The 71,393-nt window shown below is 48.3% G+C and overlaps 1 protein-coding gene across 1 annotated transcript; it reads left to right on the top strand.

Moving 5' to 3' along the window:
- Nucleotides 1–48,799: 48,799 nt before the first annotated feature.
- Nucleotides 48,800–52,684, top strand: LOC128332504 (uncharacterized). The gene is made up of 8 exons (XM_053266826.1): nt 48,800–48,933; nt 49,275–49,448; nt 49,626–49,775; nt 50,000–50,119; nt 50,221–50,329; nt 50,647–50,709; nt 50,977–51,168; nt 51,463–52,684. Exons 1-7 carry the CDS (start codon nt 48,841–48,843, stop codon nt 51,159–51,161), a joined length of 894 nt encoding a protein of 297 aa, XP_053122801.1. The 5' UTR covers nt 48,800–48,840; the 3' UTR covers nt 51,162–51,168; nt 51,463–52,684.
- Nucleotides 52,685–71,393: the final 18,709 nt, after the last annotated feature.

The following is a 71,393-nucleotide window of genomic DNA, read 5'->3' as shown; positions in this document are numbered from 1 at the left end:
GAGGACTTCCATGAAAAGGAGGAGTTTGTCTGATCGCCCATTTGCTTCCTTTTCTTTTTAATGCTCCTAAAGCTAGGAGAATAGCTGCCTGGAAGTATTATATGTTTTTAAGAATACATATCATACCATATCATATCATATTACATGATTGATCTTAACAATGACTTTGAAATGGTTCTGTATTGTATTTTGTATTTCCTTCACCCCTCCCCCCTTTTCGATCTGTTATGATTTAATTTTTGGTTTGTTTTATCTTAATAAGTACAGTTTATTGTTCTTATTCTTATTTGCATTCTTATTCTTACTATTAGTGAAACTGCTATATATCTTGAATTTCTGCCCAGACATTTATGAAGCGACATAACAGCTGGGGGAAGCACCGTGCTTTGTAGAGGTGCACCAGGCAGAAATTCATCTGGGGCATCTGTAGGAAGTTGATTGGGGAAGCTGCAATTCTGGAATGTCTGCCTAGACACATCCCTCCCCAGCCCAATGTCCAGCTGAGAGATCAAGGCAAAGTGTGGCTGCATGGAGCCTCTTTGGAAAGCCACCATACGCTCCCAGACTGTACAAAGTCTTGACAGCTTCTATGGTGCGGAATTTAACATGGCCACCTTCGCTTGGAATTTCCGTGCTTTTTAGAGTAGAACTGGAAATGGAAAGCATCTCAACTCTCATCTGAAAGAAGAGGTTTTTGGATGACTGGAGAACATTGAAGCCCTATTGAGTTGCTATATCTAAACCTTTTCTGATCAGATCCGCTTAAAGTTAAAAGACGAGGCCACCTGAAAAGATGACACTACTTCCAAATGACAGTCAGGAGAGCGCTGAGGACTAATGTAGAGAACGAAGAAGGACCTAGTTTGGGGCCTTCTTATGTGGACCAGCTCAGTCTTTCTCCTATTCCAGCTGGACGACCGCAAACATGATTAATCTCCCCAAAGGGAAGAACTTTCACAGCTCTTCCTTTTTAATGAAACTCTTACCTTCAGCATCATTGATCTCAACTAGAAATTAAAATGTCTTACTCCCTGAAGCGTATCACACCATCCATAGATGGCAGAAGTAAGATTAAAGTAGCAATCCTAAACATAGCTGCTTGGAAGTAAATCCCTTTGAAATCAATAGGGCTTACGTTGAGTAAGCATACTTCAGTTCAGGGCTGTAAGATCCGAAACATTCCAATTCACAGACTAGCCCAGTGGAGCAGAACTTCTCAATGATTCTATTGACAGGCTTTTGATCTGGCTTGATTTGGGGCTGTGTTGCGTGGAATCCGATCGAATCATTTGGAAGTCTTGTATATTATTGCATAAGTCTATATACACTGACGTAATGAGGAGGTTTGGAGAGAAGAGGTTGCAGAGGAGCTCTGTACTGACATCAGTGCTGGATGATAGTCTTGACATAGCATCTTTTATTGTACACACCATTTTCTTTGTGGGATTAATCTGCACATAACTGGGTGAGTCATGATAGCTGCTGTTTCACCAGTGGGCAGGCAGGATCACAGTGTGACTTGCTCAAGACCACCTATGAGTTTGTGGCTGAGCACAGATGTCAGCCGGGGTCCAGATCAAGACTGCTGTCCCACCCCACCCCACCCCCATTACATTTATACCCCACTCTTCCTCGGTGAGGGTAGAGTTCTCCATGTTATCCTTGCAACAGCCTTCTGAGGTAGGCTAGGCGGAGAATAGTGACTGGCCCACGGCCACCCAGTGTGTTTCATGGCTGAAAGAGAATCTGAACCCAGGAGAGGTGGCTCAGTCATGCATTATGAGAGGCTGTCTCCACAGGAGCACCAATGGCCATAGGGATGGATTTGGGGCTTGATCCTGCTCTCAGTTTACAATCCTGCTGGAGGCTCAGCACTTGATTAGACAAGAGGACATCTGGAATTTGGTGATGCGAGCACCAAGCCCTCTTTCTTTCATGCCGAGACATTGAACAGCTGGCACCAGACCTTTATGACCAATTCAGGTTTTCTGTTAGGCGACTCCAGAACAGCATTCAATCCGTGATTGGCACTAGCTTCTCCCTTGTGCTTCTTTTTAGATTGCCAGCTCTTTGGGGGGACAGGGGGCCACTTTCTTCTCCTTTTTGTATGTAAACCACTTTGAGAACAGTTGCGTTGAAACATGAGATATAAATAAGATAAGTAGTTGTTTGCTTCGGTATTCCATTTCTCAACATCCTTCCTTCACAGAGGGGGAAAGTGCCAGTTGGACTTCCAAGGAGACCCTGACCTGGATGAAGCTGGCTCACTTTTGAACAATATCGTGGCTTGAGTTGCCCTCCGAACAACTTGAGTTGCCCCCCGTAACGTCACGGGCTTGCGACGATCTCTAAACTGCACAGGCGTGCAGTTCATTTGCTTCAAGCCACCATCCCTCCCCCCTCGCTGCCACCCCTCAGCCACCATTAGAGTCTTTGGTTTGGTTTTTTAATGGAACTTTGGTGGGGTGGGCCCCCCAAAGGAAGTTTTGGGGAGCCTCGCATGGGGGTGGGGGCTCGTGGCTGGGCGGTCCGGATGCCCAAATTACCTTGGTGTGTCCCTAGAAGGATCTGCTCTGCTGCTAACACCAGACATGGATCTCCTGACCAATGACCCGTTTAACCACTGCCACCAAGTAGACTTGTGTGTTCTAGACTGAATCTACCACAATGGCCTTCCAACCTTCCGTTGCAAAAGCAAACTTCTTTCAAGGTAGTAAAGCCTATAGGCGTGGGGTGGAGTCCACAGAAGCTAGAATTTTCCTTTCGCTATTACAAGAAATCTGACTTTGTGATTAGTTCACTTCAAGGTTGTTTCACACGTTCAGTACAAAACAAAAACAACAACAGTAACTAACAGAGCAAAAGGAACAGACAAAATGTGATCAAAAACGCATCCAAGATAGATACGTAGATCTATGTCTTAACATGTGGTTATGAAATGTCTTGGTTTGATGTCCGGTCACAACATAGCTATGCATCTTATTGATCTTATTAGCAAAGCGCCAAAAGGAAGCTACCCACACCAGTTACGGAGTAGAGTGCAGAGTTGAGTTGTTGCCATTATGTGAAGAAGACACATGGAGATTGTTGTACAATCTAAACGAAAAAGATGTATTGGTGAAGTACATTTAGAGAGGAAAAACCTAGTCCTATCTATCAGCTACATAATGAATAGGAAGGGAGAGAGAGATGTTTCCATCTACTCTCTCAGAGGAAAGGAAGAGGAGTGACTCTTGACTGGGAATAGCTGAGGAGTCGAGGCAGGGGCCATAGAGGAGAGGCAAACAGGGACAGGTAAGGAGGCCCTCACTAACTACCTCCACGCCCAATACCCCAAGTGGTCATTAGGAGAGCTGGTGCAAAAGGTCGATGCACTGGAACTCCATCTCCAACTCTAAGAGTAGTAGCTTCTTTACAGTAAGTGCAATTTCTGACCTAATTCCAAAGGAGCATGGAAGTCTCTTGTGCAGAGTTCTCTCTCTCTCTCTCTCTCTCTCTCTCTCTCTCTCTCTCTCTCTCTCTCTCTCTCTCTCTCTCTCCATCATAGTTTCATGGTCAGCATCAAAACTTCCATATGATCTAGAAAGCTGGGTTTTGGAACATGTTCATGACCATCTAACTAGCCTGGGACAAGTTTACCCTGTAGCAGAGGCCTGTACAGAGCAAGCCAGGCTGCACATGGGATATCTCAAGCTCTTTGATGTGGCTTGTCATGCACAGAAATCATGCTTGATGTGGAAGAGGGGAGTGGACTTCAATGTTCTAATCAAAGAGCTGCATCTGAGCTGGCACAATACAAGTGCCTGTTGCTATTCTGTTAGAATGAGCCAGCCCTATTGGTATCCCAGGTATATTTTGGTGTACTTAAGCTTTGCCCATATATGGCAACGCTTTTCTGCAAGCAAATCAGAGTGTGAAAAGTCAGACCAGATATTGGTGGTCACCAGGGAGCTGCTGCTGAAAACGGCCTCCAAGGATCTGATCTCCATCTTGTTGCTAACACTTAGAAGCATTGTGTACATGTGACAATTGAACTGGGATTCTCCATGTCTCCTTCGAATGGGCTTGTGGAGATTGACAATGTGGTTGCTGCATTGTAATTTCACCGAGTACACATGCGCAAACCCAGTGAAGGTCATTCACTTCAAGGAGGCTGTTGTTGGGCTTTGTGATTATTTAGCAAAGCACCAAGGAAGCTACCAGGCACTGGAGAAGATCCTTTATCTTCTGCTTCTGGTGGAGAAGGAATGCCCCTTCTGGTTGTGGTACAGATTCTTCGGGTTCACGGTCTGGCTCTTGCATCGTGAGACATCTTGCCTCTTTCACCTGGATCTCTGGCACAAGTTCTGGCACATCATCCCTAGTTGGCCCTTGTCTCTCATCAAAAGACACCACATTGCAGATCCTGACCTCTCCATTTGTAGGATCAAGGGTTCTCTATCCCTTTTGGCCATGCGGATATCTAACCAAGACTCCCAGTTCACAGTTGCGATTGAGTTGGGTTCTCCTGGCCTTTGGGACGTATGCATAAGCTTTCTATACAAACATTTTGACATGCTTTAGAGAGGGCTTGTGCCCAAGCCATCGTTCAGATGGTGTCTTGTCTATTGCTTTGGCTGGCAATCTGAGTGGCAAGGACTTAGGAACACATGGGAAGCTGCCATCTCCTGAGTCAGACCATAGGTCCATCTAGCTCAGTATTGTCTGCACAGACTGGCAGCGGCTTCTCCAAGGTTGGGAGAAGGTTGGGGTCCACCCTGGTTGCATATGAATGGGAGGCTAGCACTGTAAGAGATTCCCCTTAGGGGATGGAACCGCTCTGGGAAGAGCAGAAGGTTCCAAGTCCCCTCCCTGGCTTCTCCAAGATAGGACTGAGAGAGATTCCTGCCTGCAACCTTGGAGAAGTGGCTGCCAGTCTGTGTAGACAATACTGAGCTAGATGGACCAATGGTCTGACTCAGGAGATGGCAGCTTCCTGTGTTTCTATGACATCAGAATGTATTAGCTCCAAAGGACACTGTGACTGTCTGTGCAGAAAAGCTGGCTCTCACCCCTTGATTCAGTAAGCAACACTGACCCCTTGTGGCAGCTTCTCTGCATGACTACACTTTAAAGTCCTTCCGAATGCCATTTCCCCCAAGCTCATTTATCACATGGATTTGCCTATGTGCTAGTCTTTTCGGCCATATGGTCGAACAGTTCTTGTCTTTGCATGAGGCTGCAAGCCTGGCCTGTTCAGTTACACAGTCCAGTTGAAAAAGCACATCTTTATGCATATGGGCTATATATATTATGCATCAGGAAATCATCCTTCTTAGCTGATGTAGCAAACGTTGTCCTGCAAAGTCACTTTGCAACTTTGATTGACTCCATCTCCCACAGAGGTCAAGTTACTCTCCATATCAGGGACTAAGAGGGCATCTTGGATCAAAATCTTTTCCATTTCCCCATCCAATTGCTTACTAGACAGTTCAGCAGTTCCTCTCCTGGATGAATAACTATTTTTCCCATCAGCAAACCAAACAGCAACTTTGTCATTTTTGTCTAAATCTATCAACAGTTGAGGGGAATTCAGGATGTTTGGGGTAGCGCCTGACTCAATAAGAAAACGATTCCTCTCATTCCTGGTTGCTACAATGAAAGACTCTCTCTCTCTCTCTCTCTCTCTCTCTCTCTCTCTCTCTCTCTCTCTCTCTCTCTCTCTCTCTCTCTTTCTGTTTCCCGTTCTTTCAATCCAACCTGCTGTTTGCTTCTCTGTCTGTGAGAAACGGGTATCCTCCTTTCTATTGTGTACACAGACTGTCAGTCATCTCTGGAGCTATGCTGACCAGAAACAGACTTCCCCAAGTCTTCAAAGGTCATCAGGCAATGGCTGTGCTGTTAACCATAATATCAGTTGTCAGCTCTACAGCCCTATGAAAGCAATGTAGCTGCAGCTTATAGCAGCGAGCAATGTTGGTATCCAAGCAGTTGTGGAAAGCTAAACAACACTTGAGATTGACCCTCATGGTTGCCCACTCGCCCTTTTTAGGACAGGGAACTCCCTCTACTTGTCAACCTGATGAGCTGGTGAGGACTCAGCCGTTAAGAGTTCAGAAAACTTTTGCTCTCCACCGGAAAGAGACATCCCACTTCTCAGAGAAGTTGAAGGTCACCCCTTCAAACCTGCACATACACTTCACTCAAGCCATTTCCAGACTTCTCTTCCTTGGGTGTGCACCCAAACGGACCAACTCCAGCATCCATGAACTCATTCTTCTACCTGTATATTGGACCCTCCAGGTATGACTGATGCATTGCCTCCAAGCAGGTTTTGAAGTATGACTCCAGAGGCAGCATGGAGAAGACAAGCGGCTGCCTCTCTGTGGTTGACTGCTGCACTATTACGTCAGTAGCCTCCTCCCTCCTTCACTTCCACTGGGTCTCCTCCTCTCCAAGCATGGGAAGGAGAGCCCTGCTGTTCCCCAAACAAGAGGGTCCAGAGGGAAGCCAGGCAGCTGTTCAGAGCTTCCTTCCACTTGGGGCATCAGCTCTTGGCTTTGAGACTCAGAGGGAGGGAGGGAGAATCCTGCTGCTGCCTCTTCCGCCACCCTCCGCTGAATAATGCCAAAGTCAGCGATGAAGAGGCAGAGTGGAGAAGGCTAAGCAGCCACCGACCTGCTCCACGCTGCCTCCTGGCAGGCAAGTGACAGCATCGCCACACTCTGGAAAGAGCAGAGAGCAGTGGCCAGAGGGCAGAGCCAGCAAAGTGATGTGTGTCCCCTCAGGTGAGAATCAGTGTCAGGATTGCGCTGAAGGAATGAGTCCCCGTGTCGTGCTGAAACAAGAGCACATCCCAGCAACCAAGGTGGCTCTCGGGATGAATGGCAGTGGGCGGAGGTGGAGGGGTCTGCTCTGAGGGGCCTGTGGTGGTTTTGCTTTCAACATGGTGGGGAAGAGAGTCCTCTGATTTCTCAGATCAACAGACATATGAACAGGAAGGGTGAGGTTTGGAAGAACTTCTACTACTACTACTACTACTACTACTACTACTACTGTTGATATACCGCTTTTCGACACAAGTTTCCAAAGCAGTTTAAGTGGAGTAAGAATCAAGGAATAAAGATGGCTCCCTGCCCCCAAAGGCTCACAATCTACCGAGAAACCTAAGACTGACACCAGCAACCGCCACTGGCGGGTTACTGGGCAGGGGGTGGGTAGGGCCAACTGCTCCCCCGTGCGGCCTCTGTTCAATAAAGAGAATCAGCCCTTTGAAAAGGTGCCTCTTTGCCCGCTTGGCAGGGGATGCCTCCAAGTCCTGAAGCAACCACTAGAGGCAAGAGGACCAATGGCCATTGCTGAGGCTCATGACACATCCTCTTTTATGACACCTCCGGGGCTCAGCTGCTCTTTGTGGGTGAGTTAGACGAGGAGGGAGGAGGCGAGGTGGAGAGGAGTTGGAGAGATAGCGAGGAAAGAGTGTATTAGAGAGTCCGTTTCTGTTTCTGTTTCTGTTGATCCATCTATTTATTCATCTATTTGTTTATTTATCCATTTATTGATTGATCTATTTATCCATTTATTTATCCATTCAGTGTTACAGTTAGTGTTACTGTTTGTTATTTTGTTGCTTGTTGTTTGTTTGGTGGTGGTTTTGGGAGGGATCTAGGAGGGGAGGGAGGGACAGTCAGCTTTTAGTAAGAGGAGGGATAGTTATTCAGGGAGGAAGAGTTAGACAGGGAGGGAAATGGGGGAGAAGATGAGGAAAGGCTTCTTTGCACGGTTAGTAGGATTGCATAACAGCTTTGCCTTGCTCCCTCTGTCCCCGGACAGGTCTGACTAGAGACCCATTCTCACCTTCTCCCTGCTCTCTTCTAGGTTGCGAAGAGTCTGCAGATGCTGCAGAAAGTTCTTTAAGACCTCCCCCAGCAGTGACTCCGAAAAGGGCAAGCCCCCCAGAGGGAGGTTCTGGCCACGAAGCAAGCAGGTTGAGCCGACTCCAGCGCCACCTCCAACTCCCTCAGGGGGCACCCCGGCAGTCTCGGGAGTCACCATCGGTGAGGAGGTGCCCCAGGCTCCTGGCGAATGGTTGGGACTGGGGCTGACTCTTTGGGGAGTGTGGGACAGCTGGTGCTTGGGAGCCCGGGAGCCAGCCTGAATGCCAACAAAGGGAATTCACCTTGCTTAATTCCTCATGGGGATTCAAGTCCTGAATCCCCCCTCCCTTCCCATTCTTCTTCCCTTCCAGGTTTGACAACTATCCAGGAGGAAGTGGACAGAGCTGAGGTAGGGAACCATTGAGGAGAGCGCCTTCCTCCACAGAGCTCAGGACATTCCTGTGAGAGGCATTTCTTCCATCCGGGATCTGGGAGCACCCACTCTCTGCTCGGATCCTTTTCCCAGTTCTGCACTCTCCCTGAGAAGCAACAGCTGCAGAATATTCCATGGAGCGGGTGGTGTCCCCAGAAAGGACTTGAGAGCAGCCCACCAAGTAAGGGTGCCCGCTCCATTTCCAGGAAGGCACGGAGAGTCCTTCCATCACTAACAGTTCAGTGCTTCTAATTTTCAGGTCATCTTCAGCTGGACCCAGTTCCTGTACGCAGTAATAGAAGACGTCAAAGACATCAGGTCGCAGGGTGGTCAGCTTCTGACCGATGATAAGGATGAGGCTGTGGAAGCCGTACTGGTGAGTGAGATGTGGCATAGAATGGAAGGGAATGCCCAAGCGAGGGCTCAGTCCAAAGTGTGTGTTTGGGGATGGAGCTATAGCAAGGAAGTCCGTGGGTAGTGACCACCTCTCTTCTGCTCTTTGATCTCTGCCAGGAAATTATGGAGGATGTCAAAAAGCATCCGGACCCTGGGTTCCTGCTGCGGTTAAGCCTGGACGCCGTCACGGAACTCACGTATGCTTATAGCCCACGGGGATTAAATAGGAGGGGGTTGTGTCAGGAAAGGGCAGTGGCAAACCAGGCCAGATCTGTAACTGGATCTCCCCTTTCCCAAAAGATGGCCATTAATGTGAAGGTTTTTCTTTTAGAAAGAAATCTTCTTAAGTACTATGGCCTTTTGCGAACCAGGGCCTCCCCAGACGGGGACTGGTCATTTTTGGAAAAAAGAAGGGAACCATCACAGACCTGTCGTCGTTTTTGACGCTTGCTGGGTTGCCATGTTACTCTTCTCTAGAGGAGCTTCCATTGGCTGGATCACCAGCCCTCCTCACACTACGAAATCTCATCTTTCTCCCTCCAGCAAAATGAAGCCGCCTATGCCCTTCAATCTCAAGGCAGCAGTCCTCAACGTGGCGGTGTCCGGGCTGAACCAAGTGGACCCAGGGACCCAGGTAAATTCTTCTTGGGCTTTTTTCTCTTGCGAAGAAAACGTGATAGCACTGTCAGTACCAGTGATTTTTCAATGTTGTATTCTCAAGACCGGTTGTGTCTCCTACTCATGACTGATCTTCTCTTTCCCCCCTCGAAGGAGAACATGGCATCCTTTAAGAAGATGCTCAGGGGGCTGCTGGAGGAGGCCCCCTCTGTCTACAGCACCATTGGCATCTTGAAGGTAAGCGCAATGAAAGCCCTATTGGGACGTTAGGTAGTAGATGCGTGCAGGTGTCTGAACGCTGGTACGTGCGTGACTGTAGTTGCATTTCTTTTCAAAGTGAACCTGGGCACGGGCCCCTCACAGGCCTGGTACAGAGAGGGAGTGTCAAGCAGTGCCTCTATTCAACAGCATGTATGAATTGCAGTCCCTGTGTCCAGATCTGCCCCTGTGCACTCTCCACTCGTGGTCCGAGTGTGCAACATAAGGTGTGAATGGGGCTTCTATCTTCATCCTCTCCCACATCCGAACGTGGTCTGACAGAAAGAGGCAGCAGACCCCATCCACTTGGTGTATTCAAGATACATCTAGGTCACTTCCTTATTAGAAGACAACTGGCTGAGAAGACAGAGAAAACCATCACTCTCATAAGCAACTTTCAGAAATATTGATCAACTTTAGAATTGACTTCTAGAATTCTGAATGACAATTCAGAAATATGTCAACTTTATTGTGGGGGGGGGATGTTTATATGGAATTTGATCCTCCTTCGACTCCTTTGGGACGCAACCAAGGGATGTTCCTGTAGTGGAACAAATTCCTTCCGGGCTTAGCTCTCAGTAGCATGGCAAGGGATGATTTAGGCCAGTGCGATGACTCTGAGCTGCTGTTTCAACCCACAGGAGCTCCACAGGTATATTGAATCAGAGGAGCCCCGGCTGCAGGCTCTGGGCCGAGAAGCCTACGTCTACGTCCTGCAGCATGTGGCCAGACTGCCCAATGTGGAAGTAAGTACCCTGCTGTGGACATGGCTTGGCTCTGCTTCAGCATCCTCTGGGACCCCTTGTCAGCTTCCAGGTTCAGAAGAAGACCTCCCATTGGTCCCTGGTCACACGGGGGCAGCCTGGCAGCACACTTGCTGGAGAGGGGCTGTTTCCACTGCGGCTCACCGAGGAAGAGGAGGAACAGGACAGAGCTGTCACCCGCCCCCACCCCATGTCTCTTCTGGCTGCCCAGTGCCCAGAAGAGCCACACTCCATCTTTGGGAATCCTCAACTTTGTTCCCAACTGGATCATCTTCAGTTCTTCACTGCTTTGGATATGGTGTCACACTGACATGAAAACAACATGTCCGTCTTTATTTCTACAGCTGACCACACACAAGGCTCTCTTGCGCATTGAAGATGACTTGACTCATCATTTGATTCAAAGCACCATCAAAGGTAATGCCAATTTCCAGGGAAGTGGGGAGGGCAGAACTGTCTCCTTGGAATCCCAGAATGGGCCTGGGTGACAAAGGTCATCATTCGTCCAAGGAGCCCCAGTTTTGCTCTGACCTCTCTGTGGCAGGCCTCCCGAGTGGGCATGTTTCAAACTCCCAACCCCTCTCACATGGGCAAACACGGTTCTTCTTGGGAAAGTCCTTGCAGCTAAAGTGCGAGGTCTGGAAGCCATGCTTGTCTTCCGCTTTGGCAATCCCAGTGCAAAAAGTGACCCATTAGAACTGTGGTCTCTACTCTATGACCCCTGATCTGACTCTTCCGCACTTCCTGTGCTGATGAGTCTCAATCCTTCCTTTCCCGATCAATCAGGGCGGCTGGAAGGAAGGGCACGGCCCGCTCCCCACCCGTTAAATGTGTTGAAAGTTGCTCTTTATGGAAGGAGCGGAGGCAGCAGTGCCCGGGCTGATGCCTTGCCTGCACAAGCTCCAAGCGATGTGCTTGCATGATGGCCAGTTTGAAGAACTACTCCGAGAGAGAGAAAATAAGATTCCAGGATCAGAGTTCCAGTATCGATTGATTGATTTTATTGAACGTATTTATGTACCACCCGAAACGTATGTCTCTGGGAGGTTTACAATAAACAGTACACATGAAAGAAAAATAAAACATGAAAATCGTTTATTGTCCTTGCTTGGTGTGAAAATGTGAAAGACACCCATTTTTGTATGATACTGAAAACAAAATCCCGCAATTAATACATCCTTTATTGGCTCTGTTGGGCAAAATGAAGAAAGCATCTCAAAAGGGAAAACCTCTTCTGGCCCTGACTTCCTGATGGGGGAAAGAAGGGCTGGATAAGGGGCGCTTCTTGGCCATGCTGGTGATGGACTTCCTGGCCCCTGCTCAGCGGTCGCTGCAGCGGTGCTGGCGAGAGGGAAGACAGGGAATGTGGTGGCACTCACGGCAGGAATCAGCTGGACCTGCTCGGCTGCTGGACAGTGGAGCGCCACAGGATAGATCCAGCCCACGGACCCTGAGTTGGACATCCCTGTTCGAGGTTGTTGTGTCTTATAGACAGGTCAGTAGAGTTGAATGACGTCTTCCCTTTCATCTATGGGCCAGATCCCATTGGGCTGTACATTGGGTAGTGAGGTCTTGCAGTCTCATGCCTTCACAGGTATCTTGCATGGTTGGCTTCGATGTACTGGAGGGCTTCACACGGTACACGTACCCTGAGTTGTATGAACTCGGTCCAACAGAGTGTGGATTTGGAAAACAGGGACCTATGTAACATAAAGGGGAGGAGGGTTAATGCAATGCAGTTTTTAAAAAAGCCTTGCCATGAACTGGAGCACAACTTCTTATGATGCTGTTATTTGGAAGAACTGCATGCAGACAGCACTGTGTGTGCTGTCAGCCTCAATTCTGTGTGTGCACCGACAGCCTAAATTCTGCCACAGGCAAGGTTGAGTTCTGCGATGGGATAACTGGTGCAAATTAAACCACTTCCCATTATTTCTCTCACTTTGAACAAAACTATTGTGCTTCTGTTGACTATAGGAATGGAAAGGGAAGGGTACACAGCCATGAAGTTGTGGCCTCTGGACACTGGAAATCAACAACAACAACAACAACAACAACAAATATTTCTATACCACTTTCAACAAATGTTTCCAAAGAGGTTTACATAGAGAAATCATATATAAATGAGATGGATCCCTGTCCCCAAAGGGCTGACAATCTAAAAAGAAACCTAAGAGTCACTGGAGGTGCTGTGCTGGGGGTGGATAGGGCCAGTTACTCTCCCCCTGCTAAATGAAGAGAATCACCATGTTAAAAAGGTGCCTCTTTGCCCCGTTAGCAGGGTCCTTCAGCATTCAAGGTCCAGGGGTCCTTCAACAGTATCAACATCCTCTTAAGAACCATTTGCGTACCTTTCTAAAATCACAGTGCCTAGACATTGGCTTTTTGTTTCAAAGAGGGACAGAAAGCTGAGACTCAAGAAGCTGAATTCTGTAAGCGGATTCTGAAGACATTTTGGCACTTAAAAATGCTGAAAATGGTCCCAATAACTACACAGCTCTGAACAAGATTCTTCTGCCATCCATCCTCTTGCAGTCAAAGCTCCACATGATTGACCCTTCCAAGAGAATTAACACCTCTTTGGGAATATCCTTTTTTGTATGTATGAGGGCAAGTTGGGTTCCAGCATTTTTCAAAAATGGTAGGGCATGCTATTCAGTTTAGCCCTCCCTTTCTTGGCTCCAGGTGCTGAAAGAGCTTCAGGTACTCCGAGGGAGACAGAGGCCTGGGATCTCCAATTGGATCGGAAGGTGTGGAACCCCATGCGATGTCCAGAGCTGTTTCAGCATCTTCCTCTGAGGCGGATTCTTCAGTTCAGGAATTTGGTGGTAGAGGGTCAAGGTCCGGCTGCTTAGGTGGTTGAGTTCTTTGATCTCTTGACTGAGACCAAGACCGGCAGTGCTGAGGAGAATGTGATCGGGACCGAGCGTCTGGATGGTCCAATCTCCCCGGATATTGGTTTCGATGTGGAGCCCAAGAGCAAGGGTGAAGATAGCGTCCTCTATCACCAGTGCCAGATCTGTCGTCGAAGAAGTTAGTGGAACGATCGGGCATGATCAGATGGAGAGTAGTCTCAGTGTCGAGGTTCTCAGTAGCAATATGCCAAATCCTATGGGATAGTGTTTTGGAGAGTACAGATGGTGAGGGGATTCCCTGTGGCCCGGAGAGCGTTGGTATCACGTAGGGTCTCTTCTAGATCATTGGTATCGTGCAGGAGACTCTTTTCAGTCCGGAGGTGGCCGGTCTTGAGAAGATCAGCTAGTGTTGATGGTATCATGCTCCATATGTGCTTTGTCGATGTCACCTTCAGGATCGGAGGGTGATCTTGGTGTGACTTCTCTGGGGTCTCCCTTGTTGGGAGTGGAGCGGTCTCTCGAGTCTATGTTGGGATGGTAATGATCCCTGTCTTGGCCTGGAAGTCACTGTGCAGACTTAAGGTTTGTAGATACCCAAGTCAGCTTTTTTGGAATCAGAGCTGATGACCGAGACTTTTTTGTGGACTTTAGGCAGTAGAGATATCAGGGTGGGAGTGACGAGCTTCACGGGCCACACTCTATTGGCAGCACAGTGTAGTGTGTGCATTGGCTGAGGAATCTTTTCATTCGTAGTTGGTGAAAAATGCTGAGAAGAGAAAGAAATATAGAAACACTTGATTTAGTTAGGATGCACATTCCAAAGTCCTGGGGAACCCTAGAAAAGGCTCGGTTTTGGGTCAGCACCAGCTGAACCAGTGGCAACTGCAACCAAACCTCCCCAGATGATCTGAATAGGCAGCTGCAGGGTTCATGAAGAAGGTAGCATTTCCTTTAATATCTTGGGCCCAAGCCCCAGAGACCAGCCTGGCTGCTGTATTCTACATACATTCAGCATACTACAGACAAAAACTGCCCAAAGTACAGTGCATGGCACTAGTGCAGAATGTCACTAGCATATGCGCCACTGTTTCCAGCTGGTCTATCTCCAGGAATGGACGCAGCTGGCGTATCAGCCTAAGCTGATAGAAAGCCCTCCTGGCCACTGCCTCAACCTGAGAGACCAGGAAGAGGCTTGGGTCCAGAAGTACTCCCAGACTACATACGGGCTCTTTCTGGGAGAGTGTAACTCCATCCAAAACAGGCAGATCTAAGCCACTTCCTATGTCCCAACTTCCCAACATGCGTACCTTTGTCTTCCTTGGATTGAGCCTCAGTTTGTTCTCCCTCATCCGGCTCATCACGGACTCCAGGTAAGTCTTTCGGGAAGTTAGGCCATTACCTAATGAAGTTGAGATGGAGAAAGAGGTTTGGGTGTCAGTATATGGATAACACCCTGCTCCAAATCCCGGACGATTTCCCCGCACCGTTCCATGTAGATATTAAAAAGCATTGGAGATAGAATGGAGCCCTGTGCAACCCCATACAATAGCTCTCCTTTGGAAGAGCAACAATCTCCAAGCAACAGCATCTGGGACCTATATGAGAAGTAGGAGTGGAGTCACTGCAAAGTGGAGCCTCTCACTCCCTACCCCTCTCCCTACCCCTTCAGGCGCTCCAGGAGGTGCCATGATCCACTGATATCAAAAGGATCGGCTGAGACATCCACAAGGATCCACAGGCTCACACTCCCCCTGTCAATTCCCAATTGGAGATCACCCAACAGGCCAACCAAGTCCTTCTCAACCCCATAGCCCACCCGGAAGCCATTTTGAAATGGGCCCAGATCATCTCCTTCTTCCAAGACTCCTGGAGCTGAGATGGCACTACCCTCTCAATCCCCTTGCCCTACCATGGGAGGTTGGAGACAGGCCTAGAATGGGATCCAATGCAGGTTTCTTCAACAGTGGTCTAATCATGGCCTTCCTGAGGCAAGGAGGCATCCTGCCCTTCCTCAGAGAAGCATTAATGATGCTTCCAAGACCTAATCCGATCACCTCCTTGCTAGATGGTATAAGCCATGTTGGGCAAGGATCAAGAAAACAGGTTGTCAAGTGAAGTCTCCCAAGCAGCTTGTCCACATCCTCCGTGCTCACAAATGGAAAATGATCCAATTTCACTGTGCAAGAGGAGCTGCCGGACACCTCCACAGTAGGCTCTGCACTACCTGTAGAGTCTGTTCCATTGGATGAAGAGAGTTTTTATCTGCAAACATCTCTTTAAAATGTCAAAGTGGGTAACTGATGGATCCAAATACTCATTCAAGGGAGGAGGGTCATGTACTAACCCTTTCACAACCCGAGACAACTCTGCTGAACGTGAGCTTGCAGAAGCAATGCGGGCAGAAAAGAACTGTTTCTTTGTGGCACGCATGTGATTGATGGATGGAATGCTGTCAACTCTTAGCGACCACATCATTTTGATAATGGAAAGTCAAAATGTTCATAATAAAAACGATTTTGCCATCCCATGAATTCTTTGCTTTGCATCAATATTGGGTTTCTGTATCATGTACCTTTTTCACATTAGAAGTAATATAGCTTCTCCTGCTAACTTGGCAAAGAGGTACCTTTAACTTGGTGATTCTCTTTATTTAGCGGGGGAGAGTAACTGGCCCTATCCACCCCCAGCACAGTATCTCCAGTGACAGTTGCTGGTGTCTGTCTTATGTTTCTTCTTAGATTGCGAGCCCTTTGGGGACAGGGATCCATCTTATTGATTTATTATTTCTCTGTTTAAACCTCCCTGAGCCATTTTTTGGAAGGGCGGTATAGAAATAGAATAAATTATAAAAAATAAATACTTCCAAATTGGATCTATCTGGTTTCTAATGTCAGAAAACGAAATTAGAGCCAAAGAACATGTTTCCCATTTCAGGAGTAACCTGAAGGGTGTCTGTAAGGTGAGATTATTCCACTCAAATTCCCCAAACACACACTTTGGACTGAGCCCTCGCTTGGGTATTCCCTTCCATTCTATGCCACATCTCACTCACCAGTACGGCTTCCACAGCCTCATCCTTATCATAGGTCACCTGAAAATTAGAAGCACTGAACTGATAGTGATGGAAGGACTCTCCGTGCCTTCCTGGAAATGGAGCGGGCACCCTTACTTGGTGGGCTGCTCTCAAGTCCTTTCTGGAGACACCACCCGCTCCATGGAATATTCTGCAGCTGTTGCTTCTCAGGGAGAGTGCAGAACTGGGAAAAGGATCCGAGCAGAGAGTGGGTGCTCCCAGATCCCGGATGGAAGAAATGCCTCTCACAGGAATGTCCTGAGCTCTGTGGAGGAAGGTGCTCTCCTCAATGGTTCCCTAACTCAGCTCTGTCCACTTCCTCCTGGATAGTTGTCAAACCTGGAAGGGAAGAAGAATGGGAAGGGAGGGGGGATTCAGGACTTGAATTCCCATGAGGAATTAAGCAAGGTGAATTCCCTTTGTTGGCATTCAGGCTGGCTCCCGGGCTCCCAAGCACCAGCTGTCCCACACTCCCCAAAGAGTCAGCCCCAGTCCCAACCATTCGCCAGGAGCCTGGGGCACCTCCTCACCGATGGTGACTCCCGAGACTGCCGGGGTGCCCCCTGAGGGAGTTGGAGGTGGCGCTGGAGTCGGCTCAACCCGCTTGCTTCGTGGCCAGAACCTCCCTCTGGGGGGCTTGCCCTTTTCGGAGTCACTGCTGGGGGAGGTCTTAAAGAACTTTCTGCAGCATCTGCAGACTCTTCGCAACCTAGAAGAGAGCAGAGAGAAGGTGAGAATGGGTCTCTAGTCAGACCTGTCCGGGAACAGAGGGAGCAAGGCAAAGCTGTTATGGAATCCCACTAACCGTGCAAAGAAGCCTTTCCTCATCTTCTCCCCCATTTCCCTCCCTGTCTAACTATTCCCCCCTGAATAACTATCCCTCCTCTTACTAAAAGCTGACTGTCCCTCCCTCCCCCCTAGATCCCTCCCAAAACCACCCCAAACAAACAACAAGCAACAAGCAACAAAATAACAAACACTAACACTAACTGTAACACTGAATAGATAAATAAATGGATAAATAGAGAAATCAATAAATGGATAAATAAACAAATAGATGAATAAATAGATGGATCAACAGAAACAGAAACGGAAACGGACTCTCTAATACACTCTTTACTCGCTATCTCTCCAACTCCTCTCCACCTCGCCTCCTCCCTCCTCGTCTAACTCACCCACAAAGAGCAGCTGAGCCCTGGAGGTGTCATAAAAGAGGATGTGTCATGAGCCTCAGCAATGGCCATTGGTCCTCTTGCCTCTAGTGGTTGCTTCAGGACTTGGAGGCATCCCCTGCCAAGCGGGCAAAGAGGCACCTTTTCAAAGGGCTGATTCTCTTTATTGAACAGAGGCCGCACGGGGGAGCAGTTGGCCCTCCCCACCCCCTGCCCAGTAACCCTCCAGTGGCGGTTGCTGGTGTCAAACTTAGGTTTCTCGGTAGATTGTGAGCCTTTGGGGGCAGGGAGCCATCTTTATTCCTTGATTCTTACTCCACTTAAACTGCTTTGGAAACTTGTGTCAAAAAGCGGTATATCAATAGTAGTAGTAGTAGTAGTAGTAGTAGTAGTAGTAGAAGTTCTTCCAAACCTCACCCTTCCTGTTCATATGTCTGTTGATCTGAGAAATCAGAGGACTCTCTTCCCCACCATGTTGAAAGCAAAACCACCACAGGCCCCTCAGAGCAGACCCCCCCACCTCCGCCCACTGCCATTCATCCCGAGAGCCACCTTGGTTGCTGGGATGTGCTCTTGTTTCAGCACGACACGAGGACTCATTCCTTCAGCGCAATCCTGACACTGATTCTCACCTGAGGGGACACACATCACTTCGCTGGCTCTGCCCTCTGGCCACTGCTCTCTGCTCTTTCCAGAGTGTGGCGATGCTGTCACTTGCCTGCCAGGAGGCAGCGTGGAGCAGGTCGGTGGCTGCTTAGCCTTCTCCACTCTGCCTCTTCATCGCTGACTTTGGCATTATTCAGCGGAGGGTGGCGGAAGAGGCAGCAGCAGGATTCTCCCTCCCTCCCTCTGAGTCTCAAAGCCAAGAGCTGATGCCCCAAGTGGAAGGAAGCTCTGAACAGCTGCCTGGCTTCCCTCTGGACCCTCTTGTTTGGGGAACAGCAGGGCTCTCCTTCCCATGCTTGGAGAGGAGGAGACCCAGTGGAAGTGAAGGAGGGAGGAGGCTACTGACGTAATAGTGCAGCAGTCAACCACAGAGAGGCAGCCGCTTGTCTTCTCCATGCTGCCTCTGGAGTCATACTTCAAAACCTGCTTGGAGGCAATGCATCAGTCATACCTGGAGGGTCCAATATTCAGGTAGAAGAATGAGTTCATGGATGCTGGAGTTGGTCCGTTTGGGTGCACACCCAAGGAAGAGAAGTCTGGAAATGGCTTGAGTGAAGTGTATGTGCAGGTTTGAAGGGGTGACCTTCAACTTCTCTGAGAAGTGGGATGTCTCTTTCCGGTGGAGAGCAAAAGTTTTCTGAACTCTTAACGGCTGAGTCCTCACCAGCTCATCAGGTTGACAAGTAGAGGGAGTTCCCTGTCCTAAAAAGGGCGAGTGGGCAACCATGAGGGTCAATCTCAAGTGTTGTTTAGCTTTCCACAACTGCTTGGATACCAACATTGCTCGCTGCTATAAGCTGCAGCTACATTGCTTTCATAGGGCTGTAGAGCTGACAACTGATATTATGGTTAACAGCACAGCCATTGCCTGATGACCTTTGAAGACTTGGGGAAGTCTGTTTCTGGTCAGCATAGCTCCAGAGATGACTGACAGTCTGTGTACACAATAGAAAGGAGGATACCCGTTTCTCACAGACAGAGAAGCAAACAGCAGGTTGGATTGAAAGAACGGGAAACAGAAAGAGAGAGAGAGAGAGAGAGAGAGAGAGAGAGTCTTTCATTGTAGCAACCAGGAATGAGAGGAATCGTTTTCTTATTGAGTCAGGCGCTACCCCAAACATCCTGAATTCCCCTCAACTGTTGATAGATTTAGACAAAAATGACAAAGTTGCTGTTTGGTTTGCTGATGGGAAAAATAGTTATTCATCCAGGAGAGGAACTGCTGAACTGTCTAGTAAGCAATTGGATGGGGAAATGGAAAAGATTTTGATCCAAGATGCCCTCTTAGTCCCTGATATGGAGAGTAACTTGACCTCTGTGGGAGATGGAGTCAATCAAAGTTGCAAAGTGACTTTGCAGGACAACGTTTGCTACATCAGCTAAGAAGGATGATTTCCTGATGCATAATATATATAGCCCATATGCATAAAGATGTGCTTTTTCAACTGGACTGTGTAACTGAACAGGCCAGGCTTGCAGCCTCATGCAAAGACAAGAACTGTTCGACCATATGGCCGAAAAGACTAGCACATAGGCAAATCCATGTGATAAATGAGCTTGGGGGAAATGGCATTCGGAAGGACTTTAAAGTGTAGTCATGCAGAGAAGCTGCCACAAGGGGTCAGTGTTGCTTACTGAATCAAGGGGTGAGAGCCAGCTTTTCTGCACAGACAGTCACAGTGTCCTTTGGAGCTAATACATTCTGATGTCATAGAAACACAGGAAGCTGCCATCTCCTGAGTCAGACCATTGGTCCATCTAGCTCAGTATTGTCTACACAGACTGGCAGCCACTTCTCCAAGGTTGCAGGCAGGAATCTCTCTCAGTCCTATCTTGGAGAAGCCAGGGAGGGGACTTGGAACCTTCTGCTCTTCCCAGAGCGGTTCCATCCCCTAAGGGGAATCTCTTACAGTGCTAGCCTCCCATTCATATGCAACCAGGGTGGACCCCAACCTTCTCCCAACCTTGGAGAAGCCGCTGCCAGTCTGTGCAGACAATACTGAGCTAGATGGACCTATGGTCTGACTCAGGAGATGGCAGCTTCCCATGTGTTCCTAAGTCCTTGCCACTCAGATTGCCAGCCAAAGCAATAGACAAGACACCATCTGAACGATGGCTTGGGCACAAACCCTCTCTAAAGCATGTCAAAATGTTTGGATAGAGAGCTTATGCATACGTCCCAAAGGCCAGGAGAACCAAACTCAATCGCAACTGTGAACTGGGAGTCTTGGTTAGATATCCACATGGCCAAAAGGGATAGAGAACCCTTGATCCTACAAATGGAGAGGTCAGGATCTGCAATGTGGTGTCTTTTGATGAGAGACAAGGGCCAACTAGGGATGATGTGCCAGAACTTGTGCCAGAGATCCAGGTGAAAGAGGCAAGATGTCTCACGATGCAAGAGCCAGACCGTGAACCCGAAGAATCTGTACCATAACCAGAAGGGGCATTCCTTCTCCACCAGAAGCAGAAGATGAAGGATCTTCTCCAATGCCTGGTAGCTTCCTTGGTGCTTTGCTAAATAATCACAAAGCCCAACAACAGCCTCCTTGAAGTGAATGACCTTCACTGGGTTTGCGTATGTGTACTCGGTGAAATTACAATGCAGCAACCACACTGTAAATCTCCACAAGCCCATTCGAAGGAGACATGGAGAATCCCAGTTCAATTGTCACATGTACACAATGCTTCTAAGTGTTAGCAACAAGATGGAGATCAGATCCTTGGAGGCCGTTTTCAGCAGCAGCTCCCTGGTGAGCACCAATATCTGGTCTGACTTTTCACACTCTGATTTGCTTGCAGAAAAGCGTTGCCATATATGGGCAAAGCTTAAGTACACCAAAATATACCTGGGATACCAATAGGGCTGGCTCATTCTAAGAGAATAGCAACAGGCACTTGTATTGTGCCAGCTCAGATGCAGCTCTTTGATTAGAACATTGAAGTCCACTCCCCTCTTCCACATCAAGCGTGATTTCTGTGCATGACAAGCCACATCAAAGAGCTTGAGATATCCCATGTGCAGCCTGGCTTGCTCTGTACAGGCCTCTGCTACAGGGTAAACTATGATAGAGAGAGAGAGAGAGAGAGAGAGAGAGAGAGAGAGAGAGAGAGAGAGAGAGAGAGAGAGAGAGAGAGAGAACTCTGCACAACAGACTTCCATGCTCCTTTGGAATTAGGTCAGAAATTGCACTTACTGTAAAGAAGCTACTACTCTTAGAGTTGGAGATGGAGTTCCAGTGCATCGACCTTTTGCACCAGCTCTCCTAATGACCACTTGGGGTATTGGGCGTAGAGGTAGTTAGTGAGGGTCTCCTTACCTGTCCCTGCTTGCCTCTCCTCTATGGCCCCTGCCTCGACTCCTCAGCTATTCCCAGTCAAGAGTCAGTCCTCTTCCTTTCCTCTGAGAGAGTAGATGGAAACATCTCTCCCTCCCTTCCTATTCATTATGTAGCTGATAGATAGGACTAGGTTTTTCCTCTCTAAATGTACTTCACCAATACATCTTTTTCGTTTAGATTGTACAACAATCTCCATGTGTCTTCTTCACATAATGGCAACAACTCAACTCTGCACTCTACTCCGTAACTGGTGTGGGTAGCTTCCTTTTGGCGCTTTGCTAATAAGATCAATAAGATGCATAGCTATGTTGTGACCGGACATCAAACCAAGACATTTCATAACCACATGTTAAGACAGAGATCTACGTATCTATCTTGGATGCGTTTTTGATCACATTTTGTCTGTTCCTTTTGCTCTGTTAGTTACTGTTGTTGTTGTTGTTTTGTACTGAACGTGTGAAACAACCTTGAAGTGAACTAATCACAAAGTCAGATTTCTTGTAATAGCAAAAGGAAAATTCTAGCTTCTGTGGACTCCACCCCACGCCTATAGGCTTTACTACCTTGAAAGAAGTTTGCTTTTGCAACGGAAGGTTGGAAGGCCATTGTGGTAGATTCAGTCTAGAACACACAAGTCTACTTGGTGGCAGTAGTTAAACGGGTCATTGGTCAGGAGATCCATGTCTGGTGTTAGCAGCAGAGCAGATCCTTCTAGGGATACACCAAGGTAATTTGGGCATCTGGACCGCCCAGCCATGAGCCACCACCCCCATGCGAGGCTCCCCAAAACTTCCTTTGGGGGGCCCACCCCACCAAAGTTCCATTAAAAAACCAAACCAAAGACTCTAATGGTGGCTGAGGGGTGGCAGCGAGGGGGGAGGGATGGTGGCTTGAAGCAAATGAACTGCACGCCTGTGCAGTTTAGAGATCGTCGCAAGCCCGTGACATTACGGGGGGCAACTCAAGTTGTTCGGAGGGCAACTCAAGCCACGATATTGTTCAAAAGTGAGCCAGCTTCATCCAGGTCAGGGTCTCCTTGGAAGTCCAACTGGCACTTTCCCCCTCTGTGAAGGAAGGATGTTGAGAAATGGAATACCGAAGCAAACAACTACTTATCTTATTTATATCTCATGTTTCAACGCAACTGTTCTCAAAGTGGTTTACATACAAAAAGGAGAAGAAAGTGGCCCCCTGTCCCCCCAAAGAGCTCGCAATCTAAAAAGAAGCACAAGGGAGAAGCTAGTGCCAGTCACGGAAGGAATGCTGTTCTGGAGTCGCCTAACAGAAAACCTGAATTGGTCATAAAGGTCTGGTGCCAGCTGTTCAATGTCTCGGCATGAAAGAAAGAGGGCTTGGTGCTCGCATCACCAAATTCCAGATGTCCTCTTGTCTAATCAAGTGCTGAGCCTCCAGCAGGATTGTAAACTGAGAGCAGGAGCAAGCCCCAAATCCATCCCTATGGCCATTGGTGCTCCTGTGGAGACAGCCTCTCATAATGCATGACTGAGCCACCTCTCCTGGGTTCAGATTCTCTTTCAGCCATGAAACACACTGGGTGGCCGTGGGCCAGTCACTATTCTCCGCCTGGCCTACCTCAGAAGGCTGTTGCAAGGATAACATGGAGAACTCTACCCTCAGGGAGGAAGAGTGGGGTATAAATGTAATGGGGGTGGGGTGGGGTGGGGCAGCAGTCTTGATCTGGACCCCGGCTGACATCTGTGCTCAGCCACAAACTCATAGGTGGTCTTGAGCAAGTCACACTGTGATCCTGCCTGCCCACTGGTGAAACAGCAGCTATCATGACTCACCCAGTTATGTGCAGATTAATCCCACAAAGAAAATGGTGTGTACAATAAAAGATGCTATGTCAAGACTATCATCCAGCACTGCTGTCAGTACAGAGCTCCTCTGCAACCTCTTCTCTCCAAACCTCCTCATTACGTCAGTGTATATAGACTTATGCAATAATATACAAGACTTCCAAATGATTCGATCGGATTCCACGCAACACAGCCCAAAATCAAGCAAGATCAAAAGCCTGTCAATAGAATCATTGAGAAGTTCTGCTCCACTGGGCTAGTCTGTGAATTGGAATGTTTCGGATCTTACAGCCCTGAACTGAAGTATGCTTACTCAACGTAAGCCCTATTGATTTCAAAGGGATTTACTTCCAAGCAGCTATGTTTAGGATTGCTACTTTAATCTTACTTCTGCCATCTATGGATGGTGTGATACGCTTCAGGGAGTAAGACATTTTAATTTCTAGTTGAGATCAATGATGCTGAAGGTAAGAGTTTCATTAAAAAGGAAGAGCTGTGAAAGTTCTTCCCTTTGGGGAGATTAATCATGTTTGTGGTTGTCCAGCTGGAATAGGAGAAAGACTGAGCTGGTCCACATAAGAAGGCCCCAAACTAGGTCCTTCTTCGTTCTCTACATTAGTCCTCAGCGCTCTCCTGACTGTCATTTGGAAGTAGTGTCATCTTTTCAGGTGGCCTCGTCTTTTAACTTTCAGCTGATCTGATCAGAAAAGGTTTAGATACAGCAACTCAATAGGGCTTCAATGTTCTCCAGTCATCCAAAAACCTCTTCTTTCAGATGAGAGTTGAGATGCTTTCCATTTCCAGTTCTACTCTAAAAAGCACGGAAATTCCAAGCGAAGGTGGCCATGTTAAATTCCGCACCATAGAAGCTGTCAAGACTTTATACAGTCTGGGAGCGTATGGTGGCTTTCCAAAAGAGGCTCCATGCAGCCACACTTTGCCTTGATCTCTCAGCTGGACATTGGGCTGGGGAGGGATGTGTCTAGGCAGACATTCCAGAATTGCAGCTTCCCCAATCCACTTCCTACAGATGCCCCAGATGAATTTCTGCCTGGTGCACCTCTGCAAGGCACGGTGCTTCCCCCAGCTGTTATGTCACTTCATAAATGTCTGGGCAGAAATTCAAGATATATAGCAGTTTCACTAATAGTAAGAATAAGAATGCAAATAAGAATAAGAACAATAAACTGTACTTATTAAGATAAAACAAAGAAAAAATTAAATCATAACAGATTGAAAAGGGGGGAGGGGTGAAGGAAATACAAAATACAATACAGAACCATTTCAAAGTCATTGTTAAAATCAATCATGTAATATGATATGATATGGTATGATATGTATTCTTAAAAACATATAATACTTCCAGGCAGCTATTCTCCTAGCTTTAGGAGCATTAAAAAGAAAAGGAAGCAAATGGGCGATCAGACAAACTCCTCCTTTTCATGGAAGTCCTCGAAGACAAGGCCATCTGAAGAGAAGAGAAGAGAAGAGAAGAGAAGAGAAGAGAAGAGAAGAGAAGAGACGTAATATTCTGATGTTAATTGATTTACGTAAGGAGGGACTTCTACATATTGAACAAATGGAGGAGGGTCTAATGTGTTACTTTTTGCCTTGGGGTTCCCCAAGCAGAAGGCAAGCATGGCTTCCAGATCTCACAGTTTTGCTGCAAGGTCTTTGCCTGCAAGAACCATTTTTACCCCTGTGAGAGGGGTTGAGAGTTTGAGACATGCCCACTTGGGAGTCCTGCCACAGACAGTCCTCCATAATTTCCTGGCAGAGATCAAAGAGCAGAAGAGAGTTGGTCAGTACCCATGGACTTCATTGGAATAGCACCAGCCTCAAACACACACTTTTGGCAGTCAGGTTTTGACTGAGCCTGCGCTTGGTCATCCTCTTCCATTCTCTGCCACATCTCACTCTCCAGTACGGCGTCCACAGCCTTGTCTTTTTCATACGACAGCATCTCACTTTCACAGGACTTGGCATCCTTAATACCGTCAATAACGGACGTCAAGAATTCAGCCCAGCAGAGGATGACCTGAATATTAGAAGCACTGAACTGTTAGTGATGGAAGGACTCTCCGTGCCTTCCTGGAAATTTAGCGGGCACCCTTACTTGGTGGGCTGCTCTCAGGTCCTTTCTGGGGACCCCACCCCCTCCATGGAATATTCGGCTTCTGCCTCTCAGGGAGAATGCAGAAGTGGGAAAGGGATCAGAGCAGAGAGTGGGTGCTTCCAGATCCCGTATGGGGCAAATGCCTCTCAGAGAAATGTCCTGGGCTCTAGGGAGGAAGGCCCTTTTCTGAATGGATCCCTACCTCAGCTCTTTCCATTTTCTCCACTCCACTTGTCAGATCTGGAAGGGAAGAAGAGTCGGGGGTGGGTGGGTTTAAGGAGTTTGATTCCCATTTGGAATTTAAAAACGGGGATTCCTTTTCTTGGAATTAAGGCGGGCTACCAGTTCTAGGTTACAGCCCAAGTCAGCCAGCCTATATGAATAATGAGAGATTAGCATCTCCCAAAGGGAAGCGACTGCTCACCAAAGGCCTTTTCATTCGGACCCACAAGTCTGCCAGGTTCCCAAGCACTAGCTCTCTCACCTTCCCCAAAGAATCAGCCCCAGTCCCAACCTGGGGCACCTCCTCATCGATGGTGACTCTGGATACTGCCGGCGAGCCCCCTGTGGGAGTTGGAGGTGGTGCTGGAGTAGGCTCAACGCGGTGTTTCCGTTTAAAGAACCTCCCTCTAGGGGGCTTGCCCTTGGCGGAGTCACTGGTGGGGGAGGTCTTAAACAGCCGCCTGCAGCAACGGCAGACTCTTCGCAGCCTAGAAGAGAGCAGGGAGAAAGTGAGAAAGCGACCCTTAAGCAGACATTGGCAGGAGAGGGGGCCAATGGGGCAGTGAAGGAGTGCAGAACAGAAGGAGGGCAGCAATACAGGTAGCCCAATAGGCTTCCAGGTGGTGCACCGTCCTCCTTCTGGCTGAGGAATTGGGTCGAGACAGCTGCCCCAATGCTTTGGGGCAGAGACCTTTGACATATGGGGTGCAGTTCTGGTCAGCCCCGCTCAGCCAGATTATGTTAGAGCTGGCAAAGTTGCAGAGAAGAACCATGAACGAGCTCAGGGGTGAATGGAAACCATGTAACCATTAGGCAGTCCTGTTTTCAGGCACTGCATGACACTTCCTAGCTGGACCAGGCCTGTGAGGGGCCCGTGCCCAGGTTCACTTTTAAAACGAAGCAAGTACAGTCATGCACACAGAATCACGTACCAATGTTCAGACACCTGCACACATGTACTACCAACTGTCTGAATGGGGCTTTCATTGCTCTTACCTTCAAGATGCTGATTAAGTTCCAGACAGAGGGGGCCTCCTCCAGCAAAGCCCTGATCATCCTCTGGAGCGCCTCAATGTTCTCGTTCTGGGGGGGGAGAAAAGCTCAGACATGATTATTCTATGCAGAAACCACATGCTTTTTTAAAAACAAAAACAAGTTTTACCACAAGCAAGCATTGTGTAAGACTATGTGTAAGACAAATCATATGATATTTATTTAGACTGCCTTCCTGCCTTCCTACTGTCCACCACCCTCTTGCCATTTTAAGCAAATCCAGACTCACAGTTTCATCAAAAATGTCCAGGTGTTCAGTTTTAAACATTTCCCCCCTCCGTTTCAAAACACTTAGGACTTCACTGTGAATATAGGAACTTAGGAACATCGGAAGCTGCTCTATATTGAGTCAGGCCCTTGGTCCATCTAGCTCAGTATTGTCTACACAGACTGGCAGCAGCTTTTCCAAGGTTTCAGGCAAGGGTTTCTCTCAGCCCTAAAATCTTGTCTTAAAAATAAAAATAATAACAATCTTGTCCTGTCTTGGAGATGCTGCCAGGGAGGGAATGTGGAACCTTCTGCATGCAGTTTTCAAACATGATTCCCTAAAGGAGCATTTTATTGTCCCTTGGACTGTGTTAGGGATGGGGCTGTATTTCAGTGGTAGAGTATCAGCTTAAAGATGCTGAAGGTCCCAGGTTCAGTCCCTGGCATCTACAGGGAGAGCTGGGGGAAACTCTTGCCTGAAACTCTGGAGTGCCACTGCCAGACAGAATAGACAATATTGAGATAGATTGGGGTTCCCAACAGGGGGTACAAGTACTATCAGGCTATCAGAAGAGCCAGCGTGGTGTAGTGGTTAGAGTGCTGGACTAGGACCAGGGAGACTCGAGTTCAAATCCCCATTCAGCCATGATACTAGCTGGGTGACTCTGGGCCAGTCGCTTCTCTCTCAGCCTAACCTACTTCACAGGGATGTTGTGAAGAGAAACTTGTGTATGTAGTACACTGCTTTGGGCTCCTTGGAGGAAGAGTGGGATATAAATGCAAATAATAATAATAATAATAATAATAATAGTTGTTGTTGTTGTTGTTGTTGTTGTTGTTTTTGTAAAAAGATTGCACAGACTGACTACAAACAAAGGCATGACAAGGTAGCAGGGATGATACACTGGAACATCTGCAAAAAATACAAGCTACCTGTAGCCAAACATTGGTGGGACCATAAAATTGAAAAAGTTGAAGAAAATGAAGATGCAAAAATATTATGGGACTTCTGACTACAAACAGACAAACATCTGCCACACAATACAACAGATATAACTGTAGTCGAGAAGAAAGAAAAACAAGTCAAAATAATCGACATAGCCATACCAGGGGATAGCAGAATAGAAGAAAAAGAAATAGAAAAAATAATAAAATACAAAGATCTACAAACTGAAATTGAAAGGCTGTGGCAGAAAAAGACCAAAATAATCCCAGTAGTCATTGGCGCCCTGGTTGCAGCTCTAAAAGACTTTGAAGAGCACCTCAACACCATAGGGGCCACAGAAATCACCATCAGCCAATTACAAAAAGCAACTTTACTGGGAACAGCCTATATTCTGCGCCGATATCTAGAACAACAGCAACAACATTGACAATAAAATTCAGCCATCGCAGGTCTTTGGGAAGGACTCGATGTCTGGATAAAACAAACCAGTCAATAACACCTGTCTATGTAAATAAATAAATAAATAAATAAATCATATCGAGGGGGGGCTCAGAGCCCTCCTGCCCCCACACTGCAGCTGTGCTCTTTGTTCCCCTTCTCAGGATTGCCGGCTTGAAGCTGATGTGTCCTCAGTGCTGTGTCTGCTGCAGAAGGGGAGGGAGCAGCGTGAAGACCCTCCCCCTCCGCTGCTGATTGGCTGGCTATGTGCTGAAGCTCAGCGTATCCCTCCTCCTCAGCCTAAGCGACAGGCTTCAGAAAATTGCACTTGTCCCATGAATTTCAATCAGGCTGCTTATGAGTAACTTAGTGTGGATGTGAACCAGTGACTGCAAGAGTCTCTGTACCACTTAAATTTGTGTTTTTGTGTATATATGTGTATACACACACACACAATTAAGTGCAGCAGCTATGAGATGGGCTACTCCAGTCACTGACTGGCTTAAATCCAGATTAAGTTGTCTGATACAGGGGTGTGTGTGATTTTGCTCCCAAATGGGGCCCTGTGGCCCCGTTTGGGAGCGAAATTGGCCAGCACTACCTTTGCAGTGCGGCCAGAGCAGCTCCCCCTGACTTTTGAAGGTGAACGCAGCGCTGGCCAACTGAGCTCCTAAACAGGGCCACGTGGGCCTGTTGGGGAGCAAAACTACACGCCTGCATCTGACATCAGACGCAGGGGGTTTGGCTGGAGGGGGCCACGGTGGGGGCAGCACCTGGGTCACCGCTGGCCTCCCTCTGCGGCTGACTCTAAGCAGTCTTATGGAAATGAATGGGACAAGTTGACTTGTTCTCTTCATTTCAATGGGAGTACTCAGTCACCGGTACAGCCAGCAACAGGGTCTCCGTCACTGACGGGAGTACGCACATCTCTTCATGTTCTCCACCAGATCTACTTTCCTCTCTCCCCCTGCCGTGTTTCACTTCTGGAACTGTAGACGGACGTTTGCATATCAGCAGAGCCATCAATAGTCCCCCAAGGCCAAAAGAGGCCCAGGGAAATGCCAAGATTTCCAGCTGAGTCTGGTTTCGACCAAACCATTCGCCTCCAGCACCTGTTCCACTGTTCCTCCCCCGGGAGAAATGTTAGTGCAATTAGATGGCCAGTGACGCCCACAGTTCCTCGAAACGGCCACAAGAGAACCAATTAAGGAAGTAACACGGCTCCAAGTTGCCAGGAGGTAAACATCACAAAGTCGGGAGGCCTGGAAACTGCATGGATGTAGCTGGACTGGATTTGGTTGTAATGTGTTCATGATGTAATGTGTTCTTTTAAAAAACATTTCCTAGACTTTGGTGGAAGGCGAAAGGCTGAAATCCACAGACATGTATTTGTTAAAAAGAATCTAGAGGGTCAAGGTGACCAGGAGGAATGGAGACTTTATGAGTCTTTGTTCTTCCCTTTCCCCATGCCTTTAACTGCCGGAATCAGCCAGAAATGTCATGGGCATGGCTACCTGCTGATAATCCCAGGTAATTAATTGTCCCAGGAGAATGACAGACTTTGGCCTTCTACCCATTCACACCTGCTCAGTGAAGTGCAGTTAATCATTCTGCTCAGTGAAATCCAGCTAAAACATTTCAAGGTTGCAGGCAGGAGTCTTTCTCAGCTCTCTCTGGAGATGCTGCCAGGGACAGAACTTGGGACCTTCTGCATATACTCTAGCACTGAGCTACGGCCCCATCCCCTGGGATCTTGGAGAGCTGCTGCCTGTCAGAGCAGGGAGTTCTGGGCTAGCTGGACCAATGGTCTGACTGGGAGCCAAACTAGACATGGCAGTGGCAGAGCAGTCTCTCTACATGCAGCTCTCACTCTCACACAGTCACGTAAGAACTAGGAGGAGGGAATCTGATTCAAGTGCTGAATCACCTCCTGTCTATGACTTACCTCCCCATAATCTGTCCTCAATGTCATTTTTCTCTTGATTGATTGACTAAGTACCGTCAAGTTGGTGTCGACTCTTAGCGACCACATAGATGGATTCTCTCCAAGATGATCTGTCTTCAACCTGGCCTTTAATGTCATTCAGTGGTGCGTTCATTGCAGCCGTAATTGAGTCCATCCACTTTGCTGCTGGTCCTCCTCGTTTTCTCTGTCCTTCAACTTTTCCCAGCATTATAGACTTCTCAAGGGAGCTGGGTCCCAAGTATGATAGTTGAAGCCTGGTCATTTCTGCCTTGAGTGAAAATTTTGGATTGATTTGTTCTATAATCCATTTGTTTGTTTTCCTGGCTGTCCATGGTATCTTCAAAAGTCTTCTCCAGCAGCAAAGTCTTCTCCAGCAGCGTCAATACTTTTTCTATCTTGCTTCTTCCAAGTCCAGCTTTACACAGAGAAATAACAAATAAATAAGATGGATCCCTGTCCCTAGAGGGCTCACAATCTAAAAAGAAACCTAAGATAGACACCAGCAACAGTCACTGGAGGTCCTGTGTTGGGGGTGGAGAGGGCCGCTGCACATCATGACATGTTTTTGAGATTATTTTGGTTTAGCTCAGTTGTTTTCAAACTTTCTACTAGGGATGTACACAAAAGGAGTTATGCAGGCTTGGTTCAAATTTGAACTGGATTTGAGTGGAACCATCCTGGCCATTTTGTGCCCATTTGAACACACAAGACCAGCCAAGTTTGACCCTGGACCTGTCAAGCCAAACCGGCTTGAACCCAGCTAGTTCTCACACCCCTGCTGTCTATCCTCTGGAAACTTGTCCTCATCACTGTAAAGGCAAAGTGTGCCATGAAGTCGGTTTTGACTCCCGGTGACCACAGAGCCCTGTGGTTGTCTTGGGTAGAATACAGGAAGGGTTGACCATTGCCTCCTCTGAAGCATGAGATGATGCCTTTCAGCATCTTCCTATATTGGGAAAGCATACCTGCGGGGATTTGAACCGCCAACCTCTGGCTTGATAATCAAGTCATTTCTCTGCTGCACAATTAAGTGGCTTCCTCATCACTGTATCTCCTCACAAACTAATTCTTTCTATCTATCTATCTATCTATCTATCTATCTATCTATCTATCTATCTATCTCATATTTCATATTTTGTTATTTTCATATGTTTAATAGAAATATTACATACATATTTATTTATTTATTTAAGCACATTTATATACTATACTGCTGCTGCTGCTACTACAACTACTACAAATATTTATATTCAGGGGGTCATACATGCTGCTGATCACAGAAGTGCTGGCCATCATGGGGACGGTGTTTCCTTGTGCAGAAAATTGCCACTGTAACTGTGAGCAGCCAGATCATTTGAACCTAGGAACCTAGGAAGCTGCCATATACTGAGTCAGACCACCGATCTATCTAGCTCAGTATTGTCTTTACAGGCTGGCAGCGGCTTCTCCAGGGCTGCAGACAGGAATCTCTCTCAGCCCTATCTTGGGGAAGCCAAGGAGGGAACTTGGAACCTTCAGATGCTCTTCCCAGAGCGGCTCCATGAACATAGGAACAAAAGAAAAAATGCCAAAAGACCAAATTGAAAATAGCCTCAGGTTTTATCCATCCTTTGTATTATTTGCCTTGAAAACTTAACTTTTCCTTTGGTGCTGATGGATGGCACCCAGATGGTTGGCTGATGGTTGGCACCCAGACAGCGTCTCAGGACGCTGTCCCTACATGAGGGGGGAGGGAATTGGCAACTCACTTGCCTGTCTTTCTCTCAAGTAAACAGGTTTGCAACCAGCAGTGCCTTGAATTGTCTTTCCAAGAAGGATTGGTCCTCTCCAGAATGAAGGAATACCTGGATCCATCGCCAGAACGTGATCCCAAGGGAGTCTCCAGAGGACATCAACACTGACCCAGGAAAGCTAACCATCAGCAGCAGCAGCTACCCGGGGGCAGTCCCTATCTGCATTTCCAATCCAACCCAATGGTGACAGAACGTCCATCTGCTACCCTGTCCTGTGTTCGAAGAAGAGGGCCTAATGCAAAGTTCATCTTCCTGCTCCTAAGTGCTATAGGAGAGGGATAGACAACAAATGCCTGGAGACTGTCACTTTTCTCTGGAGTCATACATGCAACAGCATCTCCCCAAGCTGTAAAGCCCTGGAACCATCCTACCTGGGTAAGATACCTTGCCGAAGACACTATTTCAAATTCTGCCAAAGAGACTATTTCTGATTGCCCACGGGGGGGGGGGGGGGGAATCAAGGCTCCCAAACACATGAACATTCGAGCTTGTCTATGGACACTATCCAAACAAGCCAAAACAACACGGATCAGAGAACATCCAGGATAGCCAAAATCCTGCAACGTTGTACAAGAGCATTTGGTTCTCAACTGAAGGACTAAAATATTTTTTTTACCAAGGACTCTTAGGGTTTTTTTAATTTTAATTCTAAAGCTCTCCATGGCTTCCTTTTTGGCCATGACAGACTCTAGAGGACACTAAGCGTGGTGGGAGTTGATGATTTACACCACTTTCTTATATTACTTTCTTGTAGTGACTATGTGCTATCATTATGTTGAAAACCATGCTATCTCCTGTGCTGTAAGGACATGGACCTCACATGCTTGCTCTCCGGTCATTTCCCAGAGCATTTACCTGCAAGTCTGCACCTATCCCCAAGTTTGTGCTCTAAGACATTAAGCTAGCCCAAGCTTGACCTGCTAATTTTATAGACACTTGTATTTAAGCAATGTGATTGTACGTGACTTGTCATTGCTATCGCTTTCCACAAGCTGATAATCCATTAATCACTAGAAGCACCTGGTTCCACAATGCAAGACTGTTATTGATACCTTATTTGGGATAAAGATGGGTTAAAACAATGTTGCTTGCTATAAGTTGTATGATCTTTATATGTACACCTTGTTGCTATGTGTAAAACTTTTTATCTATATCAAATCAGAATTATACTAATTATGTTTGTAGCTCTAGGATATTATATGCAATGTATCTAGTTTTATTGCCATATGTACAGCCCATTCAGCACCTATATGTCCCAAATCCTTTAGCTACACAAAACACAGAACTATATTTCCAAGATTAAAAGTTTATGTGTTAGAAAGAGCTATTATTAATATTTCCAAACAGTTAGGACTTTCATTTAACTCATATGGAGAGCCTATTGATTTATGGGCAAAGAAGATAATTCTAATTATAGTATGTATTTCCCTTTTATTGATAATCACATGTTGCTGCTTATAATGCATTCTAGCTTGAATCCAAATGTTTATGAGAACCTTTCAACCTTGCCATAATGTAAGACCCATACATACAGCTGTACCTTTACAAGCCCATATATCCTGAAGGTTCAGGATGATCCAGTGTTTCAGGGGGGAATTGATGTCTTTTAGAAAACCAAAGTAACTCCATTTTACTTAGAAAACCTCAGTCTGACTTAAAGTAACCCCAGCCCAGCTCAGGGTCATCACGGCCTCTCATGATCAACGTCGTTATCTCTCTCCACTAAATTGTATCTGAGGAAACTTGGTTCTCACAGGATTCTCACTGTTCTTTGCCGACAATTAAGAAAACAGGATGTAACCAAATAAGGAGTAATCACCAGATGAACAATGAATCATTCGCATGCGTACTAGATACTTAGCCCACCATTTTATTGCCACGTATACTATGTCTAGGGTGTCAGCATCATTCAGATTGTTTGTATAAATGTAAGATGCACCTATAACCAATTTGTATTCAGTGCAGAGCCAAAGCCCACTGCTAATCTGCAATAAACGCCTCAAAAGAGATTCCCACTGTGTCTGTTTGATTGGCTAAAAGGCGGACCCAGGGACGAACCGAATTCACATCACTGTTGTCCCCTTCCATGTGTGATCAGGGATGGACTTCAGTCTTTATCCTGCAGGGTTGCCAACCTTTTTGCTAGCCTGGCTCCTGTGCCTTGAAAAAGAGCTTGACAGTCCAAAATTAAGCAGATGAAGCTTTTGCTGCAATGAAAATGAAGAGATGGGGAAATCTTCATCGGTTTAATTTGAATATGCCAGGTTTCCTCTAAAAGCATAAGAGCAGGAGCAGGGAGAGAGTTGGCAAGCCTGCCTGCTGGTGCCTCGTGGCCAGCATTGGGCATGGGAGTTCCGCCATCCTTGTGTACATTCAAACATGGCGGTTGCTGGGGGTGGGTGGGTCCAAGCCGGGAGTGTTTACCGGTCGCGACGGATCCTGATGGTGCTGGAGGTTCCGCTGCTGCCTTCAGTCTCTCTGGACTCGACCGTTGGCAGGAAGACTTTCTGGCCTCTCCTGCTGCTAATAGCACATTTCTGTCCAATTTGGATCGTGAAGGGAGCGCAGAACATGGCCTCAGGCAAGGAGTCCAGAGTGAGTGTCCACCGCCCTGCCCCAAATAGTTTCAATGTTTTTTGGGCGGGGGAGACCCCCAGGGGTTGGATTTGGGTCCAGGTGGAGACATTTAGGAAGCGACACTGTCCTGGCCCCTCTGGGCTGACCTTGTAGGGCAGGAAGGGAGTGGCCCAGTGCAGCTTCACGGGGTCCTCATGGAGCAGCAGCCCTCCATGGATGGCTCAGAGCTCCATCAGCCCCCTCCCTCCTCCAGGACCTCATCCAGCGAGGAACGTGCAGAGTGGAGCCACCTGCACAGTGGAAGGGAAGGGGTTCCTGGCCTCTCTGAGCTCTCTGCAGTTCCCCCCTTCAGAGGGGCAGGATGGCCATATTAGGGCGGGAAGAAAACAACACTGGTCTTTCTTGGCTAAAAGAAATGAAATGTTGAGGTGGGGGGGGGGATGGAGGGAAGATAGAAATGGCAGGATCTGCCAAGTGGCATTTATGTGGAGGATGAGAATTGCCCCCTCTTGATGTAGCCTGGCTCCTCTGCTTTGAGCAAAAGCTTGAGCAGATTGAGCAGGTGAAGGCATTCCTAGCCTAAAGAAATGGGAAACTGCTTCACCAGCTTAAGATCTGCATGTCAGGCGTCTGCTGAAGTCACAGGAGCAGGACCAGGTAAAGAGTTGGCAACCCAGCCTACTGGTGCCTTGTGCCCACCACTTGGCCTGGGAGTTCCACCATCCTTGTGTACATTCAAACATGGCGGTTGCTGGAGGGGGGAGTCCCCAGCTGGGTGTGTTTACCGGTCGCAACGGATCCTGATGGGGCTGGAGGTTCCACTGTTGCCTTCAAACTCTCTGGACTCGACCGTTGAAAGGAAGACTTTCTGGCATCTCCTGCTGCTCACAAACAATTTCCGTCCAATTTTGGCCGTGAGGGAGTGCAGAAAATGGCCTCGGGCAAGGAGTCCAGAGTGAGTGTCCACCGCCCTGCCCCAAATAGGTTCAGTTTATGGGGGGGGGGAGACCCAGAGGGGTTTGATTTGGGTCCAGGTGGAGACATTTAGGAAGCAACACTGTCCTGGCCCCTTTGAGCTGACCCATGTGGGCATGAATGAACTCGCCCAGCACACCTTCACAAGGTCTTCATGGAGCACCAGCCCCCCCATGGATGGCTCAGAGCTCCGCCAGCCCCCTCCCTCCTCCAGGACCTCTTCCAGCGAGAAAGCACAAAGTGGAGCCACCCGCACAGAACAGGAGAAAGAGTTCCTGGCCTCTCCGTGCTCCCTGCAGCTTCCCCCTTCAGATGGGCAGGATGGCCATATGAGGGACTTGAAGAAAATAACACTGGTCATTCTTGGTATTTGAGCATGACTGGAATGGATGGTGAAAAGAGCCCAAACTCGGGAGCACTTTCAGCATCCAGCAACACCCCTGCAGCGAGGCTCCCCCTCTCTCTTCCTCTTTGGATAGATGGTGATGACCTCCATTTTTTGGAAGGCTTCTTCCTCTGTTGCTTTGCATGGGATTATATGAGTTCTATTGTTTGTTAGCCATTACATTATTTTTAAATTAAAAGGAATTTAATGGAATGTGGGGGGGGGGGAGGAAGGAGGATAGAAATGGCGAATTCTGCCAAGTGGGAGTTGCCGGTTCTGTAGAGGATGGGAATTGCCCCCTCTTGTTGAAGGGGGTGGGGGGAGACCCCCAGGGGTTGGATTTGGGTCAAGGTGGAGACATTTAGGAAGCGACACTGTCCTGGCCCCTTTGGGCTGACCCTGGTGGGCAGGAAGGGACTGGCCCAGCCCATCTTCACAGGGTCTTTATGGAGCAGCAGCCCCCCTTCGATGGGTCAGAGCTTTGTCAGCCCCCTCCCTCCTCCAGGACCTCATCCAGAGAGGAAGTGCAGAGTGGAGCCACCTGCACAGAGGAAGGGAAGGAGCTCCTGGCCTCTCCAAGATCCCTGCAGCTTCCCACTTCAGTGGGGCAGGATGGCCATATTAAAGGAGAGGAAAGATTGTGCTGTTGGTCATTGTCGACTCCTGGTGCCCACAGAGCCCTGTGGTTATCTTTGCTTGTTTCTTTCCCATTGTTTGGGAAACACACCAGCAGGCATTCGAACCAACAGCCTCCTGCTCTCTAGGCAAGTTGCTTCCCTGCATCGCCATTAGGTGGCTTTAAAAAAATATTCGTCATTCTTGGGAGCTGGAAATGCCTGGATTGGATGCTCAAAAGCCTGTTTTAAAACAGTTACACTGGCTGCCAATTTTTTTCCGGGCAAAATACAAAGTGCTGGTTATTACCTTTAAAGCTCTGAACGGCTTGGGTTCAAGATATCTTAGAAAGCGCCTTCTTTTACATGATCCCCACCGCACGTTAAGGTCATCTGCGGAAGTCCGTCTCCGGTTACCACCGGTTCGTTTGGTGACGACTCAAAGGCGGGCCTTCTCTGTAGCTGCTCCTGGACTGTGGAATGCACTCCCAGCGGAAATTCGTAATCTTGATTCTTTACTGTCCTTCAAGAGAGCCTGGCCTTTCAGGGTTTTTAATCAGTTTTAATTGTTTTAATACCTGGTTTTCAGTGTTTTAATTGTTTTGATAGTTTAATTTTTTTTAAAGTAGTTTTAAATTGGTATTTATATTTGCATCTCTGTTTTAATTGTTTTTAATGTTTCCTGTTTTAATTGTAAACCGCCCTGAGCCATTTCGGAAGGGCGGTATATAAATGAAATAAATAAATAAATAAATAAATAAATAAATAAATAAATAAAAGGGGTCAGGCTCGGGAACCTTTTAAGTCTCCAGCAACACCCCTGCAGAGAGGCGCTCTCCCTCCCTAGATCCCTCCCTCCCTCCCTCCCTCTTTGGATTGATGGTGATGATGACCTTGTTTTGAAAGGCTTCTTCCTCAGTAGCTTAGAATGAAATAATACAAGTTTTATTGCTTGTAAGCCTCTTTGATATTTTTAAACTAAAAGTAGGATATAAAAGAAATGAAATGTTGTGGAGGAGGATGGAGGGAAGATAGAAATGGCAAGATCTGTCAAGTGGCACTTATGTGGAGGATGGGAATTGCCCCCTCTTGATGAAGGGGGTGGGGATGGGGAGACCCCCAGGGGTTGGATTTGGGTCAAGGTGGAGACATTTAGGAAGTGAGACTGTCCTGGCCCCTCTGGGCTGACCTTGTAGTGCAGGAAGGGACTGGCCCAGATCATCTTCACGGGGTCTTCATGGAGTAGCAGCCCCCCATCGATGGGTCAGAGCCCCGTCAGCCCCCTCCCTCCTCCAGGACCTCATCCAGCGAGGAACTGCAGAGTGGAGCCACCTGCACAGAGGAAGGGAAGGGGTTCCTGGTCTCTCCGAGATCCTTGCAGCTTCCCCCTTCAGAGGGGCAGGATGGCCATATGAGGGAGTGAAGAAAACAACACTGGTCATTCTTGGGTAAAAGAAATGAAATGTTGAGGAGGGGGATGGAGGGAGGACCGAAAGGGCCATTTCTGCCCAGGGGGAGTCACAGGTTCTATGGAAGATGGGAATTGCCCCCTCTTGATGTGGCCTGGCTCCTCTGCTCTGAGCAAAAGCTTGACCAGCTTAGCCCAAAGAGATGGGAAATGCATCACCAGCTTGATATCTGCATGCCAGCCTTCTGCTGAAGTCACAGGAGCAGGATTAGTGAGAGAGTTGGCAACCCTGCTGGCTGGTGGTGCCCCATGCCAACCACGGGGCCCAGGGAGTTCAGCTAACTGAGCCAAGAGACCCCTTCAAAGTGGTCATACTCTGATATTTAGCAGGGGGAGAGCAACCTGTCTCCCCTGCGGCTCACGCCAAATTTTGTCCATTTGGGGCCATGTGGGAGCGCTGAACATGGCCTCCGGCAGGGGGTTTAGAGGAAGGGTTCACCATCCTGCCCCAAAGAGGTCCAATGTGGGGGAAAGACCACCCAAGTTCTCAAAGCGGTTTGATGAGAAATCTAGGGTGGGAGTCCCCACTGGCTGCTTAGGAATGACCCCGGTGGGTGTGAGCTGGCCCAGCCCATCCTCACTCCTGCTCTCCTCTCTCCTTGACAGGACATGGGAGAAGGATGCCCCTCACTCCGCGGCGTGGGCAGCCTTGATGAGGCAACTCCTGTGGCTCCTCTCAGGTACGTCCTCCTGCTCCTCCTGGGTTATCTGGGCCCATTCTTGATTTATGGCACCTTGGATTTCAGGACCACTTAGGATCCTCTCAAGAAACATGGCCCCTGCCAGGGTTTCATTGTTGGAGATCCAGCTCCAGATGCCATCGGCCTTTGGCACCAGTAACCCTGATGACCACGACAGGTCTCTCTCTGACCAACACGTAGCCAGAAGTCAGATAGAGGTATTTTCCTCTCAGCATCTTCTTCTGAATAAAGCAGATTAGTTTAACCTTGTGTGAATCTCCCTGCTTATCATGGACAAGCTGTTGCCCCGGAGACCCTGTTGACTTCTGCTGTAATGGGAGTGAAATAGCTGCTGAATACTCTGCCATAGAAGTCATGACCCCCAACATTAATAAGCCCAACCCCCAAGAGGTCCCAGTTTGCAAGAGGCACCCAGTCTAAGTTCTTACTATTGGAATGTGGGGAAGACAGAAAGGAATGAGAGCAGGGGCAGGTAAAGGGAGTTCCAAAGGAGAAGAGCCGATCCGTCTGAGCTAGCTGGGTTCTGGGAGAGGATCCAGGGGTTCAGGCACAGGAGGCCAGGGAGGGTTCTCATGCACATTTTGCTCCCTTGGGTTTTAAATGAGGATGGCTGGGGTGGGGGGATCGGTCCCCTAGTCTGCTCTCTGAGGACTGAAGGGCTGTGGGACTCCATGGGCTGGTGTGCATGGCCCACTATTTCTCAGGCCCTGGATTCCAGGTGAGCCCTGCAGCCACCCAGAGCGGGAGAAGGAGACTAGAGCCAGGGTGTGGCTGGCTGCTCCTTCAGGGCTGGATCTGCTGGTGCCTCCTTGAGTGGTTGCAGGGCAAAGGGAGCAACTGGGAGGGGAACAGTGGAAGCCCCTCTGGGGGGCAGAGGAGGGGGTCGTGGCAGCCCCTCGGAACAGGTGATGCTGAGTCAGACCATTGCTCTACTCTGACCAGTAGCCGCTCTCCAAACCCCAACCAAGGGAGCTGAGCTGTTTTAGAGGTTTTTAAATTAGGCAGTATAAAATATATATATAAATCCAATGAATGAATGAATCAGGAAAGAAAGGAAGGAAGGAAGGAAGGAAGGAAGGAAGGAAGGAAGGAAGGAAGGAAGGAAGGAAGGAAGGAAGCTCTTTATGTTGTGGAGAGTGGGGAGGGTATATAAATAAAATAAAATAAAATAAAATAAAATAAAATAAAATAAAATAAAGAAAGTCACCTTTATGTTGCAAGGAGCTTGGAGGGTTCTTGCCTTCACCCCTGCCCACTACTGGAAACTGACTACTCTGGGTTCCTTTGAAACACTCACTCACTTGTGTCTTTTGTCCTTTTCCCATCTCAGTGACTTCCAGCCACAGGAGATATATGAAGAGTGCTCCGTAGCCAAAACGAGCAAATGGTCACTGGTAAGGGATGAAAACCCAGTCTGTACATGGCAGGGCTGGGAGGGGGTGGGAGAGACCCCATTTCGAGCTAGAATAGAGGGCGTGTGGTAGAGATCCTGTCTTAGCAAGTTGAAGGGATGCTTTGAGAACTTGTCTGGAAAATCCATATGCCTTGATATTTGCAGTGGTAGTAGCAGTGAATTGGGTGGGTGGGATGAGTGACAATCCGGGCTCAACTACAAGTGACTCAGGCAAAGGTTGGAGACCCTCGCTATGGAGGAAGCATCATGGGAACTTTTGGGATGGGAAGTGCTGAGAGGGAAGAGTGGTGTGTCTACCTATCTTCCAACCTGGCTCCTTCATTCCGCTCTCCTGCCCCAAATCACTCCCTCCCCCAGGGTTCTAGACTTTGATTTTGTTCTGGACTACCAAGCAGAAAACACATCCAGGAAGGGAGCAGTCTGGGGGGGAACTAGAGTGGGAAAGTCTTCTTTGGGGTAGATGGTGCACTCTTTCCCCCCTGCCACTTCTTGGCTCCACATGGCCCCGTTTCTGGTGCCATTGAAAAGGGCCTCAAAACACGGGTCTGCAGCATCAAGTGGCCAAGAGCTCTGCCCAGCAAAGAGAAGAACTTAGCTAGGCTTTCCTTAATTAAGGGCACCATTAAAGAAACCACAGTGTCCCATGTAGCAGGAGGCCTGACTCTTCTTCGGGATCCTGCCACTCCAAATGTTGTGTAATACCCATGATCTCTCCCGACTGCCCAGGAATGGGCAGAAAGCTGGTTTCTGAGGTTCAGTAGATTCTTGGGTTTGGTTCCTCTCTGAGCCCAGTTACACGTTGGTAGACATGGTTTTGAGGTGCTAAGGAGCCACCTCCAGTTACACGTTGGTAGACACGGTTTTGAGGTGCTAAGGAGCCACCTCCTGCTTTAAGCTCCTCTGTTAAGAAGGACCTCTTGAAGGAGGGTTGATGTTTGGACCCCAGATGCCCTGCAAAGGTCAAGTGGGCCCCAGAGCACCCATTCCTCTCTCCATTCTCATCCACAGAAGTTATTCTCGGACGGCTCCAGGATTCAGACCGTCAACACTGGGAACGAGATCCTGGAAGACGCCCATGCCATCAGTTCCCCCAGGAGGTAGAGTTTCTTCTTGAACTTTTGTGTAGGGAAGGTTTTCTGTCCCCCTGCCAGCCTGCATCTGGGATGGATCCGGTGCCGCTGACTGGCAAGAGTTGCAGGGCAGACAGTCAAAAACGACGTCTTCATACATTGTGTAGAAGCAGGGGCGTAACTAGGTTGGAGTGGGCCCTGAGACAAGATTCTTAAATGGGCCCCCCCGCCGAGAAATTTTTTAATAATAATAATAATAATAATAATAATAATAATAACAATAATAATAATAATAATTCCGCCCTTCCAAAAATGCCTCGGGGCGGTTTACAAAGAGAAAAAGGTGCCTCTTTGCCCCGTAAGCAGGGGGCTTTTATTCTCACATTTCTGTCCTCATTCAAAACATACAAAAAACAGATGTACAAAATTGAGCAAATGAGAAGAGAAGAATTATATGGGAGTAAAACCTTTTTTAAATGGAGTCAGGAAGTGCATCTTTGGAGGCTCAAATGGATACCTTTCAGGCACAACTATTTCCAAGTCAAAAAATCCTTTTTCATGTGGTGTATTTACAAAACCAAGGATTTGAGCTTGAAGTTCATCTAAGCGACTTCCAGTCTGCCAGCAAGTAATATCCGGTGGTGGCTCTGTGGACAGCAGATGCAGCTCCCTTTTCAATCATGAAGCTCTCTACATTGTGCTCCATTTTCGAAGTAGAGCTCTAAGAACGGAGCCAAATGCGCTCAGGGGCGTAGCAAGGTTGGAGTGGGCCCTGAGAAGAGATTTTAAAATGCCCCCCCGCAAAGTCCAGGGCTTCCACACACCCCAGGCTTGCAAGGATTTAAGTCTGATATTTCAAAATATGTATGCTGCCAAGAAATACATTTCACTGAATACACACACACTTCACAATATATAGTGATATACATTGAATACTATATCTTTGTGCTACTTTTAATGCCTAGAACACACTAGAAAAACTAATTATTAAGATGGGCCCCTTGCTGCAGATTAGCAAAGGAGACTTTCAACCATGCAGGGTGAGCCTATGTTTGTTTTCTCAGAATTCTGAACAAATTCAGTCCAGTTTGATTCCAGGAGGTTTTTCACAAGAGGCTTTGAAAGCCCTTTAACACACATTTCCTCTGGAATGGAGGTGCTGCATTCACATGTGGGCCAGATTGACCCTAAGGGGGAAAAATATAAAAGCACAACACATGCGTCACAGTTCTCACTCATGTCTGTTCTCACTCAGACCTGGGTTGCAAAACAACTTGAACAGAAGTGTATTTATGAATGAATGAATGAATGAATGAATGAATGAATGAATGAATACATAAATAAATTTGTTCCAGAAGTTTTTGTAATTTCCTGCCATGAAACAAGCCACTTCTAGGACTTTTTAGAGGTTTTTTTTAAGATAGTAAATTTTCCAATCAGTCTTCCATGAAATATTCAGAGACTTCTCAGTCTCCCCACCCCCCATCCAAGCCCTATGGCAAGCAGATCCCTACCTGGATATAGGGGGCGGGGGGCGGGGTGTGACCACCAAAAGGAATCCACATTCTACCTGGCCACGGCTGAGCTGTCTGGCCTGGGAAGAAGAGGGTCTGCTGCAGAGAACTGGAGTGGCCACTCTGACTGCCAGCCTTCTTCCTGGGGCTGGCCAGCCTACTCGAATTCAGGCTTCACGGAGGCCTACACGGAGGCCTCCCTGGAAGCCCCGCCCAGCCGCCGATCAGCTGAGAGGCGCCCGGGAGAAAAGCAGCTTGCCTGCTGCTTGGATGGCCGACCAGGAGGACCAGCAGGAGGGAGGGCAAACAGGGCAAGTGGCTGAAGGGTATTGGGGCTGGGCAGGGGGCAATGGGGAGTCATGGGAGGTGTCTCTGGGGGGCCCCTCAAGGCAGTGGGGCCCCGAGGCGACGGCCTCCCCCGGCCTCATGGTAGTTACGCCCCTGCGTAGAAGCATTCACTCTTCCAAGATGTGGTGGTGATGTCCGCTAGCTTGAAGGGCACAGAGGATAGCTTCCTGGAGGCCTGCCGGATGGCTGTCCCCTATTGGAAGCAGAGTGCTGGGCCAGATGCATCTTTGGTCTGATCCAGCAAGGCTCTTCCGAGGTACTCAGGCCATTGTATTTCTCCCTGCAGTGTCTTCACGGTTGAGGAGGATGGATGGTTTCTCCAGACCGTGGACACCGAATGGTCTTGTGAGGTAAGGAAACGATTCCAGTCGCTTTTGTGGATGGGCTGGTGGAGGGGTGAGGGGAGATTGCATCTCCACCGTCAGGAGACAGAGGGGGGTCAGATCCTGAAAGGGGAGGAAATCCAGCTGCTGCATGTTGGCCAGAGGATTACAGTGGGAACGTCGTGGCTAGGGAAGGATTCTGCCACCCTCTGCCTCTCCTTCCAATGGCCACCTTTCTGGGTTTGTGTGCTTTGGATTTGAGGCATCAAACGGCTCCCAAGACCCTGAGACGGGTCAGGAGAGGAGAGGGTCTTCCTGGCAGAGATCCTCCAGGTCTCTTGACTGAAGAGGCATTTCTGTAGAGACAATCCTGGTCCCCTCAGGTAAAAACAGCCCACAGCAGGAGGGATGGCCCTCACTCCGGACTCAGGGGCCCACCTTGTCTCTCCCTTTGGAAAGGCTGAGCTAACCCTGTTTCTTGGGGAGAGGAGAGAAGAGGACATGAAGGGGTGGGATCAAGAAGACTCTCTGGGCCAAACTATTGATGCCAGTGGGTCCCGTTCCTCTTGGTTTCCATTCCCCATGAAAGGAATGCAGAAGAAATGACAAGAAATGACAACAAGCAGTTAGCATTCCATTCTGGAGCTCCCATGCAGTGATGTTTCTGTTAATGGCTGGTTTTGGGAAGGGAAAGAAAGAGATTTCACAGACCTACCTGTCATGCTGTCTTTGGACTAGAGCTGCAGAGTGCAGCCAGCTGATTCTGATGGCCCTTTTGAAAGATGGTGGCCAGTTTGCTGACCACAGTAGATCATATCACAATGGAGGTTCATGGTTGGACATAGGATGAAACCAAATGGCCACAAGCATGTGGTGGCTGTGCCCTGGCACTCCGACCACAGTTAGAATTAGAACACATGGTTTCTTTTTAATAAGGTATTTTGTCTTTAAAAAAAAAATCAAAATAATTTAAAGAAATAAAAATGAACTCAAAGAAAATGTCAGGGGGAAAACTCCCTACGAATCCTAGGCCCTAGGAAGATCAGAGTGAGTACACTCATTGGAAACCTTTGTCTCATATGCAGAGTCCTGACATCCAAGAGGCCAAGATCCCAGAAGACAACACTAGGGATCAGGAGCTGGACGTGGAGAGCTTTGTCAGTTCCCCGAGGTACTCTTTTCTCACCTGGAGGGGCAGCTCCATCGCTCATGGAAGTAGAGGACCTTCCTTAGGAGCCCATGCAATTTTTTGGGGGGTGGAGTTGGTTAGTTTAGCAAGAAGCCAAGGGTGGACAGAAGCTCTGAGCAGCATGGAGGGTTGTTTCCATGGAGGCAGGTGTCTCCATGCCCAGCCCGTGGGCTTCCTGCAGGCATCTGGCTGTCCACTCCTGGAAACAGGGTGTTGGGCTGCATGCCTCATTCATCTCATCAAGCAGAGCTCTTTCTAAGCACTCGTGTTCTGATCTCATGTGTCTTCTTTCTTTCTTTTCTTAGCGTCCAGAGGCCAAGCACCGTGTTGAGGAGGCTGCAAAACACCGCCGCTGACCAAGAGCCATCCCTTGGAGAGGTCAGGAAGCCTCAACATCCAGTCCCTCCCTCGGAAGAACTGTGGGTTGGGCGTGTGGGTCCCCCGTGTTGCCCAGGAGTAGAGAGCATGTGGAATGGCCCCAGTTTTGATGCTGCCGGGTGGGCGGCCATCTTCTGACAGTTGTTTGCTTAAAGCTATGGTAAAGGGACAGCCATGCCCTTAACAACACTGCATCACAATGGTGGCACGGTGGGGGTGATAGGATTAAAGAAGATGGCCGCAAGGAGATGGTGGCTATGGCCTTGACTTCTGGTCGAGATCTCACAGTTAAAGGTGGAGCATCCTGTTGCTTTAATGGCAAGCATTGAAAAACAGTGACAAATCAATGAAGAATGAATAAAAATACAAAACAATAAGCAAACTCAACCAAACCAATGAGAAATGAACTAAATGAAAAAGGGGAAAGAAATGGGAAAGAAAGAGGAAAGGAGACCCAGTTTTGGCATGTTTTTGCACGTGCCTTTAGTGTCCTCACTAAGGAGCCGACTGAAAGCATGAAGTGGACTGGAAGTGGTCTTTTCCAGTCACCAGAGCCATCAGGGCCCCAGCTGAGTGAGGGAGCGCAGCATGTCTTGGAGTGGGGGGAGTTGATGCCTTTCCCCTCTGCCATTTGCATGCGTGCGCGAAGGCCTGAAATCAGCCCGACCGACCTCATTGCGAGGAAGGCGGGCACGAGAGAGGAGCTCTTTTGCCATCTCTCCCACCCGCCTCCAGCCAGCATGCCTGGGCTCCAAAGTGGTTTTTAAGAAAGTTGAAAATCAGGAAAGCGGGAAGAATTGTGTCCAGAACGGGACGATCCCCTTCCGGCCCACTTCCTGCATTCAGCTCACCCGGTGATGACCGCTGGAAGGTGCCAGGCTGGCCTTTTCCCTGCTGAAGCCTAGGAAGATCAATGTGAGGGCCAGAGCAACCATTTCTCCCCCTTCTCTCCTTCACAGAGATCTTCCTACCCGGGGGCCGAGACTCCACATGCCAGCATGGAGGAAGAGGGGTCGGAAAAGGACTATGCCACCAGTTCCCCCAGGTACCTTTCTCAGCTGAAGGGCCGCTCCAGGGATCATAGAGGCGGATCACCTTCCCTGGGAACCTTGGTTGATTAGACATGTTCATGGAGGAGAATCCAGTTGAAGATTATAACCCATGACAGCCAAGGAACCTCCGAATATCGAGATCTCTCTCTCTCTCTCTCTCTGAATAAACACACTTTAATGCCACATGTAACCAGGTCTCAAGTGGTTCACAAACAACTAAATAGGCATCTGGCTGTCCACTGTTGGGTTCTGGGCTACACGTGTCTTTCACTTGATCCACAGGGCATGCATTGCTGTTCTTATGCCATGTCTCTCCTTTCTCCTCTCAGAGTCCCGAAGCCAAAGAAGTGGCTCATCAAGAAGATGATGAAGAACACCTACACGGTGGAAGACTCGTCCTCCGCGGAGGTCAGAACTGATCCATTTCATCATCCATTTTTTCATGTGAACGGGCTCTAGGTTGTGTGTGTGTGTGTGTGTGTGTGTGTGTGTGTGCCCTGTTCCCCAGCAGGAGACAGAACATGGAATGGTTCTAGTTCTAGATGCTGCAGGATGGGAGGGATTGTGATTGTTGGGATGGTAGGAAATGCAGCTGAGGCATTGGAAAGGGGGCAAAAATGTGGTGAAAGGCTCTTCTGGGCTGAGATGCCAAATGCCTTTTCTACCAAGAGGCAGGTCTTATTTTAGAGCCGGATGTCTTCCCAACCGTCCCTTGGGCTTGGTTCCTCTCAGAAGCCTCGCAAGGTCAATGCAAGCCCTGGAACACTCCCGTTTCTCTTCTCTCTCCTCCCCAGTGCTCCTCGATGGATGAGGATGACACGATGCATGACATCAGCAGCATCGAGGACGAGGTGTGGGACTCTCCGCTGACCCCCAGTTCGGCCAGGTAGGTACCCTCGTCTCAGCTGAGGAGCCAGTAGGGAGCTGGGGGGCTTTTAGCGTAGCCAGCAGAAGGCTGCAGGGGACAGGGGCAGATCCCCCATGTCTGAGCCCCATAGAGGGATGTTTCCTCCTACCTGCTCCCTGAGAAATCTGGAGGGGGAGTTCACCCAAGAAGGCCTATTGGTAGCCGGTGCAAGAGAGACACCAGCAAGTCTATTGCTGGCTGTTAGCAGAGGGAGCTCTGAGACCCCCATGCTGTTGGCATGAGCGGGTGTTGGGGAGAAGGAGCAGGGGAGGGCTCCTGTCTCGATGCCCCCTTTGAACACTTCCCAGGGCTTCTCAGTGGGGAATGAAAGGCTGGACTTGGGAGATCTCTGGCCTGATGAAGTTCCCCTGCCAGCCACCTCCCAAGGGAGGCGAGATCCTTGCTTAGCATCTCTTTGGGTGCCCGTGTTCTTCTTCAGCTGGCTGCCATCTCCAACAGGACAGTTCTTTGAGAAGCTTTTCTCTCTCCTCTCCTCTCTCAGGAACATCGGCGAAGAGGAAAGAAGAGGACAGCTGGCCCCAGATTGGTTCTCCTCGGTCCATCTGGGAGAGGTAAGGGGTGCAAACCAAGGGTGACTTGACTCCACCCCTCTGCCCCTCCTTTCCTGCACTACACAGGATGGCGGCTTGGATGGCAGTCACTGTTCACACGGGAGGTGGGGACTTCCCTTTTCCCCTTGTGGATGTCTTTCCCTTGCAGTTGACCTCATGCACCCTGAGCCAGAGGCAGCACCCTTCAGGCCCAGATGTGGGTGCAGACACCCCTGGCACTGGCCTGGCCCTGGGGATTCTCCTGACCCATAACCGTCCCTCGGACTGTGTGCTGAGGCCTGACCCTCCTCTTCTTCACAGGGGAGAGCAACAAAGAAGATTGGGGACGTCATCTGGAGCGTGGAGTATGCCAGTGAGGTGGAGGAAAGGTTCCCCGAACTCCTGGTGGGCCTGGTCAACAAGATCCTCACCGGCCTGCAGAACACCACCGAGGGAGTCGGGAACCGAGACAGCCATTACCTGCCTCCTGAGTAAGTCATGGCGGTGGGGAAAGCGGGGCCAGCAACTCCTCCTTCCAGCACTCTGGGAGGACAGGCTAGGGTCATTTCTCCCATGTCCCACTCTGATGGGTGAGCAGCATTTCTAGCCTGTTGGGGTGACTCTGGCACGGAGGTCCCCTCCCTCAGCTACACAGAGGAGAGCCCAGAATTTGCAGCCCTCTTGGCTCTGCGGAGAGCCTTAAAATGCATCTGCAGTGTTAAAAAGCCAGCTGTGGATAAAGTCACTTCACCTCTGTGGTCTCCCTCCCATGGTCCAACTCAGTCCCTCCACCCTTGATACTACGCCACACCGCAAGGAGTCCCTCCCTTGTCCACTGCCTCCACCCTTGACATGGTGGTGACAGCAACCTTCTCTTCTCTGCAGGGAGACCGCGCAGATTGTCCGAACCCTGCTGGAGAGGGTGGCACAGGTGACCCCAGAGAAGACCTGCTGGGAATCCCTGTGCTCTCCGCAGAGCTGCCTCCAGGGTGTGGCCCTCTTGGTGAGGTAAGTAGGAGTGAATAGGAGATTCCTCAGGAGGCCTGGGGGCTGGGGTGGTTTGGGTCAGGTCTGCTCTTTCTGGGCGTCCCGCCCAGGACTCAGCAGGGGCCTTTGTGTGTTGCAGGGCTCTCCTCCAGACACCATCCTCCACAGTGGCCAGGCTGAAGGCATACCTGGCTTCCCTCTTCAGCCTCGATAAAGATCCAGAAGAGCATTCCCTCGCAGAGGTGGCCTTCTTTGTGGAGGTGAGAAGCATTTTCCTCAGGTGGGCTTCCCTGAGAGGAGGGTTTGGCCCCAGGGGCTGATGGGTCTTCTGCTCCTTTCCCTCTTTTAGCTGCTCCTGAAAGACCAAGACTTTGCTGCCTTAGAGAAGACCTGGATGCTCCTGGTAGCGTGGCTAGTCCACCCCAGCCAGAACATCCGCTACCTGAGCGAAAGGGGTCTTCTCCACATTTATGGAAAGCTAAAGGCGGTGAGTGACATCCCTGGGCATGGAGCATCCCTAGACATGGAGACTCCTCTCTTTGGGGAGCCCTTCCTGAGGCTGGTGCTCCTAGGCATCCCCAGGTGTGACAGGAAGATTTTTCCAGTTGGGAGGATTCAGCCTGTGGAACCCTTGCCACAGGATGAAGGAGAAATCCTTAAGGGAATGCATCTCTCAGTGGGAGCCCTGATTCCCCACGTGCTCCAATACCGCCTTCTCACCCCTCTTGGATGGAAGCCAAGCGGCATCAAACATGGACAGCTATGTGGTCCATTTAGCAGGGGGTAGACTAGCATGTGTTCTCAAGGATCCACCTTTTCCCTCCCTAGGCGAAGAAACCCCAGGATTTTAGTGCCGGGATCCTGGGAGGGCTCAGGACCTCCAGTCTGGAAGCCACTTTGGGGGTCCTGGCCTTCATGGAGCGGCTGAGGCACTGTCCATCAGAACACCAGGCCACGGTGAATGCTGTCCTGGCTGCCCTGTGCCGCCCTCTCTTCCACCACGTGAGTACTTACATGCCAGCCCTCCGCCCCGGCTCTATGAGGGCCGGCCAACCTTCAGGTTCCGAACGGGTTGGAGAAGGGAAACCAGAAACCCCCTAGAGACCCATGCAAGCTCTTCTGCATGGTGATGGAGGTGAGGAATTCCTCCCTAATAACAAGCCCTGTTCTTCTTTGTAGGAGGAGGCTAAGATCCGAAGGGCAGCCATGAGGACCCACCTGGATCTCCTGCAGCACCGCCACCACCATCATGAGGGTACAGAGGAGAACATCACGACCCTCATCGCGGTGCTGATGCATGTGGAGGATGAGGACCTGGAGGTAGCACAGGTGAGAGCCCACTTCTTCCTGCCACCCCTACGAAGGTGTTTAGGCTTCCCCAAGTCCAGCCACCCAGTGGCAGGCCCCAGAGTTAGCCTCACGGGATGGTGAATTCACGAGCTGTCCCGCTGTGGTTTGGCCTATCCAGGCCCTACTCCTTGAAGCCCCCTAAGAGGTTTCTTGGAATCCCTTGGGAGGATTTTTCACTCCCATTCCGGTCTTTCTTTTGGCAGGCTGAGAAGGACAATCTGAGCCTCCTGGCGGAAGCCCTCCTATGGCACCTGGAGGGCAAGTTGCTGGCGCGGGACTCTTACAGCCTGCAGGAGCTGCTCCACAAGATCGCCAAGCGTCTGGTAAGGGCAGCCCCTCCCTGTCCATCCCTCGGCTCAAATGGCTCAAGGACCTTTGGGCGATGCTTTGCTCACTCAGGATTTGTCTTTGCTCTTGATCCCAGATTCGGCAGCTCGGAACAGAGGACGCTGTGGAGATGGAGGCCACCAAGATCCTGGGCTTCTTCCGCAGCGAGCAGCCTTCAGTGAGGAGAACGGCTGCCCTGCTGATCGGTAAGCGAAACAAGACTTTTGGGTCTCCCTTAGTGGGTCGTCTTGGTGGGCAAAGGTTCATTCTCTTGGAAGGCACTGCCAGAAGGGTGTGGAGGGGCAGGAGCTGTTCCCTCCCCAGGAGGATTGGCCCAGTGAGCGTTAGCGAGGTCTCTTGGCTTAATTTCCTCCCAAGGTGACATAAGAGTCCCTGGAGGAATGTCTCAAATTGTCAGTCCCAGACGGAGCAGAGAGGGGAGGACTTCCTCTCCTGAATGATCGGGTTTCCATGCACAGTGTCCTGAACTGTGGTCCCATTTCTTTCCACCCTTGTTTTTTAGGTCACCTGGTCCACAAAAAGGGCAGCATCCTCACTGAAGGGAACATAGAGACCTTCCATGCTGGTAAGTGCCGGTTTCTGGGTGGGAAGGGGAAGTTTCTGTGAGGGGAGAGGCCTAGATTTAGGGACCACAGAGCTGGAATGGGCCACCTGTCCCCTCAAATGGAACGTCCCGCTTGCATCCTCAGGGATGCTCAGCAGTAGGCTTTCCCAGAGTGCAGGGGAGAAAGAGTCAGGACTTGCGCCCTCTTGGTGTGGAAATGGTGGGGCTTGGCCAAGGGTGGGGTGATCTCTTCATGCCATTTCTGAACCTTCTCCTTCATCCCTCCAGCGCTGGAGAGCTTGCTTGGCGACCATGACCCCGAGGTCGGGAGAGTTGCCTGCAAGACAGAGAAGATCGTGAAGAAGGCCTTTTCCCTCCACTCCCGGCACGGGCTGCGGGCTGCCGTTCGGCGCTTGTGGGCGGGCTGTAAGAAGAAGAGACACCCGCCAGAGTACGGTGATCTCTCCACCTGACCGACTGGTGAGTAGACCAAGGCAGGGCTTCACTTGAAGGGGCCCCGATGGTTAGGGAGGGGGCTGGGGCTGCAGGAAGGGTGGGCAGGAATCTGGGCAACCCTCCCTCGTGTTGGAATGCCAGCTTCGGCCCTTGTGGCTGGTTGTACCAGTAGCCAAAGGGAAAGAGGAAATCTCTCTTTTCCCTCTGGGAAATGAGGACACGGATATTCTGCCAGGAGTCCCTGGTGCTTGGTGGTGTCATGGGGGAGAGTGTGAGAAGACCCCCCATCTCTGAACCAATGTCCTCCTCTCTTTCTAGGAACAACAGCCCCGTGCTCTCCCCTTGAAGCTCAGCAGCTGAAGGGAGGTTCAGGAAAGACCGTGCAGCGCAGGGGCCTCCCAGAAGACCTCCTCCAACCGCGTGGACACAAGATCTGTCCACAAGAAGACATCCAGCAGGGAAGTGCAGTTCTGTCTGAGGAGTGAGGGGGGAGCAGGCTCCACTCCCCTGGCACAAGGAAGCCCCGCCTCTGGGGTGCAGAAGCCCCTCCCCTTGCTTCTGCTGGCAGGCTGTGGGAGAAGGCTACAGGACCACCCTGCCCCCAAGTGGCCCTTTGGAACCATTCTTGGGCTTCCCTTGGGTCCGGGGAGGCTGTGTGGCCCCAGCAGGAGGGCAAGGTCACCGCCTCCCTCCATTCCCACCAGCTGGCTAAGGAGCGCCCCCTCCTCCTTCCACCTTTCTCCCCTTCCCCAGCGGCCTGGCTTCCCCTGGCAGGGGAAGCCCCATCCAGGCATCCGCCCCCTCCCCTGCCGAGGGTGTGCTCCTCCCCCCCTCCACTCCCGCAGCCACGCCTCACTCCCCCCTCCGCTTCCTCCTCCTTCCTCCCAAACCGGTGCAGCAGCAGAGGAGCCTGGGAGACTCTGGGGTCCCCCTGCAGCCCCAGTAGCGCCCCCTGGAGCTGCCCGGTGGCAGGCCAGAGAATCCTCCTCTCCCTCCTGCTCCATGCTGTGGCTGCACAGTGGGGAGCCCGAATTCTCTGGCTTGCCCCCCCATCAACCCCCACCCCACTGCCCGATCCCCGCTTGCTGGGTTGCCGGAGTGGAAAGGGAGGAGGAGCAGGGCAACCCCACTGACGCTGCTTTGTGCTTCTTGCAGGCATGTGCTGCTGCTGGGAGGCTGGAGGAGTCGATCCGCCCCAGAAGAGGAGACCAAGTGAACGTGCCTGCAAGGAGCGGGGGTGGGGTGGGGTTGGGGGCTGGCTGGGACTCCCCCCAATTTTGTTTGCCCTGCCATTCCCTTCTTCTGTGTGACCCTGGGCTTCCTCCCTTCCCTCCCTCCATCCCAGGGACAGAATGGGCTTTGCTGGTCGCCCTGTTGGGGGCCGAGTAGGAATTTTTGGCTTTCCAACAGATTGGCCAAGATGGAAAGTTTTTTTGCCTACTCCATTCTGTCCTGTTTTGTTTCCTTTAGTTAGAAAGTTAAGTGACGACTTGTAACCTATTTAAGTATATTAATAAAGTTGCCCCTTTTGTTCAAAACATACCGTCGTGTCTGAGTTCCTCTTTTCTTCTCGTCTCCCTTGGAGCGTTTGTGCCCACAGACTCCCAAGCTCACCTCTTGGCTGAGGGAGACGCTGCTACACTGCTACAGGTCCATGCAAATGCCTCTTGCTTGGAAGCACTCACTCAGACAATTGGCTTGGATCACTCCAGAGGAGCCCACTTGAGGTTTGCCGCCAATGAGGTTTGCTGAGCACAGGATCCTGGGAGCAAGCTGCACCTTCCAATCGAGTGCCCGGAAAGCACAGCCTTGGCAAGGCCTGGCAAGCTTACAAACCATCACTGACTGCCTCCAATACAGTCAAATATGACATGTGATTCCATTCCAGTGATTAAAAAGTCCTGCCAAGTATGAAATGCCATTTGTGCAGGAACAAGGCCTTGACCTCCTCTTGTGCTCTTCACATTTCTGTTTTGAATGCGTATTTGCTTCCTTCCTGTGCTCTGTAATAAGAAGCTGGCAGGGATCAAGAGTTCACAGCTCCCCTTTGACAGTTTGGTCTGGTTGGGGAAAGAGTCCTGCTGTTTGGTTTTTGGAGGGAGGAGAGGGTTGGATTGGATTGGTTTGGTGTTTTTTTTTTAATGGAGGGAGCTCGCATTAATTTTGATTGGTTGGTTTGGTTTTTTCCCCAAATTCAATTTTTATTATTTTTAACAATATTAATATGTCATTGATTACGAATAGACAAAAGTGGACTTCCCTCACGCATCTCTTCGTGAATCATCAGCTATAAAGTTCACCCTTGCTATAATAATAGTTCAAAACATAAATTTAAATCCTTACAAACACTGCTAATCTATCCAACCTGCAGGGTTTTTTACTAAATTTCGAACCCTGCTGTAAAGTCCATAGTAGGAAAATAGTTCTTTAGATACAACAAGAATGGTTTCCAATCTTCTTTGAAGCATTCCAAATTTTGGTCTCTTATTAGTGTTGTAAGTTTTGCCATCTCCGCATATTCCAAAAATTTTATCAGCCAATCTTCTTTTGAAGGCACTTCATTACTCTTCCATTTCTGCGCCTATATCATTCTAGCCGCCGCCGAAGGGTACATAAAAAGCGTTGAATTACTTGTAGAAATTGCACCTTCTATTATTCCCAGCAGGAAGGATTCTGGCCTCTTAGGAAATGTCATTTTAAATATTTTCTTTAACTCATTATATATCATCTCCCAATATGCTTTAGCCTTCCCACAGCTCCACCACATAGGAAAAAAAGTGCCTTCAGACTGTCCACACTTCCAACATTTGTTTGATACATTTTTATACATTAATGCCAATTTTTTGGGTGTCAGATACCATCTATACATCATTTTGTAATAATTTTCTTTTAAAGCATAACATGCAGTCAATTTTAAATCGGTTAGTTTCGGAAAATTGGAGGGGGGGAAGAGAATAAAAGGAGGCTCGCCTGCAGCAGAAAGTTAGTGAAAGCTGCAGGAAGAGTTTAAAGTTGGCGCTAAAGCTGGAATTAGAGCTGACTAGGAGTAAGACCCTGAGGCTATTCACATGATAGTCCTGGGATGCGGAGGGCGGGCAGTGGGGTAGGCAGAGTCCAACTAATTTCCCCCCCAGATGATTCTTCTGCTTTTCTTCAGGTATACTACCATGCGCTCACATGATCCTCACTGCTCCCAGCAGTGTGGATCTTTGGAGGCTGGGATGACACATCCCAACCTTTGGATATCCCACAATGCATAGTGTGTCGAGCGTGGTGCATTGGGTGAAAGGAACATATGAAGCTGCCAGTCAGACCATTGGTCCATCTAGCTCAGTATTGCCTACACAGACTGGCAGCAGCTTCTCCAAGGTTGCAGGCAGGAATCTCTCTCAGTCCTATCTTGGAGATGCTGCCAGGGAGGGAACCTGGAACATAGATGCTCTTCCCAGAGCGGCTCCATCCCCTGATGGGGAATCTCTTATAGTGCTCACACGTCTAATCTCCCATTCAAATGAAACCAAGGCAGACACTGCTCAGCTAAGGGGGAAGACACGCTTGCTACCACAAGACCAGCTCTCCTCTCCTCTGAGACGGGCGCTCTAGGCACCCATCTCTGTGTGCACTCAGGCAACAAGCAGCCTGAGCACCCATCTGATCCCAGTGCCGGGGTAAAGGGCACGCTCGCACCCTAAACTTTGTCTAAAGGCCAGGCTTCAAAGTGGGGTTAGGCGGGCCAGCAGCACCGTGATCCATAGGGATGCCTGCGCTGCAGACGAGCAGCCTGGGTTAAATTGCTTCTGGGAACCGTCTTCCTGAGAAACATAGCTAGAACAGTGAAGAGGGAAGCAGACGCAGGAGAGAACTGGCCCCCACCCGCACCCCGATCAGTTTAGAGCAGAGAGCTGGAAATCACGGAGCTGGAATTGCATCTGCTTTGCTCGCAGAAGGTCCCAGGTTTGATCCCTGTCGTCTCCTAAATCTGCTTCCTTGCAATTTCACCCCATGGAATTTTTAATCCAATTTCTAATCCAGTCCTCGGGGGCAACAGAGAAAAGCTGCCTGTGACCTTGGAGAGCTGCTTCCAGTCAGAATAGACAATATTGTGCCAGAAAGCTCTGAGCCAGGCGGACCCAGGGTCAGACTTGGTATAAGGCAACTTCCTATGTTTCTACTGGGGGCAGGACCAGAGTTGTGAAGGCCTGGAAAGATGGTCTTCAAATACCCAGAAGATCATGGAAGGAGGAGGGAGGAGTTCAAGAGATGCATCATGACATTTCACAACAGAAACGGAAGAGGAGCAATGTGATATCCATTGTGAAGCACTAAAAAGGACTGTAGAAATGATAAATTCTGAGTGTGTTTTCTCTTACGCAAACTACCTGCCTTCCCTTGGCACATTATAGTTGCTGCACAAGGGTGTGGTCTGGTTTCGTTGCACATCTCGACTGTATGCTAGAACACTAACTCATCATTCGAAGGTCAGGGGTCCTCATATTTGGGTCTCCAGATGATACTGAACTACAACATCCCTGGCCACCATGGCCTTATAGAAGAAGGAACAGACTGGTTCTCTGTTGCTCCTTAGGGCTGGGCTACTAGAATCCATGGGTTGAAATGGCAAGGAAGCAGATTTAGGCTAGGCATTAGGAAGAATTTCTTAATTGTAAGAGCTGTTGGACAGCGAAGCAGTCTCCCTCATGCAGTGGTAGGCTTTCCTTTGCTGGAGGTTTTCAAACAGAGGCTGGACAGGCATCTGTCCGAGCTGCTGTAGCAGTTTCCTGCACGGAGTAGGGGACTGAAGAACTCTAAGGTACCTTCCAACTCTGACATTCTATGATCCTGTGATTCTATGGGAGTTGTACATAGGAACTTAGGAAGCTGTCTTATACCAAGCCGGACCATTGGTCTGCTTAGCTCACTATTGTCTATACGTGTTGGAGATGGAGTTCCAGTGCATCGAACTTTTGCACCAACTAACCTAATGGCAACTAGGGGCATTGGGATCAGAGGGAGCTAGTCAGGGTCTCCTCACCTGTCCCTGCTTGCCTCTATTCTATGAACCCTGCTTTGACTCCTCAGGTACCTCCTGTGGTGAGTCAATCTTCTTTGTTTCCTCCTAGAGAGATGATGGAGACATATCCCCCTCTCTCTCCCTGATTGATTGATTGATTGATTGATTGATTGATTGATTAAGTGCTGTCAAGTCTGTGTCGACTCTTAGCGACCACATATATAGATTCTCTCCAGGATGATCTGTCTTCAACTTGGCCTTTAAGGTCTCTCAGTGGTGCATCCATTGCTGTCGTGATCAGGTCCATCCACCTTGCTGCTGGCCATTTTCTTCTCTTGCCTTCAGCTTTCCCCAGCATTATGGACTTCTCAAGGGAGCTGGGTTTTCGCATAATGTGTCCAAAGTATGATAGTTTGAGCCTGGTCATTTGTGCCTTGAGTGAAAATTCTGGATTGGTTTGTTCTGTGATCCATTTGTTTATTTTCCTGGCTGTCCATGGTATCCTCAAAAGTCTTCTCTAGCACCAAAGTTCAAAAGTGTCAATACTTTTTCTATCTTGCTTCTTAAAAATCCAGCTTTTGCATCCACAGAGTGTCACGGGGAAAACAATTGTCCAAACTATTCTAATCTCTGTAGGTATAGACACTTCATGGCATCTAAATGTCTTTCCCAAGGCCTTTATTACAACTCTGCAAAGTGCTAGTTGAATAGATGATGATGATGATGATGATGATGATGATGATGATGATGATGATGCTTAGTACCGCAAGACCAGCTCTCCTTCTCAAACAACTTGTGGGAATCCAAATTTAAGAAGAATTTAAGAACGCTCCTGCCTTGGACGCTCTCTGCCCCGAAGCTTCCCACGTGGCCAGTTTGGTGCATTAGCATCATTTTCAGAATTGTGGACCGCCTCCCCCTATTCAGATTGCAAGTAAGATTTCATTAATTCATTTGATTTTTATACTACCCTTTCAAAAATGGCTCAGGGTGGTTTACACAGAGGAATAATAAATAACTAAATAAGATGGATCCCTGTCCCCGAAGGGCTAACAATCTAAAAAGAAACATAAGATAGACACCAGCAAAAGTCACTGGAGGGATGCTGTGCTTGGGATGGATAGGGCCAGTTACTCTCCCCCTGCTAAATAAAGAGAATCACCACGTTAAAAGGTGCCTCTTTGCCTAGTTAGCAGGGTATTGCTCATGCTCTTCCCCAGGAAAAAAACCACACATTTATTCTATGCAGAAACCACATGCTTTTTTAAAAACAAAAACAAGTTTTACCACAAGCAAGCATTGTGTAAGACTATGTGTAAGACAAATCCTATGATATTTATTTAGACTGCCTTCCTGCCTTCCTAATGTCCACCACCCTCTTGCCATTTTAAGCAAATCCAGACTCATAGTTCCATCAAAAATGTCCAGGTGTTCAGTTTTAAATATTTCCCCCCTCCGTTTCAAAACACTTAGGACTTCACTGTGAATATAGGAACTTAGGAACATCAGAAGCTGCTCTATACTGAGTCAGGCCCTTGGTCCATCTAGCTCAGTATTGTCTACACAGACTGGCAGCAGCTTTTCCAAGGTTACAGGAAAGGGTTTCATATGCTTTCGTAGTTTGTTGGTTCAATAAAAAAATCTTGTCCTAAAAAATAAAATAAAAAATTTTGTCCTAAAATCTTGTCCTAAAAATAAAAAAAAATCTTGTCCTGTCTTGGAGATGCTGCCAGGGAGGGAATATGGAACCTTCTGCATGCAGTTTTCAAACATTATTCCCTAAAGGAGCATTTTATTGTCCCTTGGACTGTGTTAGGGATGGGGCTGTATTTCAGTGGTAGAGTATCTGCTTAAAGATGCTGAAGGTCCCAGGTTCAATCCCTGGCATCTACAGGGAGAGCTGGGGAAAACTCTTGCCTGAAACTCTGGAGTGCCACTGCCAGACAGAACAGACAATATTGAGATAGATTGGGGTTCCCAACAGGGGGTACAAGTACCCCTAGGGGTACTTCAAAGGCTATCGGAAGAGCCAGCGTGGTGTAGTGGTTAGAGTGCTGGACTAGGACCGGGGAGACTTGAGTTCAAATCCCCATTCAGCCATGATACTAGCTGGGTGACTCTGGGCCAGTCGCTTCTCCCTCAGCCTAACCTACTTCACAGGGTTGTTGTGAAGAGAAACTTAAGTATGTAGTAAACTGCTTTGGGCTCCTTGGAGGAAGAGCAGGATATAAATGTTAATCATCATCATCATCATCATCATCATCATCATCATTATTAATTATTAAAAATAATTATTATTATTATTATTACAAGACAGGTCTCACCAGAGGATCCAGACAAAGAGTGCCTCTCCCATCAACAATATGGTGAGACGTAACTTTAATAAATCTATACCGGATTGGTCATCGCCCGGGTCAACAAGGAACGCGCCAGGTGCTATAGTCCCTGGACATCTGGTGGCAAGTGGGCTACAGGACTCAGGATCTTCAGTTGAGCAACCAGGGCTGGAGACAGCAAAGCTACTGGAAGAAACGTCGCTTAACCGAAAAAAAATATATACAAAAAATGCCAAGAAGGAAATAATGATCTGCTATTACAAGTCTAGTCCAACTAGAAGAGGTTATTTAAAAAGAATGTACCAAATTTGGAAAGAGAAGCATCCAGATACAGAAATAACAGAACAAAGGCTAGCAGACCAGAGAAGATTCAGAATAAGAAATAAAGTATTCACAGGAGTTGAGCTGGAAGAACTGCAAAGAGCAACACAGGCTCAAGATATGGAAGAAGAATTACCACCAACTGAAGCAGTTGCTCAGGCGCAGATGGAGGAGGTGTTGGAAATAGAGGATATCACCGTTGCTGAACTGTTTTAAAATTAAAACCAGGCAACCTCCCCTTTGCCTTCACCTCAAAAACCCAAATGCCGTTTAACAGGAAAGCAAGAAGAACTAAAGCAAAAAATAACTGAGCACATGAAGCAAAGAACCACCAGGGTTCGACTTCCCGCTCTAAAAACAGTTGCCAAAAAACAACTTGCTCAGGCATTAAAAGATGTCAATGCTGCACTTGCAGAAATAACAACCAATAATTTGAAAGAAACAAAGCAACTCATGTAAAGTGCAGCAACAATAACAACACAAGAGCTCGGATAGAAGATCAGTGGACCTGTAAAAAAAGAAAGCAGTACATCACCTAAATGGAAGATTTGATTAGAAAATACAATCTCCAGGCTTAGATCAGATGCTAGTAAATTGAAAGATATGCCAGACAAGAAGATGAAGAATGAAAACACCAAACAGTATCTGATCCAAAAATACCACCTAGATTCAAGGAAAATTAGAGAAGTCCTGGAAATAATAAAGCAGCAAATAACAGCAGTATCAAAGAAGATTATCAGATATGAAGCCAGAATTACACAACACAGGCAGAATCTCCAATTCCAGTCGAATCAGAGACGTTTCTACCAAAGCATAGAAGGAGAAACTGCAAGAAACGTAGAAACGCCAAATAAAGAAGAAACAGTGCAATTCTGGCGGAAATTATGGGACAATCCAATAGAATATAATAAAAAAGCAGGCTGGATGAAAGAAGTCAAAAAATGTAACCAACAAATGCAAGATCTAATAATAACACCAGAATTAATCAGTGAAAGAGCAAAGAAAATTAAAAATTGGACTGCGCCAGGCGACGATGAACTGCATGGCTTCTGGCTTAAACACCTAACAAGCCTTCATAAACAACTATCAAAACAGTTCAATCACATTTTGCAAGGAGGTGATATTGAACAATGGCTAACAACTGGGAAAACTCATCTCATCATGAAAGACCCAGCAAAAGGTGCAGTTCCAAGTAATTATAGACCGATAACCTGCCTGCCAACCATGTTCAAATTATTAACTGGAATAATAGCAGATGAAGTGATGCAACACTTATTAACTAACAAACAGCTTCCAGTTGAACAGAAAGGAAATTGCCCGAACACCAGAGGCACAAAAGACCAGCTGCTGATTAACAAAATGATCTTAGAAAACTGCAAGAGAAGAAAAACCAATCTAAGTGTTGCATGGATTGACTACAAGAATGCCTTCGATTCATTGCCTCACACATGGATACTAAAATGTTTAGAAACAACTGGTGTCAGCAAAAACATTCAGATATTTATTTAAAAAGCAATGAGCATGTGGAGTACACAGTTAACAATCAACGGCTAGGCACTTGGACAGTTAGCATTAGAAGAGGCATTTTCCAAGGGGACTCACTATCAACTCTATTGTTTGTAATCGCCATGACCCCACTTTCACAAATACTAAACAAAACAAGCCTCAGATACCAAACATCTAAAACATCCAGTAAAATCAACCATCTGCTTTACATGGACGATCTGAAGCTGTATGGAAAGTCCCAGTCAGAAATCGAATCACTGCTAAACACTGTCCGTATATTCAGTAGCAATATAGCAATGGAGTTTGGACTAGACAAGTGTGCTGCATTAATAATGAACAGAGGGAAAAGAAGAAAAACAGAAGGAATAGAACTGCCCAATAGAAGCAAGATCAAGAACCTGGAAGAGAAAGAATCTTACAAATACTTGGGCATTCTCCAGGCTGATAACATCGCACACACTGAAGTTAAAAGAAAAATGGGAAGTGAATACATCAGGAGAGTCAGAAAAATCCTCAGGTCCAAACTCAATGGCGGGAACATCATACAAGCCATAAACACCTGGGCTATACCTGTTATTAGATACACTGCAGGAATAATAGACTGGACCCAGGCAGAGCTGGAGACGCTAGATCGTAAGACCAGGAAAATCATGACCATCAATCGTGCTCTGCACCCCCACAGTGATGTAGATAGGCTCTACCTCCCTCGCAGCTCAGGTGGAAGAGGAATGCTGCAAGTCCATCAAACAGTAGAGGAAAAGAAAAGAGACCTTGAAGAATATATAAGGGACAGTGAAGAAGATGCACTTCAAATGGTCAAGAACGCACAACTATTCAACACCAATGAAACAAAACAGGCCTACAAGAAAGAACAAGTCAAGAACCGAGCAGAAAAATGGAGAAATAAGCCCCTGCATGGTCAATATTTACACAATATAAGGGGAAAATCAGACATCAGCAAGACCTGGCAATGGCTTAAGAATGGCAACTTGAAGAAAGAAACAGAGGGTTTAATACTGGCTGCACAAGAACAGGCACTAAGAACAAATGCAATAAGAGCCAAAGTCGAAAAATCCACAACAAACAGCAAGTGCCGCCTTTGTAAAGAAGCAGATGAAACAGTGGACCACCTGATCAGCTGTTGTAAGAAGATCGCACAGACTGACTACAAACAAAGGCATGACAAGGTAGCAGGGATGATACACTGGAACATCTGCAAAAAATACAAGCTACCTGTAGCCAAAGATTGGTGGGACCATCAAATTGAAAAAGTTGAAGAAAATGAAGATGTAAAAATATTATGGGACTTCCGACTACAAACAGACAAACATCTGCCACACAATACACCAGATATCACTGTAGTCGAGAAGAAAGAAAAACAAGTGAAAATAATCGACATAGCAATACCAGGGGATAGCAGATAGAAGAAAAAGAAATAGAAAAAATAATAAAATACAAAGATCTACAAACTGAAATTGAAAGGCTGTGGCAGAAAAAGACCGAAATAATCCTAGTGGTAATTGGCGCCCTGGGTGCAGTTCCAAAAGACCTTGAAGAGCACCTCAACACCATAGGGGCCCCAGAAATCACCATCAGCCAATTACAAAAAGCAGCTTTACTGGGAACAACCTATATTCTGTGACGATATCTATAACGATTGACAATAAAATTCTGGCATCCCAGGTCCTTGGGAAGCACTCGATGTCTGGATAAAACAAACCAGTCAATAACACCTGTCTGACTGTGTAAACAAGAAATAATAATAATAATAATATTTTCCCTTCTACGGAGTGAAAGCAGCTACTCTGGTGAGAAAACAGGTGGCAGGATGGGAAGGAATGGAGCAGCTCCGTCAAAGTGGCCACTGCAAAAGCAGGAGCATAACAAGGTTGGAGTGGGCCCAGAGACGAGGTTTTACAATGGGCCCCTCGCTGATTGATTGGTTGGTTGGTTGGTTGGTTTACACATTTCACAATATATAGTGCACTCACACTCACATCCCCAATATGTATCACATCCCCTAACCGCCCTGAGCCATTTTGGAAGGGCGGTATAGAAATCAAATAAATAATAATATGAATATGGTGAATATTCATAAAGTTATATTTATATCTATTACTATATAGTTATATTTATATCTATAACTATATATAGTTACAAATATAACTAAATTTATATAGTTATATAGTTCACTGCCAGAACTATGATCTCAGGGAACTAATGGTGAAGTTCCAAATTTGTTTCTGGTTGATTATGCAGCCTTGTTCTATCTATCTATCTATCTATCCATCTACGCAGATAGTCTCCCCCAATCGCCAGAGCTGTGTGTGTGTTGGGGTGTGTGTGTCTTTTAGCTGGTCTTCTATAGGCTATCGAAGCTACTTCCTTGGAGACAGGGAAAGAAATGTCAAAGAGGGCTCTCACAGATGGAGCGGGCATTGCACAGAATGCTGTTTAATGCAGGGACCAACAACCATCACGTTTGCTAGGAGCGTGGGGGGGGGGCGTTGGGGGGGGTCAGCACAAAAGGAGAATGTCCCATCCGTCCCAATTGTATCCAAGAAGGCTTCCCTCTCGCCATCATCATCGGCTGTCAAAATCGAAGATCCAGCTGGCCACTTGATTCCTTAAGCAAACAGGCAGCCTTCGGATGCTCTTTCTCTCTCCCTCCCTCTTAGGTCCAGAGGCAGGCAGGTTTAGCAGAAAATGGATGGTTGCAGAGAAGCAATGGTTTTTGAGAGATTGGCTGCTGGTTTTTGAACTAACTTAAGTTTCCAAACTGCGTACAAAGGCAGCCCCACGTAGAGCGCATTGCAATAGTCAAGCCTGGAGGTTACCAGCTGATGCACCACTGTTTTGAGATTGTTCTCTTCAAGGAATGGACGCAGCTGGTGAATCAACCAAAGCTGTTGGAAGGCACTCCTGGCCATAGCCTCCACCTGAGATACCAGGGTGAGGCTTGGGTCCAAGGGTACTCCCAAGCGGCATACCTGTTCCTTTTGTGGGAGTGTAACCCTCACCCAGGACAGGAAGATCTAACTCATCCTTCAGATTCTGAGTGCCTACAATGAGCACCTCCGCCCATTACTGCCTGTAGGCAGGCATTTAGGGAATGAATGCCATTTCCTGATGATGGTGGTGGTGGTGGTGATGACAAGGAGAAATAGATGACAAGCATCCTGATAACACCCTGCACCAAATCTGATGATCTCACCCAGCGGTTTCATGTCGATATTAAAAAGCATTGGTGACAGAATGGAGCCCTCTCAACTCCATAGCCAGCTCTAAAGCCAGTTTGAAATGGGTCTAGATAATCCGTTTTCTCCAAAACTGTCTGGAGTTGGTAGGCCACCACTCTCTCAGTCACCTTGCCCAACCATGGGAGATTGGAGACTGGCCTGTAACTAGCCATCGCTAAGGGATCCAGGGAAGGTTTCTTAAGAAGTGGTCTATCTATTGCCCCTCCTCCAAACAGGGGGTACTCCCTCAGCGATGCATGAATGGTATTAACGAGGCCACCGCCAACAATCTCCTTGCTAGATAGAAGCAGCCAAGTTGTAGGAACACAGGAAGCTGCCATATACTGAGTCAGGCCATTGTCCCATCCAGCTCAGTACTGTCTACACAGACTGGCAGCGGCATCTCCAAGGTTGTAGTCAGGAATCTCTCAGCCCTATCTTGGAGATGCCAGGGAAGGAACTTGGAACCTAGATGCTCTTCCCAGAGCAGCCCCATCTCCTATGGGGAATATCTTACAGTGCTCACACTTCTAGTCTCCCATTCATATGCAACCAGGGTGGACCCTGCTTAGCTAAGGGGACAAGTCATGCTTGCTACCACAAAACTAGCTCTCCTCCTGTTAGTCGGGCAAGGTTCCAGAGAACAGGTGGTAGGCCGCACCGCCCGAAGCAGCTCGTCCACATCCTCAGAAATCACAGATTGAAACTGATCCAGCATAATACTGCAAGAGGGATTGCTGAACACCCCCTTCATAACCCTTGCAGAAATAGTGGAGTCCAAGTCAGCCCAGAATACAGGAGATTTTATCCGCAAAGAACCCATTAAAAGCTTTACAGCAGAACAAATTCTCCGGGGACTGACTCCAAACAGAAAGAGCAGAAATTAAACTCCTCACAACCTGGGATAGCTCTGCTGAACGCAAATCTGCATGCACAATTCATGCAGACCAAAATTGGTTTTTTGCCGCATGCACCGCTATCACATAAACCTTCAAATGGATCCAGTGCTGTGTCCTCTCAAATTTGAGCCAGGTTTCCCTCCACTTGTGTGTGTTCCAGTCACACCTACTCTGATGCTTCAGCCCCCGCAACTCCTCTGTATACCAAGGGGCCATTTTTGAAGCAGGTTGGAAGGGACGCTTAGGAGCAATCGTGTCTCTTGCCCTGGTGAGTTCCATATTCCAGGTTCCCACCAGGGCCTCGACAGACTCACTGGCAGCACCAACATTAAAATCCTCCAAGGCTTTTTTGGAATCCTACTGGATCCAGCAGCCTTCTCGGGTGGGCCATCCTAATAGGTCCACCACCCCTGCAGGGGTGGGTTGTGGCTGTGAAGCAGGCAGTGGTCCGTCCATAACAATGGGGAAACCACAGGATCTCCTGACGATGGAGCCCAACAGAAGACCAAATTGAGTGTGTTTCCGGCACCATGAGTTGGTCCTGAAATTAATTCGGATAGGCCCATCGATTTCATGGCCTCTATGAACTCCCAAGCTGCACCAGACAAGCCAGCCCCAAAGTGGATACTGATGTCGCCTAACATCAAAAGTCTGGGAGACTCCAACACCAACTCTGTGACTGGTTCCATCAGCTCAGTTAGGGAGTCCGTTGGGCAGCGGGGTGGACGGTACACCAAGTGTCTATCCCTAGTTCCCAGCCTCAGAAATATACACTTGGTATAAGTCATCTGTCTCACAGAGGCTCTGGTAAGGGAGATGGTATTCTTAGGGACCACAGCCACCCCACCCTACCCCACCCCACCCACTTCCCCTAACCTGCTCCCCATCAGAGTAATCTGATTGGAGAAGCTGGGCCCAAACTGGACCCCTTTCCTCCCGCAGCCAAGTCTCAGTTATAGACTTATACAAGCCGGGTCAGCTCCCTGCCTCACCCATGATCAAGTCGTGGATGATTTCGGTCTTCTTCTGAACTGACCTGGCATTGCAGAGGAGCAAGGTCCTGCTCCAGTGAGTGTATGCACACGCTCTCTACTGAAGGAGATTCGGGGCAGAAACCCTGTGTGTAAAGCCTCCTGCAAACTCTAGCCCAGACCTCCAGCCCCACCCTAATATAACCTTCTCCTAGACCTCAGTCCCACCCCGAAGGCCCGGCACCAAAAGCTGGCCCCCTTTGGAGGCCAGCTTTGGTGGCCGCCTAGAGGCGGTCTGCCGGCCCTCTGGTGCACCTCCCTCCTTTTTATGCCTCCAAGAGCTCAGCAGCCCCTCCCAGGGGTGCACCAAAGTAATTCAGGTGCCTGGACCACCCAGCCATGAGACACCCCTCCCCCCGCCCTCTATGAGGCCCCCCAATCTCATAGGGGGGGCCGCCCCTCCAAAGCTCCGCTTAAAAAAATACTTGTGGCTGGGGGGGGGAGTGGAGCAGTCCTCCCTCCCCCCTCCTCCAGCGGCAGCCAAGAGAGATGCTGGACCCATCTGTTGGGGCCAGCATCTTTAAGAAACTGCCAGACGCGCCCGTGCAGTTTAGAGATCGTTGCAAGCCTAAACGTCACGGGCTTGCGATGATCTCCTCTGAGCAGGCGCGCCTCGCAGTTTCTTAAAGATGCTGGCCCCAACGGATGGGTCCGGCGTCTCTCCTGGACAGAGCAACTGGCCCTATCCAACCCCAGCACGGCACCCCTCCTGACGGCTGCTGCGGGTGTCCACCTTGTGTTCCAGCATTTCCAAGCATTTCCTAACCACACCACTCTACCTGATGGATGTCCAGCCTACAGGCAGCAGGCAGGGTGGGAGAGAGAGGAGAAACCTGAGCCGCCTCCTTGGGTGTCCCCCTGACTCATTAGGACGAGCTGCTCCTGATCTATTGTTGAGCCTTAGCTTCTTTCAGGGTGGTGGGAAGGCAGAAGTTGGCCTAGAGAAAGGGAACTGGCGGAAGGGGGAATTACATGTCGACTCTCCTTCCCTTCCACGGCGTTGCTTGTTCTGTTAAGACAAGTACGGTAACTACAGGAAGTCCCTAACTCACCGACAGGCTGTATTGTCTTCCTAAAGTTTGTTTGAAGGTCAGCTGTTTGGAACCCAAGACACATTTCATGTAACAGGGTGTGAGTCACCCCCTTTGCTAAGCAGGGTCCATCTTGGTTGGCATTTGGATGGGTGACGACATGTGAGCCTGGGGCGTAGCTAAGGGAGGTGGGCCCGTGGTTGGCCCTCTCTCTGACGGTGCCTTGGAATGAGGGGAAGAATGAAGAAAAGAGGGAGGGGTGGAGCTGGGGGGCCTTCAGGAGCTGGGGGGAGGGGCTGGGTCCTTTGAACCATCCATCATAGCTACACCCCTGATATGGGCACTGTCAGCTGTAAGAAATCCTAGGAGGATGGGGATTGAGCTCAGTGGCAGGGCATCCGCTTGGCGCGCTGGAGATCCTAGGTTTAATCCTTGGCAGCATCTCTCGGGGTAGATCTGGGGGAGACTCCTACCTGAAACCTTGGAGAGCTGCTGCCAATCAGTGTAGACAATAGTAAACTAGGTGGACCAAAGGTCTGACTCGGTAGGAGGCGGCTTCCTGTGTTCTTATGTAACAGCAGGAAAAACCAAAGCAGAATAGCAAAACAACAGCACCCAACCCAATTGCTTAGACTGTGTAGACTAGGAACAGGGCCAGCAACGAACCTGACCACTGCTATCCACACTGAGGAGACCATTGTGATGCAATGTATGCAGAGCTGTCTTTTGAGGAGACTAACCAAACACAAGCCCGAAGTTGCAGTCCGTCTTGAAATACAAGCAAATTGCATTTAATATTCCCCTCTTTTGCAGTATTTGTTGGGCCCCTAAGTACCTTCTCTTCCACTGCAGCTAGGAGGCTTAAAATTAAAAATCCAGCTGCCAGACAACTAGCCAGACAACTAGCCAGCCAGCCAGATAGCCACTCTTGCTATCCCTCCATGGACAGCAGGGTGCCGTTCTCATTTCCAGTGCCTTGTTGTGAATTTAATTGCTGCGATATAGAGTTAGGACATTGTATCCAGGTGAAACTCGGAAAATTAGAATATCGTGCAAAAGTCCATTAATTTCAGTAATGCAAATTAAAAGGTGAAACTGATCTATGAGACAGATGCATTACATGCAAAGCGAGATAAGTCAAGCCTTAATTTGTTATAATTGTGATGATCATGGCGTACAGCTCATGAAAACCCCAAATCCACAATCCCAGAAAATTAGAATATTACATGGAACCAAGAAGACAAGGATTGTAGAATAGAACAATATCGGACCTCTGAAAAGTATAAGCATGCATATGTATTCAGTACTTGGTTTGGGCCCCTTTTGCAGCAATTACTGCCTCAATGCGGCGTGGCATGGATGCTATCAGCCTGTGGCACTGATGGAAGACCAGGAGGCTTCATTAGCGGCCTTCAGCAATTCTGCATTGTTTGGTCTCATGTCTCTCATCCTTCTCTTGGCAATGCTCCATAGATTCTTTATGGGGTCAGGTCAGGCGAGTTTGCTGGCCAATCAAACACAGTACACTGTATACTTTTCGGAGGTCCAATATTGTTCTATTCTACAATCCTTGTCATCTTGGTTCTATGTAATATTCTAATTTTCTGGGATTGTGGATTTGGGGTTTTCATGAGCTGTACGCCATGATCATCACAATTATAACAAATTAAGGCTTGACTTATCTTGCTTTGCATGTAATGCGTCTGTCTCATATATCAGTTTCACCTTTTAATTTGCATTACTGAAATTAATGGACTTTTACACGATATTCTAATTTTCCGAGTTTCACCTGTATATGGCGTCAAACGGTTGCTGCTTTTTTCGGGTGGTTTGTTTCCGCGAGACTGCTCCCCCTGCTGTTTACATTCCAAATGCAACTTGCCTGAACGGAGGCATTTTGCTGCTGCTGAGCAGCTAGTTTGGAAAGCGCCACGCAGAAGGACATTGCAAGAGTGCGCGTCTGGTTTTTGGTTTTGTGAGAGGAAGGGGCATAGGGGATGCAGAAGAGAGTGTCCTACACAGGGTAAAGGATTTAATGTGAGCCAAGAAACTGTTTTAATTGTAAAAGCTCTGTCCTGGAGCATATTATTACTACTGCTACTACTAGTACTACTACTACTAGTAGTAGTAGTATAAAAGGCATGCTTTGGGGCAGAATGCCCCATGCACCTAGGGGCAGACCATGGAACATAGAAAGCTGCTTTATCCTGAGTCAGACCCTTGGTCCATCTAGCTCAGTTCTGTCAACACTGACTGGCGGCGGCTCTTTGAGGTTGCAGGCAAGAGTCTCTCCCAGCCCTACCTGGAGATGCTGCCAGGGATGGAACTTGGGACTGTCTGCATACAAAGCAGATGCTCTCTCTCAAACCTCTGGATCCTTCACACCTCCTTCCCCTCAAAAGGCAGCTATGTTCTCTGTGCTAAGCTATGGTTCCGTCTCCAACAGGACTTCCAGAAAGGCTTGACCTGCTTTATCACCTCTCTGTTCAATAATTAAATCTCGCTGGACTCCCCACAGTTGCACCCCGACTCTCTCTCTCTCTCTCTCTCTCTCTCTCTCTCACACACACACACACACACACACACAAACACACACACACACTCCCAACAACATGTTAAACACTGCTTCATGCATTAGTTTGCAATCATGGCGTGAAGTACACAGCTGAAGCGCTCTCTGAACAATCAAACAACTGATAAAGTACCATTGATGGATTTACACAGAGCCAATTGACAGGTCCCTGTCCCAAGGAGCATGCAATCTCGATTTTTAGCAGAGAAAGACAGTAGAGGGAAGGAGGGAAGGAAGAAAAGAGGCAGGCAAGAGCAACATGATGAATCTGTATGAATGCCTTTCCACCTGGCAAGGCAAAATTTCAGCATAAATAATGTGTGCAAATAAAGGTAGATAAATATGGGGCTTTCATGATGAAGATACCTTTTCCCCCCAGGGAAGCTGGAAAAGCTTTTGAATAGCAAATCATCAAGCCTCTCTCCTCCTTTTTGGATGGAATGCCAGACTCCGGTTGCTTTCTAGCTGTTCTCCTTTCCGCTGCAGGGTTTTCTGCCCTCCTTGAGGAACTGGGCACTGGGGAACGGGTTTCTCATCCTTCCTCCTTGTATGAAGGTGCTTTTCTGAAAGTTCGATGTAATGCACTGGGGTCCCTTTCGAATGCGATACCCACATACAGGGGCGTGAGGCAGGGCTGCATTTTAGCTCCCTTATTATTTAATCTATATATTAATTCGGTGGTCTCTTTTGTATCTATACCTTCCACGCATCCTCCCAAAATAGCAAATAAACATGTATCTATACTTTTATATGCAGATGATATGGCAATCATGTCCCCAACCCCAATTGGTTTGAGACGTGCTTTGGGTCTCCTCTCAAAATTTTGCTCCCAAGAGTCCATTGAGATTAACTATGGAAAAACCAAAGTTCAAGTCTTTGCCAAACGACCTAGGCAATATTGTTGGTCCATCAATGGCCACAGGATTGCACAGGTCAACTCCTTCAAATATCTAGGAGTGGTTTTTCAGTCATCAGGTTCACGCAATGCCCACCTCAAATCCACATTGCTGACGGCACAGTCAACCACGAACCTTATTACCTCTTTTCATTTCTCGAGGGGGGCTTCTTACATCCCCGCTGCAGTTAAACTGTTTGTATCTAAAGTCCACTCCCAAGTGCTGTACGGAGCCCAAATAGGACCTGTCAGCAACTTTATGGCTTTAGAAACCCTGCAGTCTAAATTTTTGAGATCTATATTGTTAGCCCCCCGATGCGTGCCCAATGCTGTGCTTAGACGAGAGGTGGGTATGATTAGATTGAAAACTTGCTATTGGAGGACTATCATATTATTTTGGTTAAAATTTGTCTTCTCTTGCGTAGGACTGGCCCCCCTTATTAAGACTGATTGTTTCCGATTTAAGTGGCAGACCCAAATTGCTGACAAATTGGCTCACTATGGTTTCTCTCAGGATGAGATTAAAAAATTGGGATACGATCCTGCCAGGATTGAGATTAAACAACGTATCATGGACATGGAACTGCAGGAAGAAGTCGCTTCTCTGCCTAAGAATATCTTTCTTGGGGATCAAATCTTCAACACTAAACCAGCTAGCTATCTAAGTCTAGTTACCATCCCCAATTTAGACGTGCTCTGACGCTCGCCCGTCTTAATGCGCTTCCATCTGCTGTCATGGAGGGAAGATTGAAAGGTACCCCTTTTTCTGCTCGACTTTGCCCTGGCGGGTCTGGTCAAGTGGAGACAATTGCGCATGCCATACTTTATTGTAACTTTTATAGGGACACCCGCTTAAGATTAGTGTCCCCTTTGTTGCGACATTTTCCCGGGCACTTGGATGACTTCTATTTGAAGTACTTATTGTCCAGTTCTGATGACAACCTAATCATCAAAATGGCAAGGTATTGTCATATCATTTGCACCATCCGCTCAGGTTTTTAACAATGTTCTGTTCTTTTCTTTTCTTCCCCTGAGATTCCTGTTTCATGATTGCAATGGAGGCTGCCCTGTTTAATAAGGTTTTCAGTCAGACCTATTTGGAGTTCACCATAACTGTTCTAATTTTAACTTGGTACTATTGTGTTACAATCCGTTTTATTATGCGGAGCCTCTTTTCTTATATGTAAGCATGTAAGTATGTATGTTTTAGCTATGCACTGGTCCATGACCGTAATAAAGGACTGAACTGAACTCATCCTTATTGGCTCTGCTAGGGCTACCATCACCCTGTGACTGGCCAAAGTCAGTCTACCAAAGTCAGTCTACCAGTCTAGTCCAAAGTCAGTCTACCATCACCCTGTGACTGGCCAAAGATAGTGACTGGCCAAAGTTCAGCCACTCCTCAGCA

This window comes from Hemicordylus capensis, chromosome 7, assembly GCF_027244095.1.
Source record: "Hemicordylus capensis ecotype Gifberg chromosome 7, rHemCap1.1.pri, whole genome shotgun sequence".
Classification (NCBI taxonomy): Eukaryota; Metazoa; Chordata; class Lepidosauria; order Squamata; family Cordylidae; genus Hemicordylus; species Hemicordylus capensis.
The sequence above is the reverse complement of the archived record's forward strand: the minus strand, read 5'-3'. Positions and strand labels throughout refer to the sequence as shown.

What these genes read in the sequence shown, in the direction of transcription:
- LOC128332504 (XM_053266826.1), top strand. Translation starts at nt 48,841, where the DNA reads ATGCTCCTGGTAGCGTGGCTAGTCCACCCCAGCCAGAACATCCGCTAC. An exon ending in GCCGCCCTCTCTTCCACCAC is followed by an intron (nt 49,449 to 49,625) that starts GTGAGTACTTAC and finishes TCTTCTTTGTAG; the next exon opens with GAGGAGGCTAAGATCCGAAG. An exon ending in CATAGAGACCTTCCATGCTG is followed by an intron (nt 50,710 to 50,976) that starts GTAAGTGCCGGT and finishes TCATCCCTCCAG; the next exon opens with CGCTGGAGAGCTTGCTTGGC.